This window comes from Thermobia domestica, chromosome 13 (genome assembly GCF_964235325.1).
Source record: "Thermobia domestica chromosome 13, izTheDome1.hap1.1, whole genome shotgun sequence".
In the NCBI taxonomy this organism is placed as follows: domain Eukaryota; kingdom Metazoa; phylum Arthropoda; class Insecta; order Zygentoma; family Lepismatidae; genus Thermobia; species Thermobia domestica.
The window spans coordinates 74,445,594-74,517,682 of record NC_137466.1 but is presented as its reverse complement, the minus strand read 5'-3'; the positions used below and the strand labels follow the sequence as shown (position 1 = coordinate 74,517,682).

Below are 72,089 nucleotides of genomic sequence, written 5' to 3'. Positions count from 1 at the left end.
ATTAATTAGAATATTTGAGCACTCTTTACCGGTTTAGGATGAATAAATTGAATCGAAATGAAATTATAAAAATCCAGCTCCACTCAAATGCTAACTTTATTCAACAATTCATGTCACAGTCGTTATTGATTCATTCCCGTTCTGCCCACAGGCCCTCCAGCACTTTGTAGAAAATATTTTTAATGATCTTATCTTTAGGCAGAACGGTAATTTCCGTTCTGCCTACTTCCCGTTCTCCCTAATCTTTCGAGACGGGGAATTCTGTGCAGAAAGGAATTTTTGTAGGGAATATTTCTTTTGTAATTCTAAAAGCTTCTGTAAGAACAACTATCTCTACAAGTTTCATCATACATGGAAAATTGATTGACTCAGTTGCAAGAAAGCCGTTAGACATTGTATCTGAAACGAACATTTAAAAAAAAAAAAAAAAAAACTTACTTCGATCTAATATCAAGTCATTTTAAAACAAAATTTTATTTGGAAAAATGAAATGAAATCTTTAAGTTTAACGTCCCACGGTTATGCCGGTTAGGCTAAAGGAGACGGTGATAATGAGAAATGAGTGAAATGGTGGAATGAAGAAAGTGGGAGGAAACGGGAGAACCCCGAGAAAACCAACGAGCACGGCGTTTGTCCACCACAAAGTCCACACGGCGCGAGCTTGGATCGAACCAGGGACCCCAAGCACCGGAGGTGAACGCTCTACCACTGAGCCACCGCGCCCCCAAAATTTTATTTGGGTTTCCAGTAGTTTACCTCCAGCATGCTAAAGCTTGCAGTACTATAAAGTGCCACAGTTCACATCCTCAAGACATGTTCGGCCATACATTAAACAAACAATGCAAGAGGATGCATAAGGCGGACCTTTTGAAAAAAAGAGCCTTTGTCTTCTACATCACAGCTCCTTCTTCGGCATAACCTTAACAGGTGATTTGTCTTCTAACACAATTCATTACTATTCAGTTTTGTAATCATTACACTAGTATGGAGTTAATTTCAGATCTCTGGTATGAGCAGATTAAAATTTCATATTGGTATGCAGATCTCAGAAATGATTTTTTGTGGAATGAGAATAATAATTACGCTTACCGCACTCCATTAAAGAAACTATGCACCATTTCATATCCAGAAACTTCTGAGCTCACAATTGTAGAACACATAGGCGATACAATAATGCCAAACGAAACTAATGAAAAAACATAAAGAACTAAAATGACCGAATGAGTACATATGAAATACTAATCACTGCTAACGTAGATTTCGTTTCCCAAACAAAAACCGCATATATTTGGCAAAAAACATTTGAAACGAAAAACAGATAGTAAAATAGCGTAGAAAATAAGGTAACTATATCGTACTTACTTTGTGAAGATGGTATCTGCATCGTCCAGCCATGTTTCGACTAAATAGTCATGAAACTTTTCTGCGTTTTGTACTTCTGGGGCATTTTTTTGAAGGTGCAGGAACATGTCACTCACTTGCTCCATTGGCACAAGTGGCAGTGCAGCAGCACGTCGTATCCACTTTCTGACCTCTTTGTCTTCTTCATAAAAATGAACAATCCCAATGATTGAACTTTTCTCCACAAACATTGGGTGTAATGGAAGAAACATCCACGAATGATTGCATCCGGGAAAACACCAGTAACGGCATTGATAACCGCTCTTTCCAAGTCTATAATCACTGAAGTAGGGTTAAAGTTGAGACCACTTGAAACCACTTTTTACGTACTATGAGCCTTAGCACGTTGGAGATGAAATACTGGAAAACCGAATAAAATTTTGTTGTGAAATGACTTGATATTAGACCGAAGAAACTTCGTTTTATGTTCGTTTTCGTTTCAGTTACAAACTGCTTTTTTTTTTTTTTTTTTCAACTGAGTCAATCAATTTTCCACTTTCCTGTAGGAATTAAAAAGAAATAACATTCATCTTTACTAAAGTAGATGCGAACAACACTGCTAATAACAGAAATATATCCCAGCAATTTTTCCCAGAAGAAAAAGTAGAATAACATCTAAAATTTATTATGAAACTTGAAGAAATAGTTATTCTTTTTGCACAAGTTCTTAGAATTACTAAATAGATTATTGCGAATGCAGGACTAACTCCAAAACGGCAAAACCCAGGGATAATTCTGATAAAACTGACAAAATTCAAGGAACAGAATCATAGTTACAGCCTAATAAAGAAATTGTTTTTTCTTTCTTCAGCGGCCATGCATCTAAAATGTTATATGCAATTCTTCACTTTATTGAAATAACATTTTATAAATACTGATACATGGAATACATAAGACTGTTATAGTAATCAGAGGTGTAGCTAGAGGGGAATAAGCGAGGCGGTTGCCCCGGGCGCTAATAGCAGGGGTCGCCGAACAAGCAAGAAGAAAGAAAAAATATTGGAAGTCAGTAAACGACGCGTCGCCCTGAAAACGTATTGGCGTCCTATTAAATCAATATTGTTGTTAGTTTGCAAAGAAATAGATTTGATAAAAATTTTCTTGTTTGCTACGCTCGCAACATAAACGTTTCAATAAGAATCACAGCAAACTTTTACTTATTACGTTAAAACGTAATTATATATATGATTTGTTAATAGTGTGATATACAGTGATATGCAGGAGTGTTTTCAAAATCAGAAACGGTCAAAGTCTGAAATATGTGTTCGGCGTTTTGTTGGTGATGAGTTTGTTTAGATAATCACGCTTCTCTACCCAATCGGATTACTCACGACGGTGAGAATGAAGGCTTTGAGAAATTCGCAAAGAAGGCTCCTTCTGAATTTCCATTACTTTCACAGAATATTTTTACCATAAAATAATCGAAATTAAAATGCTATTTGTGTGGTCACATACAGAATATAACACAAATATTTACGATTATTAGGAAGGTTGGAACCACAAGTAATAGGCTTGGTGGCTTACATAGATGTGGTTGCATACTGTTTGCATTTTGAACAGCGATGATGAGATCTTTATTTAAATTGTATTGGCTATATTGACGATATGTGGTATTTAGTATTGTTAGTATTTACATTGACAGTATAAATGAAATGAAATGAAATTTTAAGTTTTACGTCCTACGGTAATGCTGACTCGGCTAAAGGAGACGGTGATGATGAGAAATGAATGAAATAGTGGAAAGTGGGAGGAAACGGTAGAACACCGAGAAAACCAACGCACACGGTGTTTGTCCACCACAAAGCTCACCTGGCTCGAGCTGGGGTCGAACCATGGACCCCATGCACCAGAGATGAGCGCTCTACCCCTGAGCCATTGCGGCCCCATCCTTTTTATTTTTTTATTTTATTTCTTTTTTTTTTTTTTTTTTTTTTTTTTTTTTTTACAATATAAGTACAACATATTGCGTGTGGTACAGAATCATGTATAGAGGACAAAGCACCTGATCATGTATAGAGGTGATGCCGGAAAAAGATCTGTGATGTAGAAGACAAAGACTCCTTTTAGAAAAAGAAAACAGACCGATTATGCATCTTCTTACATTGTTTGTTTAATATATGGCCAAAGATATCTTGAGGATGTGAACTGTAGCGCCTTTTACGTACTGCAAGCCTTAGGATGGTGGAGATGAACTACTGGAAAACTGAATAAAATTTTGTTGTGAAATGAGTTGATATTAGACCGAAATAAGTTTATTTTATGCTCGTTTCAGTTGAAATGTTAAATGACTTTCTTGTAACTGAATCAATTAATTTTCCATTTCTCTGTAAGTATTAAAAAATCACATCTTTACTAAAGTAGACGTGAATAACGCTGCTAATAACAGAACTGTACCTAGTCATTTTTCCGAGAAGAACAAGTAGAATAACATCTAAAATATATGATGAAACTTGAAGAAATAGTTATTCTTCTTACAGAATCTATTAGAATTATTAAAGAAAAATTCCCTAGAAAAGATTCCTCACTGCATAGAATTCCCCGTCTTGAAAGTTTAGGGAATTACCGTTCTGCCTAAAGATAAGATCATTAAAAATATTTTCTACAAAGTGCTGGAGGACCTGTAGGCAGAACGGGAATTAGGCAGGACGGGAAGACACCGTTATTCTTTGCGAAGAATTCGTGCCTTAGGATGGGCATTTCAATCAAGATCTCTTTTTCATGGCTATATTGTTAGCAACCGTAGTAGATCCAGGGTCAATTTCCGGCGGGAGCTCATGTGGATCGGATCGGATTAGGAGTTCGATATTGAGATTTAAATACCGACTTTCGGTATTTTTTGAATACCGAAAAACATCGATATACCCAAAAGACGAAATACCGAAAATACTGAAAACCGAAATACTGAACGAACGAAATACCGAACGATACTAGAACACCGAATCTCCAAGAGTAAACTACCCCTTCTCGAATTTTCCCAGAGAAATTTCTTATACCACAGTATGAAGTTGCCAATGAAATGTTGATTTCTGAACTATAAACAAAATCGTTAGAGTCGTTTTTGTGAAAATCGCACTCTTTTTATTTTCATCTTTCAGTAAACTACCTTAATTTTCAGGGGTAGGAAGAAAATTCGAAAAATCCCTCTGAAGAATCACATGAAAACCTTAAGATTAAGATTTGGGTAATATACATTGAATGGTCATGGCCTATACTTCATCTATTCAGGACGAACTTATGAATAGATGAACAGATGTCGAAAAATCACTTTTAGGATATGTATAGGCCATGAAAGGTGTAAATCCGTTGAAAAATCGATTCACTATCCTTATACTTCCTTCTCTCCTTTCGTCGCTCGAAAGTAAAAATGTCAGGCGAAGAGTTACCTTCGTTCGGTTTTAGGCTAATTTCTTTAAAGAAGAAAAAAAAAACCTGAAAAGAAAATGTACTGGACCAGTTTAAAAGTACAGAAAATTTCCTATCAGCTAGCGTTTTTAGATTTTTTCCCAAGACTCATCATTCTTCAGAAGAGATGGCTTTTTTCCGGAAAGTTATATTTAAAAATACCCAGAGCTGAATGATTTAAACCAGTTTCGTTTAAGCTAGTTGGTTCTTTTAAATAAACAAATTTGCTTTTCTTCATCCTTTTTTAACACTTTTTGCATAATGCATGTTATGAGATACGACAAAAATAGAAAAGGAAGGTAAGGCATATATTATTCCATACGTTTTAACTCATTATATTAAACTTACCTACTTATTATATGCAGTCATTGGCTCCTAATAGAAAGGAATAAATAGTCTTATTGTTAACATACTTCAAGTACAACCACTTTGCGAATGCAGTATATAGAGAAGTTAGGAAACCTGGAAACTTGTTTTTCTAACAGAGATATGCTGGAAGAGTTTGGTAAATTGTTTAGAAGAGTATATTAACAGTTGGTCAATGATTCTAAAAGTATGGAAAGAAAACTAGTAATTGCTTCAGTTGTACAGACGATCTCCAATCTGACTTTAAAACATAAAGCTGAAGGTGTGTTATGTCTCTTCAAACCTATAGCTACAGCATTTGATGAAGTGCAGGAGAATAATTGCACTATAAAAGACTTAGTAAGAATATGGAAATATCTTGAATGAATCTTGAAGAATCCGATATTCCCAAACGTTTCTTTCTTCGGTTTTGAAGTTTTAAGGTAAAAGGAAACTATTTAACGAGTCATATTTTCATTCTATACTAGAAATACACGTATCAAAGTATGGATGGTGTTAAAACCTCAGATCTCAAATAGAGAAATAACAGTTTCCGATGTCGCACAGTTAGTAACTGCACAAACGTCTCAGCTGCCGTTGAAAGATTTTTCTTTTCTAATTTGATTTTGTCCACTCGTCGCTAAGAAACTGAAAAGGCTGCTAAGCTAAACCGAAAACAGCGCAATTTGCATGAATTTATGTACTTGTGTGTTTTCGAGAACTCTGATAGCAATGATGACGTCAAAAGTGACTTACCGATCTCACATAACCAAGATACTGCTCCTCATGCTCTACCGCCTTGCATTATAGGTATTAAACCATACTGCACTAGTTACATTTTCAGAGTTATTGCACCTTTTCCAAACTCAACATTTCTCTTCTGTTGATGGCAACACTGTTCAATGGACCCTTCTAGACTTGGAGTCAGCGTAAACTCCTTCTTGTCAATATTTAATTTAAGGTGTACAATATGTTAGTACCTCACTCCCTGTGTGTGCGCCACGGCGTTTGTATTTAATACATATTTTACGTTATTTCTCGAAACGTTTGCAACACTTATCTGCGTTTACCATCTGTTTTGTTTTATTTTCATTGTTGCTTCCATTGATGATATCCAATTTAGGTTATTCGATTTACAAAAGCACAACTTTTTCTTGGGTTTGCAAAACTGTTCATCCGGTGATGTTCGTCAGTACACGGGCAGACGTCGTCCTTTCTCTAGCTGCTTCGTGCAAAGTTTCGTTTCTCTGTCTCTTTTGGTTTCTCCGTTATCACGGTTGAACTGTTTAATGTGGAAACGTCATTTCATGACTTTGTCGCCAAGTCGCCACGGGTTAACGTTCTCGTAGGGAGCTGCTATTTCACTAATGCGTATCACAACACGAAAGTACCCTAAATAAGGGACACCCTCGCTGCTGAAAGGGACGTTAAACCCAAAATCAACTCAACCCTAATATAAATAGTGTGTAACAAAAAGGCACGGCAAAATTTCAGGGGTGAATTCCTTATGGGTAAACAAGTAAAAAAGCTCATATGACCGTGTGTTATAATACGGTCATATGCATAGTTACAGAGTTACGGTGTGAAATAGTTACATTCTGGATGCCTTTGTTTTCCTATTTACAAGCAGAGAGCCATGAGTGATACATAAGCGGAAAAAGTATGGAACGCGCTCCCAAATTCCAGGGGCGTTCCGTATTCTATGGCAAGCTGTGTCGATACAAAAATGGAGCGTCTCCACAGTACTCACTTTCAGTATTGTTGCACTTCAACATTAAAGAAATTAAACGTTCCTATGTTTTGTTCATGATTTTTTAGTCTTCTTTTGCTGATTCTTTTTGCCACTCAGCGCGCAATGAGCACGCTTGAAGTCGTTGGAACCTCTGTTATATACTATTTCTGCTGATGTATCACTCATGGCTCTATGTTTACAAGTAGGGAAACAGGGACGTCCAGAATGTGACTATTTCACACCGTACCTCTGTAAAGATGCATTTTCACACATATGGCCATATAAACTTTTCTACTTGTCTACCCATAAGGAATCCACCCCTGAAATTTTGCCGTGCTTTTTTGTTACACCCGTATATATATTCATTTTTTTTCTTTTTAATGAAAAGATAAATGATACAGATATCATCTTCAAAGTGTTTGTTTGGTTCAGTATCAGGGTCCTGTCCAAAAGAAACCAAAGAGTTATTGCATTTTTATATTGACTATTTTTGCATGTGGCCATTGGGAACTTGGATATGAATCTTATGTTTTAAGCAAAATCATAAAAACATGGTTCGAGATTGCTATACTGCTTAAAATGACGTAGTTGTGAACAAATGTTTTTAAATAACGTTACTTTTCTTTGCTTTTCTAACATTACAGTTATAGTTTTTGGCAGTTGTAAGTATAAGTTTGCACAATTTCATAATGTTAACCAGTGTTCCAAACTTAACCATTGTTCATCATATCTCTGGAACGGGTTCAGATATAGAATTGCAGTAAACGACAGTATGATCCTTACGTTTATTGAAAACAATCTATCTTATTGGATGTGGTATTTATCTATCAGTTTTTGAAATAAAATGAAATCGTTTTGGAAAAATGAAATCTTCAATTCGTTATAATTTGGTTCATATTTGTTAGAGATACGTCACATTATGGTCATAGTATTCGACACTAAGGTATTTTTGACCATTGACAAGTCCATGTCATTTATGTTCTTATTGTTGTGGAGATATCCGAAAGCCTCCACATGTGGATCTTTACGAATTTTTGTGATACTGTAGCGTTCCTAGTTTATACCACTACCTAAATAATAAACACAATATTGTGAGATTCCGTTTATTGTGTAGATTATAAATATGTAATAAGATGACGTAATGCCATTTTAAATAAAAAATACTGTTAATCTTGTAGTATTGTGATGTATGTCAAACAATATTCCTTTGCCATTATTTTCATGTTAGAAAATTTCATAAAATTATATCAATTAGTTTAATAGTAAGAAGTCTATCCTTTATATTAGATATATGTTTACAAAATGAAGCATTTATCTTGATAATTTGATAACCCCATTTAACGTTTAAATTAATTCAAATAAATCATTGAAGGTTTGTACCACGTTAATATCAACAGGAGGTTTTTTTTTTTTTTTTTTTTTTTTTTTTTTTTTTTTTTTTACATACTCAAGGATAAAACCATGTTAACAGTGTTGGCAATCTAACATAAAGATATACATTTTCTTAATGACACTACGTCAGGTTATTACCCATTTTAAACGTACGTGTTAAACTAAAATTTATAATGTCACATTTCTATTCAGTGTTGCGAACTAACAGAAAATGAAATGAAATCTTTGAGTTTTACGTCCCACGGTTATGCCGGTTAGGCTAAAGGAGACGGTGATGCGAACTAACAGAATTACAGTACCAACAAGATATAGATTTTGAAAGCATCTACAGCAGTTCTAACACAAGTGAGATGGACTGGATAAGGTGCATCCAAAGTACCCTAGTGTCTAGTATTATGAACGTGGTAGACATAATCTCTCTATATAAAAGATGTTCTGAATAACTTACCAATGCCCAAACCAAATCACTCAAGCTAGAAACTTCAAATTTGAACGGTAGATATGATTTTTGAAGTAAAATATCACTAAGGAAGAATTTTTGGAAATTCGACGAGGAAAGAGAGGAAAAGAGATAGCAATTCTTATATTAAAATGTTCATACTTCGGTGTCTCTCAAGGTTAGAGACATTTAATTCGGTATATGAACTTCTCATTGAAAATAGTTGGACAAGTGTTTCAGCGTGTTTTTTTTTTTTTTTTCATATTTCATCTACGAAAAGGAAAAAAAGAGTGGTAAAAGAAAGAGGCGGGATTACAATCATTCTTGAAGTTTGAGGCACAGAAGTTGCCATTTGCACTTTACTTCTCATTCACAATAATAGGATGTGTTCCAGGATTTTTTGATATTTGTTCTAGAAAGGGAGAATAGAGATGAGAAGAAAGAAGGAAGGGGGTTGCAATTCTTATAATAAGATATCTATATCTCCGAATCCCTTAAAGTTAGAGATATGAAACTGCCTATTTAGATCCTTCACTTCAAATAACTGAATACGTGTTTCCTCGTGTTCTGATATTTGTCTTACAATAGAAGAAAAGATGTAAATAGCGAAAAGGCCAGGAGCTGCAATTATTATAGAGTAATTCTGGGAGAGTTGACATTCTTTTTGGGAACACTTTAGGGGCATCATTTAGCATTATTCAATTGAGCTAATTTCTCTCATGGGCTGCTTTGGTTTGATATGGAACCATTTTAGAGGGTGAGACTTAAAAAAAAAAGTGAGTCGAAACTCAAGGATCATCCAAATATATACATTCTTCAAGGACGATTTTTAAGGTTCGAGGTCTTTTTTGTGTTCTTAGACCGTTCATTCAAATCTTACATTCAGCCTGGTGAAAAGGTGGATTGGGCTAAGATGACGACGGGTGTTTAGAACAATCGGTTCAGCCATGGGGGTACTAGGCTTGAAAAGGTTGAGCAACAGTGGTCTGAAATATATTGACAGAAAAAATACTCCTGTCGTTGGAAAAACACAGAAAGAATTACTTTTGAAGTACCTTTGAAGTAGGAGAGGGAAGGAGCAACCCCTTCAGGATCCATCGCTGAAGCAAGGAGTTAATATTTTATCAATCATGCTGAAAGGGATAGAAGGTTCGGGGAGGGGACTCAATATATCACTCGCTCTAACACTTGAAGATATTAGCTATAGTTTGTACTAATATTAGGTGGAAAGAAGATTATTGGTCCAATACGAGGGGTGTTAACAATTATTGTCCCTGACATGCAAGATCTGTCATTTTTCCACATACACTTCTCGCACCTATGTTCTAGAGCACGAATACCAATTTCAAAGGAACTTGAAGGCTATGCTCGAAGCCATTCTTCGACATCTTGAATAAGATGCTATCGTTGGGGCAAACTTTGTCCCTTGTAGGTGCTGCTTAAGCTCGGGAAACAAGTGAAAGTCACTTGGAGCAAGGTCTGGAGAGTAGGGAGAGTGCTCAAGTATTTCAAACCCGGCATCAGCAATAGTGGTGACAGCAAGGTGATTTCTGTGAGCAGGAGCATTTTTATGCAGCAACAGCACTTTCCTGTGTAACATCCATCTGCGTTTCTCCTTGATTGCGTCCCTAACTTTTGGAATCAATTGTGAATAATAGTAACCGGTAATTGTCTTTTGGCTTTAGATATAATCAATGAACAGTACGCCCTTGCTATCCCCAAAAATCATCTTCATAAACTTGCCAGCTGATGGCATTGTCTTGAATTTCTTGGAGGGTGGAGAATCATGGTCTTGCCACTAGTGATGAGCAAATGCAAGACCAAGACCAAGATCCGGGTGGTCTTGGTCTTGCCCACCCAGTCTTAGTCTTGGTCTTGCACTGGAATCCTTGATCTTGGTTTTGGTCTTGGTCTTGCATGCAAGAGTCTTGCAAGTCTTGCTTTTAAGAAATCTTGTGATTTTCATAGGTAGATTTTACTCTGAATATAAGGGGTAATAAATTTTACAACGCGCCAATAGTAACGGAAATGCAATGTGTGCTTCTAAATGTAATATAGTTTACTTTCGTGTAAGTATAATGATAGTGTAGAACATAGGCGATGACCTTTATTTTTCTTTTTCAATGGGTGACCACGTTTCACTACATATAAGATAAATCACAACGTTCCGCAATCTTTTTATATTTTTAACAGATCCAATACTCCGCTGGTTCCCAAACTGGGGAGGCTACCCCTGAGACGCATGAAAGAAAATCAAGACAGCACATATTACTGAAATACCATAACTAACTAACTAACTCTATGGCATATGGAACCCGGAGGTTCAATGCCGCGTTCACAAAAGCTCTCCACTGACTTCTATCCTTAGCTAACTGGATCCAGTTTCTACTTTGTATTCCAATCTCTGCGAGATCCATCTTAATATTGTCCTCCCATCTGCGCCTAGGTCTTCCTAATGGTCGTTTTCCGATTGGTCTTCCTGTCAAGACTTTGAGAGCGTTTCTACTTTCTTCCATTCTAGCTACATGACCCGCCCACCTAAGCCTCCTAGACTTCACGACCCTACAATGTTGGGTAAACCATATAAATTATGTAGTTCCTCGTTATGAAGTTTCCGCCAATCCCCATTCCCGTTCCTCTTGGGTCCGAATATTCGTCTCAGGATCTTGTTTCCAAATACTTTCAGTCTATGTTCTTCCCTCAGAGTAAGTGACCATGTTTCACACCCATACAAAACAACAGGCATGATTACCGTTTCGTATATTTTAAGCTTCAAATTTCTCGACAGAATTCGCGACGACAAGAGATTTTGAACCGAAAAGTAACACGAATTCCCTGCTTTTGGTCGACATTTAATTTCTCCGTGAATATGATTTTCCTCTGTTAATACAGTTCCATGAATACCATGAATAGCAAAATTACATTTAGACTCTAAAGGCATCAGTTTTGTTTTTCCTTTTCAACCACGATTAGTTCATCTTTGTATCGAACAAACTTCCAACTAAACGTTGAAATTTTGTTTTACTGATTCTAATATGTACTATATTGGGCATAAACATGGACATTACGTAAAAGAGATTTAAAAAAATGGAAGGTTTTCGAAACGTGGGCATGAAAAAAAAGGAGAGAATTAGATGAGTTGAACGGAAAACGAATGAGAAGGTATTAGAAATATTAGCAGTAGGAGAGAAAAGAAGAATTTTAGATGTAATTAAGAGGAGGAAGAGGAACTGGTTGAGACATTGACTGAGGAGGAACTGTATTATGAGGAACGGGCTAGAATATTGGTGGAAGGAAAACGAGGGAGGAGAGGAGACTGTAGTTGAAAGAAGGTATTAAAACAAAATTGCAACTTCAAGACGAACAGACTAGCTGAGGACCACCGTACATCGAAGCTTCTCAGTTGCAGCAAGTGACCTTCCAATAATAGCAGAAAAGTTATGATGATGGTATGTTTAACAATGTTGGTCAAAAACAGAAAGAGAGAAAATTAAAATAATAATGATTATAATCAATCCTCTTAATATTTCAGAATAATTTGAGTGAAAACTGAAAATGACTCAGTCTTAAAAATACAAAATAACGGCATCAAACTCCAAGTAATTTGAAATAACTTTACAAAATCACCCTCACTTGAGAATATGGAGTATTTATTGTTGTATAATGTTATATCACTTAATTCTCGATGTGTCGTATACTCAAGGAGACTAAAAAATTATATTGATAAACAATTATTCAACGTATAAGCATCCGCCCATGAAATCACGATTGTGGTCACATGCACTAAGTTTTTATCAGTCATGAAAATGTTATTTAGATATTAATTTTATGAGCACACATTAAAAATTTCCAACCGATGCTTGAGCCTCGGAGCCAAGGCAACACTGTTAAAAATACTTTCTTAAATTTGAGAAACCGTTTCTTATCTGTGCACCGAGACAATATTTTCTTAGAAATGAGATTTGGCAATTCTCGTTCATAAGGAAAGTAACAGTATATTTTCTCGTTTCGCTTTATCCAGCCGCATCTATTTTTCTTCATTTCTCATTAATGAGAGTTTCAAACTGTTGTTTCTAAGAAAATACATTCTCGGTGCACAGATAAGAAACGGTTTCTCAGATTTAACAGTGCATACCCATGTAGTCGACACCTATGGTGTACGGAATTACTGATGTTCAATATTATATTTCTCTTTAGTTTTGGAAGAACGCCACTAATACATTTGAAATGAAATGAAATATCTAGTTTAACGTCCCACGTATATGCCGACACTAAGGTAAAAGTAGACGATGATGATGAGAAATGAATGAAATGGTGGAGTGAAGAAAGTAGTTAAACGGAAAAACCCCGAGAAAACTCACGCACACGACGTTTATCCACCAAAAAACTCCTATAACGCAAGCTGGGATCGAACTAAGGACCCCTTACACCAGAGGTGAACGTTCTACCACTTTTTAAAAAAAAAGTTAACTGGATCACCGAACGTGCCTCATTAACTACTTATCTTACTAATTTCTACTTAATTTTACTCGCTTTCTACTCATTTAACTCGCTTTACCAGTAAACTAGAACGACAGGAACACGAACACAGAAACATCATGGACAATTAAAATTCCAAAAGACTCCCCCACCGGGAATCGAACCCGGGACCGCGTACACCAAAGACGTGCTAGCCACTAGACCTGCGACCACTGAGGCACCGCGTCCATAACATGTTTCAGTTTACTTTTCGCTTATCCGCTTCCTATGGACACAACCACTCTTCGTATGATTTTTAGATCCAATCATGGGACGTCGTAAATGAATCAAATGATTACCAAGTAAGTCAGACACTCACGTTTTTATACCTTGTAACAATTCATAGAATTATGCTCTCGGTCGTCACGTGAACAACCGATTCAGAAAAACAACATACTGTAGCTATGTGTTAAGAGGCAGATCGACTCACACGGATTACATAAACTACTGGGAACATTCACTCCAGCGGCATTTTTATTGGAGCCAAGACATTCAAGGGAAAGATATAATGATTTCCCCCCTTCCTTTTTACATTCTTAAAAAATCAAGTAGCACAGGTACTTATCCAAGACTCTTGCGCAAGAGTCCTGGTCTTGGTCTTGCAGGTATGGTCTTGGTCTTGGTCTTGGTCTTAGTCTTGGTCTTGCATCGGGATTCCTGGTCTTGGTTTTAGTCTTGGTCTTGCATCGGGATTCCTGGTCTTGGTCTTGGTCTTGCATGCAACACTCTTGCAAAAACTGCAAGACAAGACTCTTGCGCTCATCACTAGTCGCCACTGCATACTCTGTTGCTTGGGCTCTAGATCGTAATGATGTACCCAGGTTTCATCTACGGTCACACATCTAGCAAGAAAGTTACCCAAGTGTTTCTTAAACAAGGCCAAATTTATCTCTGAACAATGGACTCGTTCACTCTTTTGATGGGTAGGTAACATTCGTGGCACCCATCGGGCGGATACTTTGTGCACCTCCAAGAGATGGTGTAAAATTGTGAATATTAAACCACACTCTTAAAAATTTCCCTGCTCAGAAATGAGAAAAATGCAAGTTCAAAACAAAATAAGTAATGTTTACTCATATTTGAGAGAAAATGTCTCATTATTTGCAAATGTATTTTCATTTGTGGACTTAAGACAAATTTTCAGGTTCCCATTTATGAGATTTTCTCACTTCTTAAAAATGAGAATGGAATAGTGCGTGATTTGCAATATCATAGATGATTAAAAAATAACAGTAACAATCTTACCGAAATAATATTACTATGTTTTGCTCAATTACTATTCAGGAAACGAGATAAAGGATTTCAGCTGTAGCAGAGTGCGAATGGATATGAGTACGCAGTAGGTGATGCAGCTGAGGTGGCGTATGGATACATGTCATGTGACAGCGGCGAGGAGCAGCATACATATCAACATTCGAACGTAAGTTTGGGTAAATTGTAAACATAGTACTATAGACTAAAAGTTACTGTAGTACATTCATTGGGGTGTAGAACTCTGACCCCCCCCCCTTATACAGATTATATAGGCTATAGCAGTCAGGTGGGCTCCTTTATGTATCAAAGCTCAGTACTCAATTCACATAATAATGAGTGCAGCAATAATAAGTGAAGGCGGGTTAGAGCCCTGTAGGGCACGTTGTTTTCTATATTACAACAGAACGGGAACGCATGTCAATGTTTTACGCCCTTCACCATTCGTTATAATGTGCAAAATAGCTTATGTATGGAAACAAAGAATACATAAATAATCTGTGTAGTTAGAAACAGCGTTACAAAACAACGTGCGATTTACTATTATAGAATTGTAATACAAAGGTACTTTGTACTGATCATCGAGCATAGATTGGCGCCTCCTTTTTTTCACCGTCAGTAATCGTTTCAATGACACACGTTTGCAGGTTATTTGCGGCATAGTACTGTACGCATTTGTTCTTAATTTAACGCAGGGGCTGCGGTAGCTTAGTGGTAGAGCGTTCACCTCTGGTGCGATGAGGCCCTTGCTTTGATCCCAGAATTCCCAGCTCGCGGCAATTGGGCTTTCTGCTGGATAAACACAGTGTGCATGGGTTTTCTCGGGGTTCTCCCAATTGTTCCCACCTTTTTTCATTCTCATCATCGCCTCCTTTAGCCTACCCAACACAACTGTGGGAAGTAAAACTCAAATATTTCATTTATTTTTTAATCCAACGTCCCATGATTGTGCTCCAAGGCTAAAACAGACAGTGATAGAGATGGATAATAATGGTGTAATCAAAATGTGAACGTACGTTTCTTGGCAGTTTTTACATGGGTTTGTGACCTTGTTTCCAATCTGAATTGAATTCTTAGCAGTAACGTTTCAGCACATTTATGAGGGGCAGAAATTGTCGCATGCCCCTGATGTAATGAATAAGGTGCAAGGTAGGGGGTGGGTCCTGGAACTCCGGACCTTCCCTGAAATCGCTACTTTTATGTAAATTTTATCTAATTTTAAGGGCAATTTTATATATTTTAATACAATTTTTCCTCGTATTGAACTTAGAGCCCCTCCGAAATAAATTCCTGCGTACGTTTCTTGTAGGAGGAAACTGGAGAATCCTGAAAAAGCCCACAAACACGGTGTTTTCTCATGTAGGCAACTTTTTTATGGTAGAGAAGTAGGCATATTGGACTGCGATGACTCAGTGGTAGAACTAGCCTCCGATGCATGGGGTCCCTAGTTTGATTCCACCTCCGTCAAGTGGGCAGTGCGAGTAAACATCTTATGTGTGTTTTCTCGGGATTCCTTCACTTTCTTCATTAAAGCATTTTCGCTCATTATCATCATAACGTCTCCCTGATCTTCGTAGCACAAGCGTGGGACGTTACACTCCAGCAGAAATTGTTGCCATTAATCTGAAGTAGACGAATAATTCTTGAATCTGAATTATCAAGAAGTTGGTATAATATTGGAGGAAACGGGAGAATCTTGAGTAAAACACGTCGATGAAAAAGAAAAGTCTTAAGAAAGTGGACAGTGATAAAAAGGAAAATGTTCAACTGTCTGATGTAGTAGAAATAAGTAACGCATCTAAAATACAAGTCATCGTGGTATTCGTGGAATTTTCTTGAGTTGAAGTGAAGATTTAAATGTGTTATGTTTTAAACAATATCTATAACTGTAGGTGTTTATTTAATATAAATTCTGAGTGTACTAATAGTTTGAATTTTTTTGCATGTTTATATTTTGTTTACATCTTTTTCCGTCTTCTCGTATTTGAGAACACCGTTTCTGTGTACCGTTTCTCGCTTTTGAGGAAGATGTTTCTCAAATCTTTTTGAAAAAATGTTTCTCAAAATTCGGGTTATACGTCTCATTTCATCAAATGTTACTTTCTTAATTTTAAGAAAAAATACATTTTTTCTCAAATTTGAGAAAACATTTGCACCCTCAGAAATGAGACATAATTCCTCGCATTTGAGTCATTATTTCTCAAAATGATTTGAGAAAATCGAAATCTCACTTTTAAGAATGTATTACTCGGTGCACAGGTAAGAAACGGGTGTTCTCAAATACGAGAATTTTTTTCTCGAATTTAAGAAACCATTTTCAACAGTGCAAGTGGCAAGCCAGTAACCTCAGCTAATCTCCGCACAGTAAGTCGTCTGTCAGTCATTACCAGGTTGTGAACCATGTTAATGTTTTCTGGTGTATACACGGAAAAGAAAGTATTTGACAGTTGCCAAATTATCTTTTGCCAATAACTCGGGAACAAATGAATTAATTTGAATATTTTTGTTTTATTCATAGGATAGTTATAATTTGATAACTTGCCAAAATCGGCAATGTAATAGGTTAATTTATTGTTAATAAGAAAATAATTTTGTCAACTGAAGAATACTTTCTCTCTCGACTGTACACACTTAAAGGCGGTATTGCACTTGATGCATGTTCAACGTTCTCTCTGCCGCAACGGAAGTCACTTGACCAGTTCTTAATGATTTGGTATGTAGGGGCACAATCACCTAATATATTCATCATGTCTTCATGAATCTCCTTGGGTGTCAATCCCTCTCTTTGGAGGTACTTAATGACGGCTCTTTGTTTAGATTTGTCCATTTTCTCAATCGTATCTCACCTTGATCTGAAAAACAAAGCATAACATTAACATTATAGATCCGACATGCTCCAAAATTCAAAGGATACATTATGCTGCATGTACAATTTCACCTATTTCGGACAATGCTTTCCCGACGTAACTAGGGAGAGCAAACGGGGCTTGTGCCCCAGGTGCCGGATTGGGAGGGAGGAAACTTGGGAAAATATTTGGGGGAGCGTTTTGGTTTGGTTGGTCAGGGGAGCGCTAAGTACTAAGGCGAGTTCTTGCCGCCGGCGACAATTAGCATATTTGCGTCGCAGTCCATATCAAGGAGAATAATTGCTGAACACCTCCGTACATTGACAAAAATGTACATTGTTAAAAATGGTTTCTTAAATTCGAGAAAAAAATTCTCGTTTTTGAGAACATCCGTTTCTTACCTGTACACCGACTAATACATTCTTAAAAGTGAGATTTCGATTTTCTTAAATCATTTTGGGAAATAATGACTCAAATGTGAGGAATTATGTCTCATTTCTGAGGGTGCAAATGTTTTCTCAAATTTGAGAAAAAATGTATTTTTTCTTAAAATTGAGAAAGAAACATTTGATGAAACGAGACGTATAACCCGAATTTTGAGAAACACATTTTCCAAAAAGATTTGAGAAACATCTTCCTCAAAAGCGAGAAACGGTACACAGAAACGGTGTTCTCAAATACGAGAAGACGGAAAAAGATGTAAACGAAATATAAACATGCAAAAAAAAAAAAAAAAAAAAATCAAACTATTAGTACACCCAGAATTTATATTAAATAAACACCTACAGTTATAGATATTGTTTATAACATAACTCATTTAAATCTTCACTTCAACTCAAGAAAATTCCACGAATACCACGATGACTTGTATTTTAGATGCGTTACTTATTTCTACTACATCAGACAGTAGAACATTTTCCTTTTTATCACTGTCCACTTTCTTAAGACTTTTCTTTTTCATCGACTTGTTTTACTCAAGATTCTCCCGTTTCCTCCAATATTATACCAACTTCTTGATAATTCAGATTCAAGAATTATTCGTCTACTTCAGATTAATGCCAACAATTTCTGCTGGAGTGTAACGTCCCACGCTTGTGGTACGAAGATCAGGGAGATGTTATGATGATAATGAGCGAAAATGCTCCAATGAAGAAAGTGAAGGAATCCCGAGAAAACACACATAAGATGTTTACTCGCACTGCCCACTTGACGGAAGTGGAATCAAACTAGGGACCCCATGCATCGGAGGCTAGTTCTACCACTGAGTCATCGCAGTCCAATATGCCTACTTCTCTACCATAAAAAAGTTGCCTACATGAGAAAACACCGTGTTTGTGGGCTTTTCCAGGATTCTCCAGTTTCCCCCTACAAGAAACGTACGCAGGAATTTATTTTGGAGGGGCTCTTAGTTCAATACGAGGAAAAATTGTATTAAAATATATATAAAATTGCCCCTAAAATTAGATAAAATTTACATAAAAGTAGCGATTTCAGGGAAGGTCCGGAGTTCCAGGACTCACCACTACCTTGCACTTTATTCATTACATCAGGGACATGCGACAGTTTCTGCCCCTCATAAATGTGCTGAAACTCCACTGCTAAGGATTCAATTCAGATTGGAACAAGGTCACAAACCCATGTAAAAACTGCCAAAAAACGTACGTCCATATTTTGATTACACCATTATTATCCATCTCTATCACTGTCTCTCTTAGCCTTGGAGCACAATCATGGGACGGTGGATTAAAAAATAAATGAAATATTTGAGTTTTACTTCCCACAGTGGTGTTGGGTAGGCTAAAGGACATGATGATGAGAATGAAAAAGATAGTGGAATGAAGAAAGTGGGAACAATTGGGAGAACCCCGAGAAAATCCATGCACACTGTGTTTATCCAGCAGAAAGCCCAATTGCCGCGAGCTGGGAATCCTGGGATCAAAGCAAGGGCCTCATCGCACCAGAGGTGAACGCTCTACCACTGAGCTACCGCAGCCCCTACGTTAAATTAAGAACAAATGCGTACAGTACTATGCCGCAAATAACCTGCAAACGTGTGTCATTGAAACGATTACTGGTGGTGAAAAAAAGGAGGCGCCAATCTATGCTCGATGATCAGTACAAAGTACCTTTGTATTACAATTCTATAATAATAAATCGCACGTTGTTTTGTAACGCTGTTTCTAACTACACAGATGACTTATGTATTCTTTGTTTCCATACATAAGCTATTTTGCACATTATAACGAATGGTGAACGGAGTAAAACATTGACATGCGTTCCCGTTCTGTTGTAATATAGAAAATAACGTGCCCTACAGGGCTCTAACCTGCCTTCACTTATTATTGCTGCACTCATTATTATGTGAATTGAGTACTGAGCAGGGTTGATATGTTTAAAACAAGTGTTTAAAACATGTTTTAAACGAGGGCTCTTGTTTTATTCAGTTTGTTTTAAACGTTTTAAACAAATTGTTTTAAACGTGTTTTTTTTTCGATGGTGGTTGAACATGTTTAAAACAACTAAAATATCAGATTGAGTAAGTTAATTTAATTTTCTAACAAACAACCCATCCTCCGCAGGATTTTTGCATGGAGTAAATTACAAGCAGAGTTATATTCTTGTTATAACAGCAATTACTGAACGAAATTCTGCACATCAATGTGAGTATAACTAATCCAACAGAAATTCAAATGAAGTATGTCAACATTTCTTAATTTCCAAGAATATGGGAGGTTAAACACACTATACACTATTCTAAGATCCAAATTGACAAATTCAAAACTTTGGTATTTTTTATCACTATCATTTCCATAATAATGAAGAGTTCTCACATCATAAGCTTGAAGAAATGCTCTGACAAATACAATACAACTCATAGAAAAGAGCAGTGACTGTCTACAAGCAGCAAATGACATATCTTAACTAAACAGTTTCCAAGATACATCTCTATCTGCAACATGGGTAGCTAATAATGATTAATGTCTACGGCATAAGAACACAATTAACTCTAGACGCCCGCCAGGGATTTTAACAAAATGGTAGACTCTCACGTTCGGGGCTCTGGTGACCCCCCTAATTATCACAGAGTCATGAGTTATACGAGTACACAGTTGGAAAGCTTATAGACCACAAATTCCAATGAGGTAACATTCATGAAATTCCCGCCGTATTCGGAGAAAAAGAACAGACATAAAAATAATTAAAAATATGAAAATACTGAATTTGCGGAGCCCTGGCAACCCTTCCAGTCACCCTACGCTGACAAAATGATGAATATGTAGGCCACATACTTGCGACAATAATATAAGAAATGGTAGCCATTGCTGCCATTGCGTAATGAATTCGTTTTATGTAGGAGATATTTAAAAAAAATGCGCAGAAAACATTCATTGAATTAGACATTCTCTCCTCTCCCCCACTATAGTACCACGTTCATATGCAAATCATTTTGCTGCACACATCATGTATACGAACAAGAATTATGCTTCTAGACCACTTCAGTGAAATATGTCTTTGTTATATGGGACCGTCCCGAAAATAAATGTAAATTAACCAAATTTGACCCCCTCTTCCTCTATAAACAACAAGTACACATGCAGGTTACTATCATGTAGGGGACTACCTCATTGCTTCCCTTCACATAGTAATTTTTATGGATGTACCACAAAGGAGGGAGGAATACCCGCCAAAACCCGATGAAAAAAAATTGATAAAAAATTAAAAAATGAACTTCATCATCCCTTTTTCGGCCGTACATACGTACCCCCTATATACATAAAATGCAACTGACGGAAAGCTTTATCCCTCAAAAATACTTTAGTACCAAATCATCTTTCTAGCTTAATTAGAGGCTGAGCTATTGATGTTTGTTGTAAAAATAAATGTAATTTACGTCAAAAAACTGAAACTCCAAAAATTGGCTAACTTTGCCCCCTCCCTGCTACCCCATATAAGCAAGAAGTACAAATATACGATATTACCATGTAGTGGCCTACTTCATTGCTTCACGTAACAATTTTTAGTTTATCTATCCCCCAAGAGGGGGAATGCCCCCCAAAAAAACTGTTGAAAAAAACACGATATTTACCCTCCTCCCCTATACATAAAATACGCACCAGCAAAGCTGCATCTTTCAGGAATAAATTGGTACCAAAACCATCTTCCAGACTTAATTTGAGGTTTAAGACTGAGCCATTGAGGTTTAAAGCCCTGACACCGCAGTTGCGTACTGGGCGTTTAAAGATTAAGAATGCAGACGACCAGTAGAACGTAACACAAAGAAAATAAACTACCTATTCCGTGAACGGAGATCGGGAAATTGCCGATTTCTTTCTCCGGAATTGAACATTTGGGCGGATCGAGATTAGGGAAGTTCCCGAAATTTGATCTAGCGGTTGAATATAGATGGCAAGCAACACCTAAGAGTGTAAAAATGTAATATATATGCCTATTTAGATTATTGTTTTAAACAAAATAAACTTTTTAAACATGTTTTTTTTGGTTTAAAACAAAGTACTTTGTTTTAAACGTTTAAAACGTTTTAAACAAAAAAACATGTTTTAAACATAAAAACGTTCTTTTTGTTTTTTTAAAAAAAACGTTTTTTTTTTCAACCCTGGTACTGAGCTTTGATACATAAAGGAGCCCACCTGACTGCTATAGCCTATATAATCTGTATGAGGGGGGGGGGGTCAGAGTTCTACACCCCAATGAATGTACTACAGTAACTTTTAGTCTATGGTAGTATGTTTACAATTTACCCAAACTTACGTTCGAATGTTGATATGTATGTTGCTCCTCGCCGCTGTCACATGACATGTATCCATACGCCACCTCAGCTGCATCACCTACTGCGTACTCATATCTATTCGCACTCTGCTACAGCTGAAATCCTTTATCTCGTTTCCTGAATAGTAATTGAGCAAAACATAGTATTATTATTTCGGTAAGATTGTTACCGTTATTTTTTAATCATCTATGATATTGCAAATCACGCACTATTCCATTCTCATTTTTAAGAAGTGAGAAAATCTCATAAATGGGAACCTGAAAATTTGCCTTGAGCCCACAAATGAAAATACATTTGCAAATAATGAGACATTTTCTCTCACTCATTTCTGAGCAAGGAATTTTGTAAGAGTGTACTTTTGTCGTCTGTAGAAATAACACAGGAAACAGTGGCGTATTTAGGAGGGCCTTCCGGGCTTAAGCCCCCCGAAATCTTACTTACTATAGTAAAGTATATGAAATATCTTTCTGAATTTTCACATTTTCAGGCAAAGCCCCCCGAAACAAAATCGTAAATACGCCGCAGACAGAAAAGGTTATATTTTTTCTTGAAGGGCGCGCGTGACCCCTTCTATATCCATCATTGGGTCACGGAAGTTTTATATATATATATATATGTATATATATATATATATATATATATATATATATATATATATATATATATATATATATATATATATATATATATATATATATATATATATATATCTTATATATACATTCCTTCTTGCACAATAGGATGAAAGGTTCAGAGAAGACGCAAAATATTACCCACTGTAACACTTCGGAATATTAGCCAGTTTGCACTAAGAATAGATTGAGAACAGATGATTGGTCTCAAATATTGACCCTTTCTCCCCCCCCCCCCCCAAAAAAAAAAACCTTGTCTTCTCGTCTCGTTGAAATAACACAAAAATAGTTATATTTTTGCTTCAGGGGGAGCACGACTCCTGGATTCACCACTGTATGAAATAATCAAATATTTCGTCGCTTTATTAAAGAGAAAATTTTAAATTTGCGCTCGTCTTGAATTCATTACACCCTAGCATTGTAGTTCCAAGTTTGTGCGTTAGGGCCGCCACATACCGCAGCTGTAGATATTAGTTTTAGTCTAAAGAGCCATCTAGCGAGGAAGTTGCAAACTGTGTGAAAGCAATGACGGTTTAGTTCGAAGACTATTCTGAGGTACAGTCATGAAGGGAAGTATTCTTCAGTTGACAAAATTTATTTTCCTAATTATTCAAGAGTAATTTAATCTATTAGAGTACAGACTTTGACAAGTAATCAAATTATAACTATTCTAAGTATAACGACAAAAACATCCACATTAATTCATTTGTTAACAATTTATTGGGAAAAGAAAATTTGTCAACTGAAGAATACTTTCTTTTCCGTGTATACTATATAGACTTTATATGAACGGAAGACGAGGAAAGGGACTTCTTTCTTTTTAAATCTTGTTTTATCGTATGCAATCCCACTGAACAATACTTAATTTTAAACGGGTTATTATTTTTTCCATTCCATTTTCCATCTGTAACATAATGAAGTGTAATGATATGACTGGAAACGTTAAGTCCAAACAGCTTGTATTTCAAAGGAGGTGGGCGGATAAGGGCCATTTTTCGCCCATCAGACAACGGAAAAATGAAGCGTCCGATTCCGACAAGTTTGCAATGTATTTGTATACTAGAAGATATGTTGCATATGTAAAAATAATAGATACGTGATAAAGAAAATAGTAAGTCATAGAAATGAGTGCCCAAAAAGAGTCCGTTTCAGCGTTTTGCGACATTTTGGTAATGTTTGCTGTCTTTGATCTAGGCTTATAGGAAGAAGGAGTCGATGAACCAAAATAAATCTGACTCGTCATAATATAACACTGCGTAACCTTTGATATGAGTACTAACTGATTTTGGTTCAGTGTGTCCTTCTACCTATTAGAGAACAAAATGTATTGCGCGAGAGTATAGAGCGATGAATACCGTTTATACGCTGTAATGTACGAGTTCAACTGGATACTCCAGCTCTGATGTAAGTTACCGATTGTGACTGAAAATACATGCTCAGCATGTCAATAAGATATATAAAGAAAATGTATTGTTTGCGCGGATATGTGTGTAGGGCAGCAAAAATAGAGACAGCACGTTATGGAGTATTGAGAAGGCGTGTCATTTCTGAAAGTGGTATGAGTAAAAGTGCGAGCAGGAAAACCAGTCGCAGAATGGCATGAAATTCTGCAATAGATATATATATCGAAGAATCATACATACCACGCGTCAATGAAGTACCGATGGGAAGTCATTAATACGTTATATTGCAATACTGAGGGAAAGATGAAAAACAACGACCAACAATCGTTACCTGATGTCTCCGATCCTTACACTCACGAGCACTTAAGTGACAAAAGGTATGTACTCTCTGTACATACATCATGACGATGCTTCTGTTCTCCGAGTTCAGTGGTACTGTCAATGTAAAGTAGGCACACGGGTCGTCGGATGTTGTGGGCATGTTGCTTCCGTACTATGGTTTCTGGATTACTGGCGCCACAATTCCACCGCAGTTAAGAAACCGAGTCTAGAATATACTCATACACTACAAGATGCCGCTGCAGGATGGTCCAGTGGCGATTCGGATGACGACAGCAAGCACGATGCCTAATCTGCAAACTAGCTACAAGTGTCTCCAGCTATCTGATTATTATCTATGCTTGATTATTTCCGATGTAATATATTGATCTCATAGTCGTAGTAGACTTCATTCTTCTTATTCTTGCCGTTAGTGTTCTATTTACTGTTGCTTTCTCGGATGCCAACTCATGACATTAGTGTTTACGTTCCTCATTAGCACACGACTTACGTCTTTGTTTATTTTTTTTTACCTCTCACTTATAGCGCTTTCCATCAAAATATATTTGTTTTCTTATTTTTATGAGGTATACTATTGGAAACCATGCATTTCACATCTCGGGCCTGATGGGCGAAAAATGGCCCTTATCAGCCCACCTCCTTTAATTGTATCCACTGGCGTCTCTGGCATGTAAAATTTGGGGGGGACATTGAAGAAAATGTATTTGTTATTCTGTCGTTAGTAAATAAATTAAATTAGAATGAAATATTGAATATTTTGTACTTCAAAATATTGGGGGGGAAGCGACCCCCTCGTCCCCCCCGCCAGAGACGCCTATGATTGTATCAAATTGTTAAAAATGTCTTCGTAATTATAGCAGATACTGTAACTGAAATGGCACCAACATGGGTCCGAGATTGCTTGTATTTGCGTGATAATTATGTTTAAATACTTAAATTGTTATTTTAAAAAGTCCTGGTACTAGCGTTTGTTATATTTTAATTATGCTACGTATTATTATTATTATTATTATTATTATTATTATTATTATTATTATTATTATTATTATTATTATTATTATTATTATTATTATTACAAAAATCGTGATGACCCCATTTAACCTCAATCAATCAATAAAAAATCGTAACATAACATTTAGCCTAAAATCAGTAAATGTCTTTAAAAGTATACAATTAGAGATGCAAAAAAGCCGGCTTTTTTGAATCGATAGTTTTTTTTTACATAAAAACCGGCTTTTTGGGGAAAAAACGAGAATTTTGGAAATTATGGCTTTTTTCATTTTCATGATTTTTCTATCTAAATAGCTTTCTTATAGTATATTCTATAGTTAGATAAGAATTCCATGACCTAAATGTCATATTTCGCTCTGAAATTCACCATCAAGATGGTTGGAGCACGTTTTACGAATTAAAGCTAACATGAAGAGTGTAATATTTGAGGACAATTTTACAGGCTATTTAACTTTATTTTAACTTTTGAGTTATCGATATTTTTTTTCTTCTCTAGATCATTTTAGTTTGTCATCCGTGTTTCACTTCTAAGAGCTTAGTACTCTAGCTTCTAGCACAAGAGTTAAACTTACGTTTTTCTATGTATCCGTCAAAGCGTACGTTTTTCAATATGTCCGTCAAACCGTACTTCCACATTTCTGTTATACTGTAGTTGTGCAATGATTTAGCAATAATTTTCCGGACACAACCTTGAATACCAATTTATACAAATAATCAGTAGCGGATTTAGAAAAGTACTTTGGGAGGGGTTTCTCTGACTGTTTCGTTTTCTAAAAAGTACTAATTTTATTTGGGAGGTGCTTGAAGTTTATGAGTACAGGCATAACTAATATTTCGTTTCGTTTATATGTTTACCAATAATCTTACGGATGCAACCTTGAAGATCATTTTATACTGAGAATCAGTGGCGAATTTAGAAAAGTATTTTGGGAGGGGTTTTTCCTATTAATCTTTAGTTTTTCTAAACATTCGTAATTTTTATTTGACGGGAGCTTAAAGTTTATAGTAAAAGCATAACTAATAGATATTTCGTTTGTTTTAGACATTCCGCAACTTTGGGGGACAGGCTTCAGTCCGAAAGACAGACCCCCTAACCTTCGCAAAACCGTCACTGCTGGTAATTAGTAATAACAACGATTTAAAAACAATAAGTAAGAAAGTCGGCCAACTCACAGCACACGCACTATTTTTACATTCACAGATGGAATGAAGAAAAGCTTTGTCAGAATGGTCGAATGCTGGGTTGAATCCCGGACTTCCCGATAGAAGCGCAAAAGCTAACCCCTCAGTCATGTTTATTGCGCAGTTGTATTTAGCTTAATTAAGATATATTCCGTAGTCCTTTTTTTGGGAGGGGGGTCCGTAATGATATGTTAAATCCCTCTTGTTAAAAATTCAGAAAACTTCAAAAAACTTAACTGTAGAATATACAGAACCAAAAGTTCTAGATGTGCAGCCTTTAAGTGTATCATAAGTAAAAATACTACATACAATTTTGCTAGTTATTTGTATATTTTTTTTAAAAAGAAGTGTTTTCTTTAAGGGTTGGCTCGTTTACACCAGCTGTTTTTTTTAATAACTAGTTTAAACTAAAAAATTAAAAAGAACGAAAAATGCGAATCGTCTGAACTTCATGGTGACGTTTCCACATATCAAACCATCTGCATTAGTTTTATTTCCTTTTCACCTTTTAATCAAGGTGTCTCATGTTCAATTCTCGGTCGAACCACAACCCTTCTTTCATGTGTAAACAAGTAGCGGTTCGGATGTCACTTCAAGCGAAAGTCTTCTCCTTGATAACCTCGGTATTACGTAAGGATGTTAAGCCTAAACATACGAAACGAAACCAAATTATATATTTCTGCATGCCTGAATGCCTGTTGTTTTATAAAGAAGCCAAGGTTGCTTAAATATATTGATAGAAATTGGCAAAATTTATCGACTGCCTACGTAGCTTCCAACATCAGCTTGGATTGGATTTTCAATATCTACATACTAAATTTGTAATTTAATACCTCAGTTTTAGCGTACTGATTATGATACGTTGACTTAAATTTTACATGCAAAGCAATAACAGGATTTTCCCGTTATTGTTTTACATTTAAAGTAATGACGGGATTTTCACGATGGCTAGGGCTGAAGTTTCTCAATTATAGAAATTTACTGGCCGGACTTGTTTAAGCTTATGGGACCTCTTCCAGCATAACTCCGTTGTTGCTTAATAACACCAAGGCGAAACAAACTTATTTCTGTGAATATGTAATATAAATACATAAAGCAAAATATCTAAATCAAAATACCTGGTTTAAACTCCCCCCAAAAAACGGGTTTTAGGCATTTTCAAAAACAACCATGTTTCTTGCCAACTCTGCTTACTTTTGTATATAGGAGGTTGAAAAATTTTTATTATATACATTGTTTAATCCTTTGGAATTCATAATGTAAATATGTTGAAGTAAAATTGTTTGAAATATCTTCTCGAAATTCATGGTTTATTTTCGAGGTTTTATATTATTATCGGCATCAACCACTAATTAAATGACTTTTTGTGTTATAGAGAAGCGAAACAAAGTCTGCTTTATCAATTTAAAGCAGAATTTTGAAAAAAGCCAAAAATTTCCCAAGCAAAAAAGCGAAGCAGAAAAAATCGAGTTTTTTCCCAAAAGTCGGGTTTTTTCCGAGCCCTTGCATCTCTATATACAATACTCGTATAGGCTTGCCAGCCATACGATAATTTATCGTGATATACGATAATTTAAGCCTTAAATGCCATATACGATAATACTCTTGGAATGATAGGTGAATATAGGACAACTTTAGAACGCTTTTTTTTCTTGCAGTCTTTGAATGTGCAAATAAACTGTAAGATAATACACTTACTTCTTAAGATAATACAATTAATATCAGGCTCAATGTTGCTCGTTTTTACTTTACTTCTAAACGATACAACCCACTCAAGTCGTTTTGGCACCAATTTATAACGGTTGTTTTTATGATAAGTAATTATTGAGCCATTAAAACGCAAACTCCGTTGAATAAATTCTTTTTTTTATTTATTTATCTCTGTTGTCCTGACAACGGCATCTCAAAATCCTATTATTTAAAAAATATAAAACATATGAATAACTTTTTATATAGATATTATAACTAACTTATTTCTTTTTCTTCTTCGAATTACATAATCAGCCTAGTACATATTTTAAAATATCTTATGCCCCAAAATTACAATAAAATAAGGATTTACAAGAAGTAAAAATATACAACGTACTGTTGTAGGGTAACCACCCCACCAAAAGGCTACCATTTCTCTAAGCACAGTTCGTTTAATGTCCCTCCTTCTGTAATTTGTTTCTTGTACTTACACTCTAAATAAACTCGGTGAATCGTCGTAATGAGGGCAATTGAAGTTTAAGTACGCATGTACTCGATACAATAATGACACTGAAAGTGAACAAAAAATATGAGATTGAATTTTTTTTATCATACAAGATTAAGTCTTTTACCGGTGCTTTAGGAACAAGTATTGTCTTTAAGACATGTTATTACTACCGGTATAATCACCTAATTAACACATGCTTATGATGGTGCTGAACTGGACACTGAACTTTAAAACTACTTACACTCCCATTACCCGTACTTATTATGTGTTCCTTATATCCCCTTTTTGTGCATGTAACATTGAAAGCACTTGTTCTTTGTACTTATAGTTTCAATACCAGTACTTATGTTGCCCCTTGAGAGTATGTAACCTTGAAAATACTTACAATCTCATTATTCGTACTTACTGTTCAACATGCCTTTTCCGTGTCTGTAATTTCGTAACTGAATTCGTTTAGTAACTTTGTGCACTTTACTTAAATTGATGTTATGGTATTACGCTAATTATCCTACAACCTCTGATATTAATGTACCGCTTGATATCTCACTTGTACTTACTATTTGATGTTTAAAATTTATATGTGTTGATAATAATAACAAAGTGTAATAATTTGTGTAAATTGGGCCGCCATCCTAGTAGCTGTTAGGAATATCTGTACAAATGCTAGAAACGAAATACTTAAAAATAAACATTTATTTTTATTATTCTTTGTCAACGGCGATCTGACTTATCTTAAACCTGCCAAAATTATAATTCAGAAGATATATTCAATGCTCATCTTTGAATGCTTGGGAATCCTATTGCTATTGCTAATAATAAAAAAAAAAAAAAATCAGTTTCTCATAATTGGAAGTACACTGACGAATTCCTGTAAGTTGAGTTTCAAAATACAAAGAAATTATGTAGCTAATTGCTGAAGGAATATTGTGTAATGATTAGGTTAATTTTTATTCACAGCAAATTGTATACGAATATTTTAAGGAGAAAAGATCTGTAACGCGGATCTAGTAACAGCTGATCAGAATTAATTCACAATTTTCTTAATAGTCATCGCTATAATCGATTTTCAATAACTATGAACTACTCAAACTTTAAACAAAATACATTCCCCATTTTCTTACAAGTTTGTGTTTAGGTATTTTTGTACATAGTTTATAAAATTCTATATCGTTATTTTCCATAATGCAATATCAAGATAAATATCAAATTCAGATTATAATTATAACCTTGCATGTTTTCTACACATTTTATAGCATACATCACTAAGTTACTCTAATATAGGTTCATACATAATTAAAAACTACCTACCATTTGTATTCTATAATTTACATTCCATTACTTATAATTAAACTAAAGTATTAAAACATAACTTAATCATCTCTTTTGTGCCACAGAGCATGCATCTGTACCAGAATCAAGATAGAAAGATTCTAAATAATTGTGACAATTGAGGAGTTTGATGCAATAAGGGCGTAAGTCTGAAACATGCGCAGTTGGAGAAAAACGATGTTGACAATTTAAGTAGTGGTGTTATTTTTTTCTTACATAAAACAATGTAATATACAGCATTTTATTCCGATATTGAATTGAAATGTTACCAGGAGGCTAAACAAGCATGGCAAAAGCCACAAATGCGTTGGATGCCAAAAGGGCGTAAACTCGCTTTCGCCCTTATTACATCAAACTCAATTATTTTTATAAATATCAACAAAGCATAATTTAAAATAATAGTATCCATTAAACTGTACTTATCAATTTGCTGTGACTTATGAGCACAGCATTCTATGGAATAAAACTGGTTTAAACAATTTTATTAATATTTGGTCATTGAATTGGAAAAACAAAATTACATTTTTATTCGTCAAGACTCTTCCATTCTGATAAAGTATTAATAATGTAAATACGTAGTAAAATACTTTGCAGATTCGGAAATGCAGTCATTTTTACTCTGTGAAAGGAAGGACTAAATCAAAATTAGCCACCAAACATGTTAGTTGTCTGTGCTATGTTTTCAAAATTTCAACTTCCTCTACAAGTAAAAGTAATTTGAACTGTAATGTTAAAACTGCCCAAACATTGTATTTAGTTTTAACTCAATTTTGAAGAATTCTCTAAGCCAAAATAGCAGTTCAGCTTACATTAATGTTGAAGATTTACTAATCAACAACCAAATTAAACAAATTAAATTATTGATGAAATAAGATATACTTTTTCACTTCAGAGATTTTCTTAAGCAACTTTAGTTCAATGTTTCTTTGGAGCTTTGTTAATTCCTTTCCAGTTGTCAAACATAACTTCTTTTGATGAATTAACTAAATATCTTCCGGAACAAAAATAAACACTTTCGGCTTTCATTTGCAATCACCTTCAACTACTTAATCTCAACCCCAGGTGTTCCTCAAATCAGGGGTTCAAAACGATGTTTATATTAAACCATATGAACATGACGATGTTTATATTAAACCATATGAAAATATAAATATATACATGACTATGAATATAATCCTCCTATTTTCAATGATCATCTTGTATACTAATTGAATAATTTTGAAATTATTTATCATAATTATGGAAAATTTAGAATACTATACTACTAAATTGACATAAATTTACATAATTTAGAAAAAATCGTAAATATATGTATTTTATTGGATAACAAAATTGGATAGTATCACTACGCCACATATAAACTAATCAAATCACAATACAACTAATTAATGTAAACGAAAACCTGGAAAGATTGAATAAATGTTGTTATATGAAATTGTCAACAAATTGTAACATTTAAAAAGTTAACTGTACAGAATAAATTAAAAAATGGGACTCTTACGTTTTGCTCGCTTTGAGAGAAAATTTAGACACAAATAAATTGAGATTTGTGAGTGGAAATTGAATTTTTCCTTCGAATGTTTATTTCTTTCTATAGAATAAAATTTAAATCTTTAATGTTTGCTTATTATATATTAAGGACTTTATAAGCTAACATATTTTATAAAAGAATTCATCTATGAACAGTGTAAATCATATTTATGTTTTCCTTTATTTCATTTACTGACACCCTATGTCTCTCTCAATTTACTTTATAGTTCTTTAAGTCTTTTCTTCTCTTCATAGCAATTTTTTCAATTCGAAAATTTTTTAAAAATTTAAATGTCTTAATATGGATCTATTTCGTAAAATTTTATCTACAACGTATGGGCTACAATAACACAGCATATACTTGTGTATATTTTAAACGCTGAAGATTCGGAATGAGTTTTTATTAGAACCAAATCGTGTTCTTTTAAATTATCTCTTTATCAGATCGTATAATTTTGATCTTTACCTTCCTGAAAGGTATACAAAATTCTGCTTGAAATTGTTTTCAATTTCCGTTTCTTGCAAACCTTTCGGCCATGTGTACACGAAAATGCACATCAGATGGGTAGAATAAAAATAATCCCAAAGATTTTCCTATTGCCTCATTTCATTTAGTATGATCCTCGCGACATTGCGATTTTATCAACCTCCTCAGATCTCTATGTACCCTTTCCACAATTCCATTAGCTAAACAAACATATGAGGAAGATATAACATTTTTGATATTTTTATTTTCACAAAAATGTTTCCATTTCTTGAACATGAATTGTGTCCCCAGTCAGACAATATATAAGCCAGATATGGTAATGTATAAAAATACTAGTTCCCAAATTTGATAATATTTCTATTACAATTGTCTTTCTCATTACATAAAAACTATAAATCTCCAATATACGCCTATGACTGGCAATATAACTATAGACACTACTGTTTGGTAATTTATCAGCAATATCCACACATACTTTCTCGTGATCTCTCTCCTGTTATATGATGAGAGCTCCTTCATGGCTAAGCGGTTAACGTACGCGGCTTTGACGTAGGAGACCCACGTTCGATTCCCAGAGGGAGCTCACGTGATTCGGGTCCACGTTAATCAGTAGGTGCCGTCTCATATAGCCTTGCTGCTGAAAGAGACGTTAAGCTCACAATCAAATCAAATCCTGTTATATGATACTGTTCTATATATATTACTCTATTACCATACTTAATCTTCGGACAATAAAAACAAATGTTTATACACTTTCCCAGATCTTATCTGATTTTTCCATTTCAAACTGATGAAATGAAATATAAACTTTTGCGCAATACAAAATGAAATGTTTGATGTACTTTCTATACAATTCCTTTAACTAAATTTCTACGCATTACTAATAACCGATTTTTCTTCTCATTATATAAAAAGTATAAAACTCCCTTTTGTACAGCCACCAGCAAAAGCATCTACCCCTAAGTGCTCTAATTCCATTACTGGGGTCCAGCATTGTATTGTAGTCAGCATTTGTGCACCTAGCTTCGTCTATACTTTTTGTCTTATCCTGGTGTCAGGAATCACTTCCCAAACGTTGTCGATGTTGTTTTGAAACATCCTGTATATGTTGTCAGAGCCAGTCAATTAGTTCGTAAAAAATCTGCGTCGTACACAGCAGAATCTTTTCATGAATACGTCCCGGTCGGTATAGTAATCCATATGGTCGAAAGAAATAAACAATTTAAAGATATATCCTCGCACCTAACTTCCACTAACCTATGGTTGCTAATTTAAGATAATCTACGAATAATGCAAGAAAGCAATTATTAATAATAAATATGAACATATACAAATGTGGTTTGAAAGAAAAATATACTTGCAATTCGCCGGGATTTGAAACCAAGTTCTTTCACTCAACAAGACGATGCATTAAACACTTACCCATGATCGGGGTTAGCCAGTGGAGATTTCAAAGTTTTACTTATACTGCACGTGTGTTAGATAACAACACTACTAGAAGTCATTCGCGCGTGGATTACTGATGTGGCCGGCTACGTCAAGAACTAGGACTCTATTGGTAGATGGTACGGAATCATTACTTTAATCCTCGATTAATATATATATATATATATATATATATATATATATATATATATATATATATATATATATATATAGGGTGGTCCATTTTAATCTTTCCACGGACATATCTCGAATATGATCGAACATAGATAAACCCAACAAAAACTCAAATAGGAAATGCCATGGGACACGTCAAATCGTATTGTTGCAGTGCTCATGGGGCTCAGGGCCCAACTTTAAAATTGTCAATGGAAACGTTGGTCGACTGATACCTCGTTCGATAGATCTTCAAACACTAAACAGTGTTGTGGCAAAAGATTTTTCATATTGGTCACCGTTTTCGAAATGGCCGCCAAGACATGGTGTCTGTATCAGATAAAATTTCAGTACCTCTGATATGAAAACGGTTGGAGATAAATTCGTATAGGAAATCACAGAGGGTGTTTATCATTCCACAGCTCGTGAATCAATTTAAATGCGAAGCAAAAATTTTAATAATACATTTTTGGAACCTCGGAGACATTTTGCCCGCCCCTGAGAATTTAATACAATGCGTGCAAGGTGTTTGGGAAGCATCTGCATCAGCATGTACCGTTTCATTACTGAAAATCACAACTGAAATTACCGCTGAAAATTATTCGGAATATATTTCTGGACAACTTCTCAGTGAACCTCATATTTTATCTCCTAAATTTCCCTCGTAGGTGGTATTGGTTAGGTTGAAAATGGGCATGCATCCTGCTCCGCCCATTACACACTAAGATTGTCCTTGTCTTCCTTTTCCACTAGGAAAATATCGGGATGGTACTTTCTGTACTACCACGGCCGTTGACTTTCTACATCTTTGCCCACTAATCCACGATCTGTGCATTAGGCTACTGCACGTCATAAAATAAAGTCCTGTCACGTTAATTTTCGTTCAATCTTCGTGAGTCCCTTCGTAAGACGAGGAGACACATGAAGAAAGAATACCCCGGAGCCGGACGTTAGAGGTGAGGAGATTCACAAAGAAAAAGCCATGGACATGACATCCAAGGAGAGACAAAAGGAAAAGAATCGAACCAATATCGTGCAGATGACGATTGAACAAAACCAACGTTTGTACACATTGTTCTAAAAACTGCACTGTTCGACAACTTTATTTCGAATTTCAGTTGATTCGTCTTTACATCAAATCAAATAAAAATTGAAGGTACAATTTAACATGAATTTTACCAACTTCTTCTTATTACAGAGACATCCATCTTGTATAAAAACACATTTCAGATAATTTTGTTGCGTCGATTCAATTTGCAAAACAGAAGGTTCTTATTTGAAATTTCACCGTTCCTTCCTGCTTCACTCACTTACGGTGGTAGGTTGCAGCTATAATATTCTAGCTTCTTTGCATTATGGCACCTTTAACCCTTTCGGGATCCTATGGTACAATTTGTACCATATGCACTTTTCATGGTACATTGCGTTATTTCTCTTCTATTTGAGCTTTTTCGTCCGGGTTTTTTTTGTTTTCCAAGTCCAGAGGCCTTGTAGAAGACATTACGTATTGTTTCAGACCGTCCTGCGTCCAGACATAGGAGGTGATGACGTCATAAGTCAAAAATTTATTTTATCATTTTCTAAGCCTATGTTCAATATTTTTTGGCGGGCTTATTTTTCTACGTAGAAGATTGAAATTTTGCACAAACATTCAGTCCACCGAGTAGTATTTACCAGATTTTTTGTTCCGATGTCAGTGCTAAAACAGGGGGGGAACCAGAGGGGAAAAGGGGTAAAAATAGGGATTTTTTACCCCCAAAATCCCGTATTTCGTCATTTTCCCGCCTCACATACATGATAGGACCAGGTGAGTCATACCGTCTGAAAGACCGTTCCATTCTGAAGAGAATGACGGTCGAATTATTATTCTAGGGTAATTAGGGACGTCTCAGGGATTTTTTGAAAAATATACTTCTATATAGGGAAATATGGGGCATTGTCGGTATATATATTTTTGGCGGGCTTATTTTTGAACGTAGAAGATTGAAATTTTGCACAAACATTCAGTCCATCGAGTACTATCTACCAGATTTTTTGTTCCGATGTCAGTGCTAAAACAGGGGGGAACCAGAGGGGCAAAGGGGTAAAAAAGGGATTTTTTACCCCAAAAATCCCGTATTTCGTCATTTTCCCGCCAAAAAAACATGATAGGACCACGTGAGTCATACCGTCTGAAAGGCCGTTCCATTCTGAAGAGAACGACGGTCGAATTATTATTCTAGGGTAATGAGGGCCGTCTCAGTGAATTTTTATCCAAATATACTTCTGTATAGGGTAAAAGTGGGGCATGGTAGGGAAATTTTTTCTGGCGGGCCTATTTTTTCACGTAGAAGATTGAAATTTTGCACAAACATTCAGTCCACCGAGTAGTATTTACCAGAAGTTTTTTTTCGATTTCTGCGTAAAAACAGGGGGGTCCAGAGGGGCAAAAGTTGAAAAAAGGGAAATTTTGCCCCAAAAAATCCCTTTTTTCAGGAATTTCCCGCCTTAGATACATGATGGAGACATGTGAATGGTACCGCCTGAAAGGCAGTTCTATTCAGAAGAGAATATGGGCGACACATGACCCTAGGATAATTAGGGATGTCTCAGGGATTTTTTTCCCTGAGATCATAGTGTTTTATGGTACTTTGGGGCATTGTGGGAATTTTTGATAAAAATTCTCCCGCCCTTACTATTCAAGATAGAAACTTGAAATTTGGCACACACATTTTGTATACCAAGTACTATTTATCAGATTTTTTTTAGATGGCTACGATCACACAGGGAGGGTCCAGGGGGGGGGCAAAGTTCGAGAAAAAAATTTTCCCTCCGAAATTTTCACTTTGACATTTTTCCCCGCTTCTGGTATATGGTATGAGCATGCAAGTGGTACCATTCGAAAGCCAGCTCTATTTTGAAGAGAATGAGGTATGAACCATGATCCTAGGATAAATAGTGACGATACAGTAGCTGCTTGACTGAAAGTCTAAAAAATAGCCCAAAAAGCCAGGATCCAGAAAAGGTTAATCTAATCATCTTTTCCTCTGTTGCAACATTCTTGAGCCGTAGAACAATAAATACCCTGTTATTTCCTATTCGAATTTTTGTTCTATTCATTTGTCTTTCATTCTATGAGCACTGGACGTTTCATCTGATACAGGTACCACGTCTTGGTGATCATTTTGAAAACAGTGACCCATATGAAAAATCTTTTGCCACAATACTGTTTAATTTTTAAAGATCTTTCGAACGAGATATCGCTTGACCCATGTTTCCATTGATGATTTTGAAGTTGGGCCCTGGGCCCCATGAAAGGCGACCCTGGGGACACCGCGACAATACCATTTGACGTGCCCATGGCATTTCCTATTTGAGTTTTTGTTGGGTTCATTTACGTTCAACCGTTTTCGAGATATGTCCGTGGAAAGATTAAAATAGGAGATATAAATAAGTCAAAAAGTTCCTATGACCTGTGGGGAAAAAGTGCATAGTTTCAGAGCTAGAGCTGTCCAAAATCGCGAAAAAGCCAAAGTTCAAGAGGCCCTATTTCGAATTCGAGAAATCGTGGAGTTGTGGTCTTCATCAGCGTAAAGGAAGTCACGCATACCCAATCCAAAAACATATTTCATCAATGTTCAATGAGTGTGTAGAGTATTCCCTAAAGGATGAAATTCCCAGACATGCTATCAACCGAATTTTGAGATATGATCTGATTTATGATATTGATTTATGACCATTTCTTATAACTCCAGCTCCAGTTGCTTTAGTCGTCGTGAAATATTTGTTTAGTGGCTTCGTGGATTAGTTGATTTGAACTTTAGCATCCCGTTTAGCACTGAGGCTACGTGAGGCTTGGACCTACAGCTTAATGAGATCCGAACATGAACTCCCACCGGTAATCGAACCAGTCTCCTGCGCCGAAAGCCACAAGCCTTACCAAAAATGCAACCTCATTGAAAAACTTTGAAAATCTTAAATGTTATTCGTTTTAACAGTTGTCTGGACTTGTGTGACTTTCATCACACATAGTGTTCCGCGAGTTATCTTACACAGCATTTCCAACACGAGTTACTTCTGAGTCCCTATATTTGATGTAATTAGTTTTGGTACGGTTTGTATAAAATTTATATTAGAAATATCCACCTTTTCTTGGACTATTCTAACCAAAATTTTGCACCTAAAATTGATAATTGCTCGCTCAATACAACTCTTTTCACGTAGCATATGTCAATAAGTCATGAATAGTTTGCAGCTCATTCAAGTAGAGATTCAACCAAACAATGTCTAAAATCATTTCTGTTTATGCTACAATCTTGACTCGATGTTAATGGAGAATGTGCTTTTTGCTAGTATTAAAATGTATCATCAGATACAATGAAGATATAAAGTTGCCAAATATGAATGTGAATAAACTACAAAGAGAGCGACAGGCGGAGGCGGGGAAGATTCACACGAGTCATTAACTAACCCTATAAACAAATTAGAAATGTTTATATCTACTGAAGGAAAAACATCCGTACCTAAATTCTAAGTATTTGTTTTCATCACGTTATTGTCCTCTTAATTGATTAAACTATAGGCACGGTTTCCCGTTCCCTACATCTTTTCCACGTTGACATTTTCCAGTTAAAAGGCAAGTAAATTCTCTCTCTCAAAAATAGAACATAAAGATTATAGAAGAGATACAATTCTTAACTCATTGCGTTTTCTAGGGGGCGCGGTGGCTCAATGGTAGAGCGTTCACCTCCAGCGCTTGGGGTCTCTGGTTCGATCCCAGCTCGCGCCGTGTGGACCTTGTGGTGGACAATCACTGTGCTCGTGGGTTTTCTCGGGGTTCTCCCGTTTCTTCCCACTTTCTTTATTCAACCATTTCATTCATTACTCATTATCACCGTCTCCTTTAGCCTAACCGGCATAACCGTGCGACGTAAAACTTATTAAAGATTTCATTTCATTTTTCATTGTGTTTTCTAACTGACTTTACCACAAGAACATTTAATGAATATTAAAGTAAAGCATCGTACATTTTAATGTTAGAAGTTCATTACCAATCTGTACTCTCATTCTCAAATGGAGAACAAATATGAAGAGAAGGGTAGATTCAGGCATTTACTAGGCATGGATATGGTTGGCCGCGTATTGACCAAAGAACAGGTCTGGTAAACTGAGGCAGGAGAGGATGTGAAGAAAGGCATTGACAATGTGTTTCAATCACGTTGGAAAAGTCTTTGTCTAGCACATAAGGTTAGTAGGCGGTGAGACTTCTGTTCCATTGCTCACAGTTTCCTGCCTTGGCTATCCTGCTCTCTGGCCAATATGCACCCAGCCTAGGCTCAAAATCAAATTTGTCAATGTCACAAACAGGTACAAATGTACATGCATTCTACATATTTTAAAAATGAACTAACTTGAAATTATTGCCGTGTGTCGCAATAAAAAAAAAAAATCATTTTTGAAAGAGCATTTATTCATTATTTCTTCACACACATAAAATGAAAGAAAATGTAAAATATATTTAAAGCCTATACGGTAAATTACAATGTCTATCAGACTTTTCATGTAAGTTACTCAAAAATAACATTTCAGACTTATGCTTCTATCTACAATCGCTTAAATCTCTAATAAATAGAAGCCAGGCTTTCTTGTGTCTACATTACTGTAATTAACACTTACTAAACTTTAGACTGTTGTTGTTTCTATCATAAATTATATATGAATATTATAACACTATTTAAGGCTGTGAGATGAGTTACAAGAGTTTTTCTATTAGTATCTATTTACGGTATATCTAACTTATGTTTTACACCTTTTCATATCAGTCTTTATGTATAAACCAATATTCAGTCAAGTCTATGCCACTCATTTTGACTCTTGCAATTGCAATTGCGAAATTATGCTACAATATCACAACAATCCAACATTGCAAGAACAACATTAAAATATTTGTCAATTACCTTCTCGCCTTCATTGCATTAAGATAGAGGTGTTTTACTGTATTTCAGCGAAAATTTTCTCCTCTTTGTCGCACAGTACTTCAATAATGAACTATAACTGAAACCAATGTTTAGATATTTCTATAGTATTTATGAGGTAGATTTGCAGTCAAATTAATTTACATTAATGGCAGTGTAAAAATACAGAAGAAAAATCATAGTTTTTAATTACCCTTTCCTACTGGCGCACTATTAGAACATTAGTACTGGCGAGGGAAAACCCTCAAGGAGAAAATGTTTTTAAATTTGACTTGTAACTCAGTTTTAGTGTGTTTTATAGATCAAATGAAACATTTTCACTTATATTAATTTAGTTTTCAAATTAAATTGTACAAATTTTCAATACATAAAACATTCACTAGAAAAAATATAGCTATACTGTCACTGTATATAAAACTTTTTTCACTCAATGTTACGGTCTTTGTAATTTTTTTTAAAGTCATTGTTTTTTTTTAATCTGTATCTATTTTGACCATTGTAGCAATCATCCCACATTGTGAACATATGACCAATACATTTTCTGTATATTGTAATAGTTATATTGTATATCGTTATAACCATACAAGTAAGGCTACGTACAATTAAATGTTATAATTCAAAAATAGCATTTGTGATACAATTCAAGTTACGACTCTAGGTTTAGATGAGAGAAAAGTATTAAAGACAACAAGTGGTTAACTACTGAAGAACCATGTTATAATGTGGGATTTTCATAACACCTGTGCCACTATTACGACCACCTAACGTTATCTGAAAATAGCTGTTTAAATACAGGATGATTAAGCTTGAAACCTTACCCTATCTATCATCACTGATAGTTTCTTGTAGTATATCCTCCAATTGTAATACACTACCAATCGTTTCTTATAACATCAGATATAAAATATTTTGTAAGAAAGAATTACATTATTATCCATAATTGGGGCTACAATAGATCCCGTTCTGACCAGAAATATCTCGGTTTGAAGGCTCTTGTCCTACTGATTTACATTTCCTTCCGATTTTCAGTCGTGTCAATTTTTGCACCCCTTCTTCATATGCCCTATCCACATTACAGTATTCTAAATATTATTTTTGGTATTACACATCTTCACATTAACGGCTAATCTTAGATTATAGGGAATTGATAGAGAAGTGAAAACGAGACATTTAAGCCAGTTTACAACTGAAATACAAAAGTGTATATAGCGTTGCATCCACTAATGACACCTTCTATGTTTATTATATTTCTTCCGACTCAAAATTCAACACATGGAGCCAAAGGGCGGGGTCTCTTGGTGGCTACAGCTGTCCCTGACTGTCCCCAAGAATCCCAGACATGTATTGTAATGAAGATAAGGTAATATAAAATTATCGTTTTCGGTATACAAAAAATTAGCTCCCCCGCCTAAGAAATTAAAGCTGCATCGTCCCTGTTTGTATCGTGAAGTGGGGAGGGTATTAAAGATCAGAACCATTAAGTTTAGAAATAGATATTGCTTTTTTGAGATCAAAAGTCTGGATGATTTACGCGGCTGAGTCAATCGACCTTGGAGGATGGACACTCCTGATGTAAGACATTTTACATAACATTAAACTGTCCAAAATAGATTATTAAAAATGTGTGTCTAAACTGTGTAGTATATTCATCGAAAATTGTATACTTTGAAAGTATGTTATATCTTAAATCAAAGGCTTCAATTCCGATTGTGATACAAATCTAATGATTACTGCACAGAGGAGGAGGAGGTGCACAAAGAGATGATCATGGCACAAGTTGAAATACTACAGGAAAAATTGAGAAAATTAGTTGAAAAACTTAGATGGTGAGCTATAAACCAAACCGATAGCATCCCTACAGAATGTAAGATCCGTGGACGGAGTAACAAACAAAGATTAACTCTACAGTATTTCCACTTGTCCATCCCTGTATTAATTACAATTCACGTTTAGGTCTTACGTATCTTAGAATTTTTACGTTACTTTTTAATACTAAATTAATAGAAGACAGTTGGCCTCCACTTTAAAGTAAGTTCTAAAACATAAGAGAACCCACCCACCAGAGTCGAACCCGCTCCCCCGCACCTCCACTAGCTTCGAGGGAGATTTGTACTGTGCAATGTATTTATAATACATTAAATAACTATTTGTTTTTATAACCATGCAGCGACGAGAAAAATTTAATGGCATTCTCAATTCCGCCTTACATGTTAAAAAAGAATTCATGCAGAAATAATTCTATGTCTTTTAACAAGTTACTATAACCTTCAACATTTCCCTTTAGATGCTTACATTATACTCGAGTAGCTACACTATTCAACTTTCAAAAAAGGACAGTAATATCTATTTTAAGAACACCTTCTATGCAGTTGCAAAATAGTTTATGCAGTTCAGTATTTGTATTGTGTTCGTATATAAAATTATAAATTTCAATTTGAAATGTTTAAACCGAGAGCAGTATACCCTATATGAGATTATTTCACAAATACATCAATATCAAAGCAAGTAAGAAGTCATGGAAAAAATAGAAATAAAATTTATTTACGAAGAACGTAGAAAATACTAAAGAACTATTATTAATAGTTGAACAAAATACCATCGTATACAGATATCCTTAAGGAAACAAAGATAAGAATTTATGAAACATACACAAGGTAAATGTGTAAGAGAAACCTTGACTACAAAAGTCCTACGTTTCACACACTGAAACACCATTTAACATAAAATATCAAGTACACTTTCTCTTTCTAAGACCAACATAACCTTGGTTCATGCATACAACAAACAAGCAAGCCTTCGTCGCATTACCCTGACATTAAGAAATGAAGTGTGTATCGCTTCAATATTTGACGTTTCGTCATACACGAATAAACAATAGACGTAAGTCAAATTTAACTCTTGCCTTATCCACTCGAATGTAATACATATTCTCAAGTTTAGTTAACGTAATACTTTGAAAACAAACGCAAATTAAATAAAAAGGATATTTTCCGAAACTATATTGATTATTTTAGGTAAGTGTTGACACACACTTAACAATAACAATTCTCTGAATCGTTTAAACCTAATAATGAAATACAATGCTCATTATTTACATATTAAATTAACACATACAAATTGTTCAGAAAACATTCGAATTACTGATGTAACATTCTTGATCCATTATGGTTTACTTTTACCAATATATATATTCACTGGGAAAATAATAATAAAAAAAATGTACAAATAATTGCCCAATGTAAGTTAATACACAATGTTTAGGCGAACATTAAGTACACACAAAACAAATTTACGCATTAGCTTCTTTCAATTTATCTTTTATGAGCGGCATAACCTTTTTAAGTTTAGCAGTTTCAGGGCTATATCCCCACATAATCAATTCCACATGTTCCTTAGTTGGTAGATCCTTAAGAGGCCCCGAAGTGACAAAAACGGGTGTAAAAGTATTCTTCATTTCTTCTGCTCTCTTCTTCACGAATCTATTCCTATGAATGTCCCATGTGATACCATCTGGTTTGATTGGTTTAACCCGAAGTCTCTTGTGGTCACCCTCAACATCCTGATATGCCTCCAAAAAGGTTTGGTCGCTGTCGTCTGTCTTCTGAGAAACTCCATAGTGCTCTGCTAGTTCATTGTAAGCTTCTAGGATTTCTAGACCAAGGTAACTATAATTTTCTTTCGACCTATTGTTATCTTTGTAATCCTTTAGCCACTCTTCAAATACTGCTACGGCTTCCTCCATATTTTTAACTTTTTCTGGATCTTTGGTCCTTTGGATTATGACCTTGGCCCTCCTATTCATGGTGCTTATGACTTGATATTGATAAGCCATGTCACGGCCATCGAGTATCTTCAGTGTTTCCTTGGCCTTTTCTTTGTCCTTAAAGCCAGCTCCTTGGACTGCAGTCTCGGGATTCTCAGATGCATCAAACAGTTTCCCTTTTCCCCATCCACTGGAGTTCTTCTCCTGTTCCTTCTTTTCCTCTGCTTCGGCCTTCTCAAGGCTTTTCTTTTCAGATTTTACTTTCGGCATTGTTTACTTGCTTGTTCTCTTCGCCTGAAAACATAACAAGATATTTTTATTAAATGGTGAGTTAAAATAATACTTCTATAAATATATAATTTAAAGTACAATTAGAATAGTAAATAGAATTACTACAAATATATAATCCAAAGTACTTCAAATAGAATAGAAGATAGTATCGGGTATTTTACGTGTATACTGTAATGTGACAGTTTCTTCCTCTAATCTCAGTAATTTCAACCCGAACCATACGAGTAAGTCTCTAATTTCCAACAATTCCAATGAAACACACTATGTTCTATATTTTTTTTTTAATCACTGAAAATATTGATAGAAAATCGGGGACATTTTTACTACTCATTATAGACTTTTAAGCAGCTAAGACGATTGGAAATCTTCAGACAATATGACGCCATACTCGACAAAAAAAAAAAAAAAATCTTCAGTATCATCATCAGCTGCACTGTAGCTTACGCCTTTGTCCAGAAGAAAATTCGAGAAGAGACGTCGAGAGAAATGTTGGGTCGCTAAAAGCGTAATCAAGAAAACTATTTCGGTGTATTAGTCACAATGGATGGAAGTTTGCATATATCTTTATGACCCAGAAACAAGAGAAATGAGCAACCAGTAGAAACATCCCTTTGTCCTAACCTCTAAAAAGGTAAAGGTATAAACGCCTTCTGTAAAAGTGATCCTATTCGTGTTGAGATTGTGAGCCAATCATTATGACGAGCTATCTGCCCGAGAATCAAATTATCACTAGTCAATATTATTCTAATCTCCTAGCTTGGTTACAAGAACTGAAGACTGTTGTTGGAAAACAATGCACCAGCTCATTCAGGCAATGCAGTTAGGATATGAAATCTTGTCTCCATCCTCCATATTCACCTGAACAAGCGCGTTTTTTTTTTTTTAAGAAATGAAACATCCACTAAAATGACGCCATTTTGACAGGAGGGATGACATCATATCGGAAGCAGGAATGCCATGCCCAAAATCAGACCTCTACAAAAATGGCTTAAACAAGGTGAAGAAGACATACGCAAGAGAAACGATGATGAGATGGGTAATAATGATGGAATGATGAACATGGAAGGAAACAGGAGAACCCCGAGAAAACTTACAGACGCGTTGGTTGTACAGAACAAACCGCATTTAGCACGAGCTGGCATCGAATCTGAGATTCCATACGGCATACCGTGGGACGTAAAACTAAAGATTTTCACACCATGATAATGCCATGTCCTCAAAGGTATGTATGGTTTTCTTTAAGGTGATTGCACGAACTTTTTGATACTTCCTCGTTTATACGAACACGTCATCTTTCTTCGAGCCCTAAAAATGGTCCGGATTATTATTATTGTTGTTGTTGTTGATTTTAGTTTAGCGTCCCTTTCAGCAGCGAGGCTATATGAGACGTGGACCTACTGATTAACGTGGAATCCGAACCACATGAGCTCCCGCCGGGAATCGAACCCGGGTCTCCCACGCCAAAGACGCGTATTATTATTATTATTATTATTATTATTATTATTATTATTATTATTATTATTATTATTAGAATTTATAGAATTTAATGAACCAATTAGTTAGAATCAATTTTGGAGTAGGCTTACTTCTCAACGTCTCCAACTGCGGGAACAATGCCCAGTATTATACCTAGGTAGAGTCATAGTTTTATAGAAACGTACCGTCTTAGACTATTATATTGCCGCACGAAAGGGAGTTTCGGGGTTTTAACCTCCTTGAGCAAGATATTATTAAATAATAATAATAATAATCTTTATTTTAGTGCCGCGAACAGCTTTTGGCAAAAATACAGCACTTGGTATCAGAGTATGCGATGGCATAATAATACTACTAAAAATAAAAAAGAAAGAAAACAATAAAAAGAAGGGTACTAATATAAAACACAATGTAGCTAAAAGTCAGCTAAGCAGAAATAATTCCTTGTCAACGCAGTAAAACTTATCAAGTTTTCCATCCATCTAAAACAACAAGAAGCTAAGAACAGCAGTCATAAAATTACATTTGGCTTAATGTTTCTAAAAGTCATTGATTAAAAACTATCAGTCAGATCACATAAAACTTTCACATTGTTTGATACAATAAGTCTAAAATGAGCTTAAAGAATATGTCAATCTTTTTAAAATTTCACATTTCCAATTCAGAGGAACTAAAATCATGGTATTTCTTATGCTATGATTTGGCACTTTAAAACCTATGTTTTGAAAACAATATTCACTGATATAAATGTTATCTAGTATTTTTTGCATGCATACTCTGTCGAAATTTTTTCGTCTATTCATAAGCTTTCTAAACCCCAATAATCAGTCCAATATTCATAACTATGTGAGTAATAGCTCATTTTCATTTTAAAACATAGAAGTCGAATAAAACATTTTTGCACAGATTCAATCTTGTTTGTCAAAGTTTTAGAAATGCTGTTCCAAATTACCGAACCAAATTCTAATTTTGGTCTTACAAGTAATTTATATAGAAATACATACGTTTTATCTCTTTGAAATACAGGCCACTGTTTAAAAGTAAAACCTATTATCCTTCTGGCACCCTGTAGAATAATTTTGTTTTCTTATCATTAATTTTTAGAAAATTATTTCTACACCACGTGTTTACTGCATTTAAGTCTTGTTGCAGTAAATAATTATCGAACTCATTGTTGACTAATCTGAACAACTTCATATCGTCAGCATATAGGAGAATTTTAGAGTATTTTATTTTTTCTGTCAGGTCATTTAAAAATAAAGGAAATAAGAGAGGGCCCAAGGGTGACCCTTGTGGTATTCCGTTTTTTACATAGCCTACACTAGAATGTACAGGTTCGATTTTAACTTCGTAAGTTCTGTTTGACAGATAGCTTTCAAACCAGCGAATGTACAAAGGCGACAAACCAATATTTGATAACTTGCTAATGAGATACTTATGACTGACAGAGTCAAAAGCTTTTGATATATCTATGTATATTACATCGACTTGCAATTTATTTTTCAGTGCGTTATAGGCAAAGTCTGTAAAATGAATTAGATTTGCTACAATTGACTTGCCCTTATAAAAACCATGTTGAGACTCATTTAAGATATTTCTTACATTAAAATATATGTGTTTATGGACAATTAGTTCAAATATCTTCGAGAATGCATTGACAAGAGTTATTGGCCTGTAGTTGCTTGCAATCTGTCTATCACCTGATTTATACACCGGAACAACATATACTTGCTTCCACATTGAAGGATATACACCTGTACGTAATGAAACGTTAAATATATTTGCCAAACTAGTTGAAAGTTCAGTTGCACAAGCTTTTATTACATAATAAGGAATATTATCTGGACCTGGAGTAGTGTTCGGTTTAATTAGTTTAATTGCTTCCATTACATCTAAATCAGTAACGGTAGAAATTCCGATTAGAGCACTATTACTAACGATATTCTCAGGCAATACCTCTTGACCTACTTCTAAGTTAAAAGCTTCATAATAATAATAATAATAATAATAATAATAATAATAATAATAATAATAATAATAATAATAATAATAATAAGCATTTATTACATTAAGACTGTTATATATCACTGACTATTTGTATTATTTTAATAAAAGATAGCGATGTCGTAAACGTACAGTAAAGTGTATCACCAATCAAAAAAGATTGGAAACCATTGTTTTAGAGAATAATTTGAAGCAAGAAAATTTGTTTTAAAAATTATTATTAATTTTGACGAACTATTGTAAGCCTGCATATCTTCTAGATGTGATTAAGTGATATGTCAAGTAATATAAATACTATTGTGAAATCTAAAAATGTCTGTCGTAAGATAACCCTTTAGGACAGTTAAGTTAGGATTGACATATCTGAACGAGTTCTAAATATAATTATTATTTTACAAAATGTGATACACTTACAAGAAAGAAAAAAAGACGTTAGAGTCATTTCATTACCTCGTTATTTACGATTTCTATAGGTGAGTATTTATTTTTACAAAACATCTGAAAATATGACAATCAAAAAACAAATCCCAATCTAAAATGAACAAGAGAACAGACAGCACTCTAAACAAACAAAACTTAAAATTCAACTATTGATGATGTTTAACCCATAGAATAAATTCTAATGAAAGAAGCTCAACTCAAAAGAAAATACATACACGTATTAACGATGATAATTTTTCATTATTAAATTATAAAAATTTATTCCGGTTATTTGAACAGTATTGAAGAGGCCATTAATTTCTTGAAAATAGTTCTCGTTCTTCTTTTAAGCCTACCATGCAAATATGTCTGCAACATCTACTCAAAATAAAATCTGTTATAAATCTGTAAAACCCTTACTTAAATATAAAAGCAAGGATAGTAGTTGAAACAAAACAGTGATTGTATTATATTAAAAGTGTATCTCGTAGATTAAAACATGGTATCAAAAAATACGTTGATTCTATAGTATTTTGTGTACAGAATCAGAGGCATGGTTCTGTAATCCAGCTCTTAGTGGTGAGGCAGTGTGGGGGGACTAGCCTATACCTACAATGTAAGGTTTGATGTATGACAGTCTGCACTAGGAATTGCCAAAATTTTCCGGAATCGGAAATTTCACTTTCCGGAATTCGGAAATATTCCGGATTTCGAAACAATCCGGAATTTGATTTTTTCTGAAATCGGAATTTTTAATTCCTGATTTTTAACGAATTCCGAAATTTGTACGAAATTGGGAATTTTCGGAATTCCGAAATTTTTCTGATTTTACTTTCCAGATTTTAGAAAGTAAAAATTCCGGAATTGGCTATCCCTAGTCTGCACGTACTAACTGTATCGGATTCAAGAGCCGATTATGATGCGGAGCTCACGATTAATAGCAGATTCTGTCCTGCTCTATGTTGCATAAGGAAGCAAATCACAAACATTAAAATTTACTGAATATGGCGCACATGGAAGTATTTCACGGTGCAGTACTTCCATCATACTAAAATTGTATAGGCTAAATGAAGTTCTAAAGATAACGTCACAGGTACCAAATGGTAGATGATCTAAACTAGTGTGTTGACCTACATTCTCCTGGTTCAAGGATAACTAACGTAAAGACATGATGTCATCAGCAGATGTGATCGCAGCCCACCAGAAAAAAAATCTACGATAACGTATTCTCGGCAGCTGCACGTGAGCTTCCATAGGAAGTAATTCATTTTCTCCTAACTTATGGACATATTTTTGTTAACATGTTACCTTAATTAAACTGATTACTGAATAAATACATTAGTTGTGACCATTTCCTGCGATGATTTCATTGTTAACTCTTCAAAATCACTTGCATTTCTCCGCCTGTGTGGAAATCGTGCTTGTTGTGTGTACGCGCTGCCGCCGTGGTTAGCTGATCTTGCGTAGCCGATATCCCACAGACTACACACCAGCCAGAGATGTTACGTCATCTCTATTTTTTATTCCTTCCTTTCTCGTTTTTTCTCTCTATTCTTTTTCCCCCTCTTTTCTTCCGTTCAAACAAGTTTTTGCTGCTGGCGCTTCAGCTTCATAAGACAAAATATTGATTTCGTTAAAGGAGATCCATGAATAGGTAGGCCCTATATAAGTGTCACTGAGAAAGAATAAAACAATTTTGATCCTGGGTGCAATAATGGTCAACCATCATCCACATCTCTAGGTCCACAACATGATTAAACAAATTGTACAATAAATCTCAATTTCTAGTACAAATCTACAGTGCAACATACAAGTTCGGAGTTTCGTTGCATATAGGCTCTAACCTCTGTAAAACCATTTTCAGAACACAATGGGCAACTTTAGGCCTGTTTTGTTTTCAATTTTTAAACTATTGTTAGGTAGACCACTATTGCATTTATGTCCACAATTGGAAACACAGACTTGCAATACTCAGTATCTATATCAACTTTAATTTCCCGGGAGGGCAAGACGAGGGGTAGAGACATTTTTGGGGAGTTCTTTGTATATCAAAAATAAGTTTTATTTTACATTTCTGGGAGCGCCCACATTTTTGCTCCTCTAGCGCAGGGGCGGATCTAGGACCGACTTCTGGGGGGGGGGGCGGTGGGTTGTCATATGTTACTTAGAGCTTCAAACTCTGGGATGGGTTTTATTTATATATATAAAATAAAGTTTCCTCTTCTGGGGGGCGATCGCCCCCTGGATCCGCCCCTGCTCCAGCGTCGTCACTGACTCTACTCACCTTTGCATAACCGTATTTCATTGTATAGAAAGATATATTGTATTTTTAAACCTCTATTAATCATATGCATGAGCACAAACTAAATTAAATACATGCATAAGTTAATGACTGTGAGAGCTTCCTTGCACTCACGTTTTCAGTAATTTTAGTGCTGTCGTTTCACGTGTGGATAATTTGGGTTCGATTATACGGTGGGAACTCATAAGTCACGGATTCCACGTTAAATCATTAAGTCCACTGTTTACTGATTCTATGGATGAAATCACAAAAGATTTATCTAGAACTTTTTGAATTGAAATTTTTATTATATTGACAAAGCGAAAATGGTAGGAATACTTGTCTGTCTCTCTTAAGTATAACAATGTTTTGTCGTTATTATAATAAATTAATGAATATGAGATAAAACAAAAACTAGGCATAGTGGTTCACTCAGGTGCGAGGGTTCCCTGGTTTAATCTCAAGTGATGAGGGTTTGTAGAGGGCAACATCGTATCTATAGGCTTTCTCGGCATTCTCAGTTTCCTTCTACATTCTCATTCCATATTCACTTTCCGTTTCCTTTCGCCTAAAGGGTATAAGTGGAACCACTGGCGCAAATCCCCGGGTGGATGAGGAGGACGTCTCTTCCAATCTTGGAGCTGGGGGGACTGTCCCCCCCAATAATTCGATTTGAAATGTGTTTTTTGGGTAAAAATGTGATGATTTATGTCCGATTGCCACAAAGAAAAGTGAGATGAAACTTATGTCTTTCCAGAATAAGCCTCAAATCTGCCCGCCTCTCAATGTTGAAGACAATTCTGCTCTCCTAATCCTCCACAGCATTGTCTTTAAACTTTATAAATATTTTGAACATCGCTTAAATATATATATATATTGGAATGGTCTTACGAGTCCCCCCAATGTCGAAGACAGATTTGCGCCGCTGAGTGGGACATTAACCACATATTATATTTCACTTTCTCGGGTACGCGAAAGATGCCACATCATATAAGTTTGTGGTGAATAACATCCGTGTTCACCAGTTATCTCAGTCTCCCGTTTCCCCGCGGAGAAAATTGGTCCGCCTTGTTGGATTTCAAAAAACAGAAAAATTTCTAGCCTATTATGATCATTAGTAACATAGACTACTTCAGTTCCGAGAAGAACAGGAGAAAAAACTAGTTATGTTCATACAAAACATTATTTGTACAATAATGCACATGCATATTTATCCAGTTATAGAAACAGTTTTAGAATGTTATTTACAATTAAAAGCAACTCAGCTTCTGTATTATGAATGTTCATAGCCACATATGTTTTATTCTTAGACGCTAATCAATCTTCACCAATTACACCTTGCACACTGAATGCAGTTGAGGCACTCGAACAATTTACTTATTGGAAATTTACTTTCAGAAATGTTTGGCTGTAACAGGGATATGTCGTAAGCATGAAGCTTAGTTCTATACCAAACTGACAATATTGCTTACAACTATTTTCGATGTATGCTTACGCATACTTAAAGATAGAAAGTTCGTTTATTATGAAAGCATGCGATACTATTATAATAATAGTGTCATTTCAGGTTTTGCTTGGGGGAGGTGAAGGGAGTAGGCAATACTGCGATGTAAGAAGATAAAAAAACTGAGTTTTACGTCCCACGTTTATGCCGACTAGAGTAAAGGAGACGTTGATGATGAGAAATGAATGCAATGGTGGAATGAAGAAAGTGGGAACAAACGGGAGAACCCCGAGAAAACACACGAACACGGTGTTTTGTCCACCACAAAGCAACTTGCCGCGAGTTGGGATCCAACCAGGGACCCCGCGCACCAGAGGTGAACGATCTACCACTGAGCCACCGTGCCCCCGCAAGTGAGAAGAGTTTTACGTTTTTCATTCGTTATTGATGATACACCAATATATGGCTATAACGATATTGTATATTTTTAACATCTTTACTTGCATTTCCGGGCAATATGTGTTTTAAAATATGCACAAGTTAGCTAAAAGAAGAAGAAAATATAAAAAGAACTAAAATTAATTTTCATTCTGACATTATTATTGAAGTTATGTTGACATAGCAATCTGACGATGTGTGTTATTGGTCGTCATAGCAACGAGAGATATAACAAAAGATCTACATGCATGTTATTTAAAGGGTGTAAATGTTTCCTTCATTACGTATTATAATAAAAGGTAATATCAAGATGGAATGTTTATGTGGATCTTGATAAAATAGTAGACTAGATTTTAGACATATTCGAACTGTGGGCTATAATGTAACGCTAAAAATATACAAAAATAAGTAAGCTCATTATAAATTGGTGTTTTCAGCCACGAATTGCGTTACATGGCATACATTTAACTCAGGGGTGAGCGAATGCTCTCTTGTCCCCTCTAAATGACGCCTTTTTACTAACGCAATTTCTTAATTCTAAGCTAGACTTTGTATGCGGCTACACTTTCCTTTCGTATAGACGAACTCGATAGTTTTATATTTGAAGTTTCGTGTGCGAACTTCCGAATTTTAAAGACAAAAATCTTTTACTTACACAATTAATTAGACTGTAGAAAAGTTTATTTCATTATATTTACTTTTAATTTTTCATCTTTGTACCTCAAACTTTTAAACTGACGTGAAACTTTGGAGTTTTTGTTTTTCACAGTATAGATTATTTAAATTGAAAGAAATATTGTTTCAGTGTAGACTGACTAGTTTTGAACGTTTTCATACTGCAACTAAAACCCTTTCGTATTACTTAAAATGTCATTTAGATTTAAAAATTATCTTATTTATGATCCTATATTAATTACAATGTTTTTCTCGTCTTTATCTTCCATCACACCCTAATAGGAAATTCTATAGTTTTTTTTTTTTTTTTTTTTTTTTTGAGTGATGCTGTCAACTTTTGATGGTACTTTAAAAAAAAAAAAAAAAACTTTTCGTTCCAATTAGTTAATGTTCTCCATTCTTGTTCATGCTCGTATATAGCGAATACTTTTAGTCATTTCAGAACACAGTCTTGGCTATATAATTAGCGTACGTTTTCGGCTCAGGAGATCCGGATTGATCCCCGGAGGAAGCTTATGTGGTTTTGATCCCACAGCTGTGGTTCACATCTCTCACAGCCTCGTTGCTGGAAAGGGCACTAAACTCTAAATTCATCCATCTAGTAATTTCACACACTCTTTGATGTCTACATACAGTATTTCTGTCTGAGCCATACAAAGTATGTGATGAGTAATACATAATTCTATATTTAACTATTTAAAAAATATACCACTTTTCTTCCCCTTATCTTCCAATATTCCTATTTAAGTTTTTACTTCCCATTTACATTTCTGATATTCATTAATATTATTACCTAGTATCTCTACTTTCCACCTACCCAATTTCTATAGTTGATTCATCTTTACCTTTCGTATCAATAAAAGTTATGATTTTACAATTTATTTTCATCCCACATAAAAACAGAGATCATAAAAGAAACAGCATTTGCGTGACATACTTTTGCATAGTAGTAGTAGCAGTAGTAGTAGTAGTAGTAATTCCTGGCGCAACAACCTGTGGGGTCTAAGATCTACCAGCCGGCTTGTGGCAATCATGCATCAGCTCCCATCGCCGTTAATATTGGCTTTCTAGACCAGAGTTCGCTAAACTTATTTCTTTTAAATAGCTCCCTATTGTTCTCACGACGCTGTGTGAACGCCGAAATACCAAAAATCATCAGATGATCAAGAGAAGCACCCATATCTCCTCTAACCACGTCTAGCATGACTTCGCTGATCTCAGAGAAGCGGTATTCCAGTGCTATGGCCCATCATCAATAATAATAATAATAATAATAATAATAATAACGCAGAGAGTTTGATTGAACGAGCTGCGCAATCTCATAAACATTAGCACTTGCAGTTGTTCCCAGAACCGCTTTAAAAATAGCTCAAGTGCAGTGTTTAGACAGGAAACTTACAGCGTGAGAGGAGTAAAGGGAGAGTAAATTGTGTGATTGATTGCTGCCTTTCAAACGCTCGTCCTTAGCCTCAATATTTAAACCAAGTCCTGAAGACGAATCGACAATAAAGATTAGAAAACAATGATCAGCTTTGAGTAGACCTGCTATTTTATCTTGCACTTGTTCACATGAATAATTTATAATTCCATAACTAGTCATATGTATATCTGCTTATATTTTAGAGGAAAAAAATACATCTGAATAAGTTGCACCAGTGTGTCTAATGTGTAGGGAATTAGAATAATAATTACGCGGCGAAAGGTACTATACTAACTACAACATGTTTTAAAAAGATAAGGAATAAATAATTTATTGCTTGTTTAAATTCTATGAACTGAAGTTCTGCCATCTTTCAACATAATTCATTTTCATATTAAAATTATTATATTAGAGAACAATTATTTATACCAAGAATCAGTTATACGGGTGACTAGAATCTAGGTATGCACCTGAAGATACATAAACCTCATTTAAAGTTATGAAAGAACTTTTACCCCAAAATACACAACATAATAGAAAATCTGCACCTACAGAGGAAAAATCAAATTAGATCGGGTGCAAGAAAATTTTACTGAGGCATTTCTGGCATTGCAGGTTCTAAGCCATCGATAAAATTAAAGAATGGTAAAGAAACCACATTATAGAGCTCCTAAGATTGAAACTCTCTGAACCGTTTCCAGCGACGCTTTACAAAGCAGAGATGTGCGTCTACGCGTAAAATACGATAGTTTACGTTTACGTGTCAACAATGCGTAGACAATGTAAACAACGTAGACTATGTAGAATATGTCAACAACACGTAATTTAATATGGCGTCGTGGACAATAAAGGAGCTTTCTTTTGTCGTTACCTTGCGAAATTGCGTACAAAATAAAATATCTAGACCAGCGAATAGTAAATTTCGAAACTTATTTTCGTCTTGATGAAGGAAAATGAAAAATATTATGCATTTTGTAAAATATGCAAGAAAAAATTGGCAAATACAGCAGCTTCAAGACTGAAAGCCCACAGGTGAGAATTAGTTTTGTACGTTTCATTATGAAAGCAATTCTGGAAGTGGAAAATCTAAGGAAGTGGTATGTACAGACAAAGGATATAGGATTCATTCTTCTAACTTTCTTAAACACTACAGCAGCATCGACAGCGCAACTTCAGCGTTGTCATCCGTATCACTTTCAGATTAGATAATTCCCTCTACTTTTTATATGTTAGTCGTTTCCCTAATCTTTCGCTGCACCGAAGCAAAACAACTGAATGCGGAAATATGAACAAACGAGCAACGAAATTCTTCCTTATATTTGATCGTGGTTGTCTACATAGTCTACACGAGAAAAGGTGTAATGTAGATTACGTATAGATTACAGTAGAAAATCGCGTAGACGTAAAATTATAGTTTACGGCACATCACTGTTACAAAGTTCTCAAAAGATTATTCTTGTTGGCGTGATGAGGCACCTGGTGACATGAACCATATTTCAATGTAAGTTAACTACAAAATTCAGGACAAAATTGTTAACTGTAATATATTAGCGTTGAACAATGAACTAGACAAAACTTTAATTATGTATTTTACAATATAACAATGTAATTTTATAAGGAAGAAATACGAAAAATAAATTTAAAAAACAGGTCACTGATGAAAGAAAACGAATATAAAAACACATCAAAAACTAAAATAAAAATTAAATAAAAACAGACGGAAGATATAAACAATAAACAATAGATCACTGGAGGGCGGGCCCCTGAGATTTATATTTATGTATTGTGCGCCCCTGTGCTCTAAATAATTTGCCGCCCCTCGCACAAAATTTGCTAACCCTCCGAAAACGATGAATATTAGAGCTGAATTCACAACTTTTTGGGACGCTGAGATTAGTGACATTTTAAATCCAATTCAACTTCAAGGTCATACTCCACTTAGGGAGGGGGAGGGCGAGGCTTTAAAAGTAATCGAAAGCGACAAATATTAGTGTTGAATTCATAGTTTTCGAGGTCTCTGAGTTTAACGGTATCGGTTTTCACGATGTTCAAGTTTATCCTCACTCCTTGGGGTGGGGGTCGGAGATTATGACTTTTTAAAAATAATCAAATAAGCTATCTACTTTTAGTGGCCATTATGTGGGGACCATGCTGACATCTGTTTGGTGTGAATAAGGAAACCCAGAAAACCCTCACTCAGGACGGCTAACTTGATAATACTTATACTTTTTCAACCAGTCTCCCCACTGGGAATCGACTCCAGCCCCGCTCGCACCAAAGGTGAAAGCGTTAGGAATTACTACGAGAAGCCACGCGATTTTTGAAAGAAAGTAGACCTGAGTTTATATTATAAAGAAATCATTCTACACATATTTAAAGATTAGTCCAGGGGCAGATCCAGACGGAGGCGATCGTCCCCCCAAGAGGAAACTTTCTTATTTTATAGGCTATATAAATAAAACCCATCCACCGCTCCCTCCCCCCCAGAAGTCCGCCCTGGATTAGTCAGCCTCGCTTCGAATATGTGTAGTGTCTTGTCTCGAAAAGCTCTTATATCGCTACGAAAAAATCATCTCGTCTCGCCTCGTATGCAACTCTTTTATTGAGTAGCCGGATTTCGGGATTCTAGCTCGGAACCCCCAGTTTTCAAGATAACTCAACTGTTCACTTACATCGCTTGATTGTTAACCATTTTACCGATATCCGTGAGCACTAATCATGAAACAATTATCATTTAATTTAATGGAAAAAATTGAGGGAAATAATAACGATAATATAAATGTTTCAATTTGTTTCTTGTCCTAGAAACTGAATGGGTGTGACAGCTAAAGCAACGGACTATGGCACTGTCCTCCTCTATCTATTCAGTCGGGATAAAGAAAGTGTGATAAGAAGGAAAACGGAAGCCAAAACTAAACACAAATTACTTTTTCGTTTTATACTGGCTCCGAACACGCATGCCCATGGTTGCTTCAAAATGAACCTAAGAGACAAGTTGGGCTATATTTGTTTGGCAACAATATAGAAAACAAAATACTATAGGACATTGACACAGCGTTTGAAAATTAAAAAAAAAAAAAAAAAGTGAAACTGTATTTGCTCAAAACAATTATTTAAATATAAAATGATAGCTATGTTTCAGTGGGCAATGTTCAAAGAGACATTCCTTTTTTAAAAGAGTATATATAGTAATAAATTAAGGAATGTTTTAGTTTCATTTGAGATATCTCTGAAGTCAACTCAAAGTCCTGTAATTTTTTCAGTACGTTTAAACAGTATACTTCCGTTAGTCCGGTATCCGAAAGTCCTGAATGACCGATGGTTTGGTATTGGTATGGTTTTTCTTTCTTCTTTCGTTTCTTTAACCAAGGTTATTGTAGACCTAAAAGAGTACGCTAGTTCTGTATCAGTCTTTATTCTTTAAAATGTAGAATTATAATTAAGCTTTGGCTGTATTTGAGTTTAAATGATCATCTTAAAGTTCCTGGTAAAAACACTTGCTGCTAAACATAATGTTACAACTTTATTCAGTCTACAATTTGGTATTTAGCGATCGCGGGAGGCACTGCCCGATAATCCGCCATTGCCCAAATTCCGAACCTCCTGGATTATTATTAGTGTACTGTATCCATACAAGAATTATTTCGCGAAGCTAGAAGAAGCAATGCCTCTACGTCTCTGAATAGACACCCACTCCTGGGATCAAAATTGTAACCTTACGAATTACGGGAGCAGAACTCCAATTCCGAACCATCTATAACCGAAGAAAATGTCACGTGAGAAATTATACTTGCAGTGTCTTTTAATGTGAGATATAAACAAAAGTGGCTGATGAAGTTCTACGTTAGAATTTTAAATTGCATCAAATCTTCATCCACTCATTTTCAACTCCGGGGGCGCGGTGGCTCAGTGGTAAAGTGTTCACCTCCGGTGCTTGGGGTCAGTGGTTCGATCCCAGCTCGCGCCGTGTGGACTTTGTGGTGGACAAACGCCGTGCTCGTGGTTTTTCTCGGAGTTCTCCCGTTTCCTCCCACTTGCTTCATTCCACCATTTCACTCATTTCTCATTATCACCGTCTCCTTTAGCCTAACCGGCATAACCGTGGGACGTAAAACTTAAAATATTTCATTTCATTTTCAACTCCGTAAGTATGACATAGGAGATGGCTTTTCTGATCAGACGCAGGAGAAAGAACAGATTGAGCAGAAAAGGGAAGAGAATGAAGTAGATGGAATAGAATAAACAAGGTTGGCAGTGTTTGATTAGTCATAAATTCACCGGCCATGAGAAAAGTGAGAAGAAACGTGAGAACCTCGAGAAAACCCACGTACGCGGTATTTGTCTCTCACAATACTCACTTAGCGCGAGCTGGGATCAAATAAGGTACCCAACGTACGAGAAGTGAACGCTCTATCACTGTGGTTCTGTAATCCTGCACTACTATTGTTAATATCACTATTTTCTCTCTCTCTTTCTATGCCTCCACTATCTTTTCAACATTTGCCTTTAATTGAGGAATTTCATTAATTCATTACGCAAAAACTTCACACACACACAAAACTATTTTAAATTGAGCAACCAGAATCGAAGAACGGACATTTGATCCAAGTAACACGTTAACATGTAAAAATATTTCTACAAGAAAAAGTCAAATCTTGTCATATGGCGCATATTGGCATACAAAACCCGTATGTCATTCAGTTCTGTACGCATTGACATTTCAATTGATCGTACAAATATGCAAACATATGAGGATAGTCCCAGAAATACCCGACCCGATGTATAGCTAGCGGTGGTTATTTGGAAAACAATACGATAGTCGAAAGAACGAACTTTATAAAGCTTAAGTTTGAAGGTGCTACGTTGTTCAGTATTTGCTTGGCAGACATCAATAGTGAACGTTCCCAGTGAATTTTTAAACATGGTTAAAACAGGTCATTATTATGTGATACAATATATAGAGTGGCCCAAAAGTAGGTATATAGTCCCGTATTGATCGATCACGATATTTTATATCATTTACTTATTGTTATCCATAGAGGCATTGATTTAGTTTCTTCCTTATCTATTCTTAACTTATTTTCACTTGTACCTTAAGCTCGGAACAAACCAAAGTAAATAAATTCATTATATTAATAAATTAAGATGTCATACTTGCTCGATATTGGTCTGTATACCTAAATTTTGGACCACCCTGTATTTATTTGAAAGATTTGAGTCCAACCAATCGCAAAGCTGAGCTAGATTCTACTATTGAAATGTCCGTTCCTTTGTTTATAAAAGTAAAATACAAGGTGGCAGAGTTTAAACGAGCCTGTACGATCTGTAAAGACGAACATCGTCTTGGTCAACCAAATGAGATGACGACGCCAAATATAGTGAAGAAATTCCACAAACTGATATTAGATTAGCGTCAACTGAAAGTACGTGAGCTAGCAGACATGGATGGCATTTCAAAAAGCGTTGCACATCACATATTGACTGCAAATCTGAATATGAGAAAGCTGTGCGCGAGATGAATGCCGTGTTTGCTGACAATGGAACGAAAACAGCGATGTGAGGATATTTCAATCGAGTGTTTGGCGACGTTTCACAGCAATAACGCCTAGTTTTTGCATCGATTCCTAACCATAGGTGAAACATGGGTCTATCACTTCATACCTGAGGCTAAGGAACATCAAAACAATGGACTAAAAGGGGAGAATCAACCCTAAAGAAGGCGACGACATTTCCATCTGCTGGCAAAGTCATGGCGTCTGTTCTCTGGGATATTTTTCGTTGGACTGGACATCATCAAAAAGGAAAAAGCAATAAAAGGTGAGTATTATGAAACAGTGCAGCGTTTGAGTGATGAAATCAGGAAAGAATGGCCGCATTTGGCGAGAAGAAGTGTTTTTGTTATGAAGACAATGCAGCAGTTCACACATCTATTATCGCAATGCCCAACATCAATGAGTTTAAGTTTGAATTGAATCCTCGTGCACTCTATTCGCCTGATTTACCCCCTTGGATTATTTTCTGTTTCCAAACTAGAAAAAAATGGTTCGGTGGTGAATGATTCGCGAACAACGAAGAGCTGATGTTGGCAGTTAGTGGCTATTTTGACCATTGGTCAGTTTTCACTGTGAACAGGGTATGCAAGCTATTTAACATCGCTGGGAAAAGTATATCGAGCTAAAAGGAGACTATGTTCAGAAATAAATATATTTTTCCCAATTTCTTTTTGCTTTGTTTGTTAGATCGTATACTTTTGGAACTACCCTCGTATTTCCGTCCCTGTCTTTCTCCCTCTTTTTTAAACATTATCTTTTTTTTATTATTATTATTTAGCATCGCATTTCGATACAGCTATAAAGACGTGGATTACACATGGGATACGAACCAGACGTTCTCCCACCGGGGATGAAATGAGGACTTCTTGCGAACGCTGATTATTAGCCACAAGTAGGGTTCCAATCATCCTGACGTTGCCCTAGAATATCCCTCTATCCCGCCTTGGCCTATTTTTGTCTGAATTTTCTCATTCAATATAATTCTCACGAGATATTGAGATGAAACACACAATTGTAACAAATAAATAAAAGAAAACTGTTGTTTCGCTGGTTGATTTGGAGTGCAAAGTCCCTTTCCAGCACCGAGGATGTGGTAGAACATACATGTGTGTGTGAACATACAATCTAGCAGAGGATCATAGTTACACAAACTACCGCTGTCAACTTAACCCATCTCTCTTGCGTCGATCCATATAGCCAAAGAAAGAGATCATCAAATGAAAATGATCTAACGTTATAATGGATTTGTTGACATTAACCCCAAGTATATATTGAAAGCATGGACGCTAGTAAGGGAGCAGCGGAAGAGAAGGTCGTTGTCCCTCCTTGGGATTCAAATTATATAATAATTTGTATTAAGTTTCTGGGCACAAACAATATTTTCTAAAACTAAATCCGCAATAGTTTCCTTATCTCTAAGTTTACGACTATTGTAAAATTATTTGTTTCATGATACTAGGTAATAAGCAAAATACAAAGCATTTGTGTGTTTCTGAAACCATGCTGTGAACAGTGTAACTTAGATCTTTTTCTGGGGGGAGTGTTACTACGCGCATTTAGGCCCCCTGGAAAAGTTGTTTACCTAATTCTTGAGCCCTCTCTTTCCATCTTACTCTTACTCTTTATTTGCTCCCCTGAGCCTGTAGGCCCTCCCACACGGCAAGATCTGCGGGGCCGTTACTTACGCCCCTCGGCCCGATCCATACATGACAAATTAATTAAGGGAACATTGAAAAATCTAAAAAAAACATACCAATAATATTATTTCTAGGGACTCTAATAGTAGACAGTTTTAGTGAAATGGGCCACAACTAATTTTTTTGTTTTATTTACCTTTTGTGTGCTGTTTTGTTTATGTAATGTAGTGAACCTGTTGATACTTCATTTATGATTTCATGTTCGTATCGTATATGGAGTAAGAAATTTTTGTCTTAAAATGGGCCCCCTTAGAACGTCTGGAGCTTCCCTGGGGGAGGGGAATTTTCTCCCCTGGCCCCCACAAGATACGGGCCAGGCTGTGAATATGGAATGATACCATAAAATCAGCCCTTTCCGGATTCTTTCCCTCCTCCTATCCCGAGCTGAGTCTAATCTCTCTCAAGAACATAAATCATTTTAAAAAACAAATAAAAACACAAGTTTGCCATCTCCTGTGAAATATTCCGCGGACGCCCATGCATGAAAGTGAAAATTCAGCACATACAAACATACCCAAATAAAAACTTTTCAAAGCCTTATGAAGCACGAAGTCATGTTAAACTTGTTAAATACACAATTGTGTTAAAATCTTTTGAGTTTTAAGTCCAATGGTTATACCGTGAGGGCTAAAGACGGTGATGATGAGAAGTGAATGAAATGATGGAATGAAGAAAGTGGGAGAAAACGGAAGAACCCCGAGAAAACACATGCACACGGGATTTATCCACCACAAAGTCCACTTGGCGCGAGCTGGAATCAAACCAGGGACCACACGCACCAGAGGTGATCGCTCAATCACTGAGCACCGCCGCCCCGAACAACGGTGTAATTTGAACGAATTTTTAGATGAAACATGTAAGGACTAATGTCGTCAACAGATTTAACGTTATGTAAAAATTGTTTCATTTGTGTGAAACCAACAGGAGCTCTTAGAAACAGTAAAATTGGATACAAAGAATAAACACTAGATAACATTTCTTGAATAGTTCAATTTAACATCCCTTTGGAACACCAAAGACCGGTGCGACAAGACATGCTGTTTTAAAATGAGATCCGAACCACACCACTCCGGTTTGTATTTGAAGGAAGTATTCCCAACGTAGAATCGAACCCGGAATTACGCACATTTTGGTACGAATAGATACAAAGATGCATTTTTTCTACCGTACGCATGCGCAAAGGAAATGTCAGATATTCTTACAATTTGATCCACATATATACAAAGTGTGACCCGCTTTTCTTCCCCTTTCTTTTCTTTCCTTTGAAAAGTTGATGACCCTGACCACGTGGGAACTCACCATTCACTCGTATGCAAATTTCACGATAACATAATTTCCTTTGTCAGTTGGAGTTGAGCATCTATGTTCAGCACCTAGACTTCCACCACAAAAGAAAATGCGCGGCGTAAACGTTAATGAAGTACTAAGCGTCCGAGTGAAAAATAAATAAATAAATAAGTAAATAAAATAATAAGATAGTGACAATAATCATTAGATAGATACTGTATCCCATTTAGTAACTGTGAATAATAATAATAATAATAATAATAATAATAATAGAATTTAGTTTCACAATGTAAAACCGGAGTAGACTCCAAAACTAACAGGGGGCGCGGTGGCTCAGTGGTAGTGTGTTCACCTCCGGTGCTTGGGGTTCCTGGTTCGATCCTAGCTCTCGCCGTGTGAACTTTGTGGTGGACAAACACCGTGCTCGTGGGTTTTCTCGGGGTTCTCCCGTTTCCTCCCACTTTCTTCATTCCACCATTTCACTCATCTTTCATCATCACAGTCTCCTTTAGCCTAACCGGCATAACCGTGGGACGTAAAACTTAAATATTTCATTTCATTTCCAAAACTAACAGCATCAGTATGTATTATTATTGATACATTTTAATATTTTTTTTAAAAAATAATCGCAGTCATTTAGTATCTACAATAAACAAAATACCTACAGATATGAAACTTACTAATATGCAAATGAAATATGAGCTTAACGTCCCATAGTTTTGCAACAAGGTTAAAGGAGACGATGATAAATGAAAGAAATGAATGATTACGAAAGAATTGGAGGAAGAAAGGGGAGAACCTCTAGAAAACTTCACAGAGTTCGTCTACCATGAAACTAACTTGGAGTAATGTATAAGCACTGCTTTAGTTTCAAAACGTTCATTCTTGCAGTGAAAGAATACATTTGTTGATTCCCATGTATTCAGTCAGCTGATACGTACGACGTAGACCCACAGCATAAATATTTACATTGCAAGTCTCATGACACCTTGAGCTTTAATTTTAATACTTATTTTCGTTAAGAGTTCATCAAATGAAGCGCTGATTATGCAAAAATAATGAAAGAACTATTTTTCGTTACTGCGTAAATCAGTAAACATGGAAGAAAATGCTACTTTATTGCAGACTTTACAGCTCCTGTAAATTGGTTTATCCAAGCACACATGATTGATGTCCGCACGAATCTCTCGCGGCTTTGCTGCAGATTTCTCAGCTTGTGTGAACCGGCTCTAATACTAGAATTTTTGGTAAATCTACTTTCGACCGTTTTCAAAAATATAGCGTGTAACCAGCCCCGTATGCGCTCGCTTTTTTCGTAAATTGTAGGTAGCTAGTCTATAAGATTAGGGAGGTACATGCGGTATACTTCCATACATTACATTTCTGCGTAAATGTTCGAACTCTTTTCTATCAACACATACAGGGTGTTTCAAAACAACACCAACATTTGGGAGGTGATTTCTGACACCAAGATAAGACAAAAATATAGACCAACCTGGGCGCACAAATGCTTCCTTTCAGAGTTATAGGCTGCAGTAAACATGAAAAAATGAACTTTAAAAGTTCATAACTCCAAAACTATGGGACCTACCGTAGTCAGGTCAAGACTTACTTAGGAACTAATAAGTGCCCTATTCAAAAATCTATCTCTCAGAATCCTGCGTACTTCCGGAACGTTTTTTATAGAGGTAGTTGGTGAGTAGGCCTACTTCAAATTATATGCCCGCAGCCAAACTCCCTCTATAAAAGTTGTTGCCTGAGTACGTTAGGATTCTGAAACATGGATTTATGAACCGACTGCGGTAGGTCCCATAGTTTTGGAGTTATGGACCTTTAAATTTCAATTTTTCATGTTTTCGGCAGCCTATAACTTCGAAAGGAAGCATTTCTGCATCCAAGTTGGTCCATACTTCCTGTGTTAGCTTGGTGTCAGGAACAATCTTCCAAACGTTGTCAGTGTTGTTTTGAAACACCCTGTATTTATTTGGAGATCAGTAGCCTCATGCATGCAAATGTTCGCTTTCTGTGCGTCAAGTTGGAAGTTCCAAACCTGGACGATTCGAGTTCTCAACTATAGGTAGAGCCATTCCGGGACAAATGTTCGAAGATAGGCTTGCATATTATTCAATTATCTGGGACTAAATTAAGAACCGTATTACAACTTAAATTCTAAAGTTAGATTCCTAAACATTACACAATTAGCTTTATTGCTATTGCAAGAACATACATGGAAAAGACGGGAATACCAAATGTTTTCCTTATTTACAGCCACTTCTGCTGACAAAATCAGTCGTATTCAGCTCAGTTCAAGTTTTACATGTGTATTTTTCTTAATAAACATTAAGATTATTATAGCTGCACATTTACATCTTATTTATTTTTGTAACCAACTTCGGTACTTCATTATTTTAATCGTCCTGGCTAACACTTGATTAATCCCGCCCAAATCGGGACTGTTGGGAACCCTAACAACGATTCGGATGAATCTTAGTAGCCCTATAATAAATAAATAAATAAACAAAAGTTTGGGTTGATTTCGTATAGCTCAGAGAAACTCTCACCTCAATTCAAAGTACGGTGGGGTCACTCGGTCGAAAAAGTGTAACAGCTTTTTCAGGCCAGCCACCCTGAATGAGGTTTTCCTGGGTTTTCCTCATTCACACCAGGCAAATGCCGGGGTGGTACCTAACTTATAGGTCCCAGGCCGCTTTCTTCCTTTCCCAATCCTTTCTTCCTTCCCTTTCCCCGGATTGTGTGCTCGCCGAGGGACGTCATCCCTCAAATCGTGAAGGGCTACATGGCCTTAGATGCCGAAAGCCCAGAAATCCAAATCCTAAAAATCCTAATCAATTCAAAGTACCGTTCGGCTTTCGATTGCATGTTTGAGATCCCACTCTCAGCGCCAAAAATAAAAAATAAAAAAAAGTAATCTAATGCAATTAAAAAGTTAACTTATCTCTCTTCCAATGTACCGCATTCGTATCAACATAAAATCTGAATTCCACTTGTGTCTAAATTATCAATTTTCTTTAAGTAGGGTATTCAGTTCAATCTCCAGTGGCAACAGGATCGCACCCACGGGGGTCCACGGAGACTGGACATGACCAAAACTTTATAACTCTACATTGTAACCTCTGGTGCTTGGGGTCCCGGGTTCGATCCCAGCCCCCGCCAAGTGAACTTTGTGATGGAAAAACACCGTGTGCGTGGGTTTTCTCGGGGTTCTCCCGTTCCCTCCCACTTTCTTCATTCCACCATTTCATTCATTAATCATCATCACAGTCTCCTTTAGCCTAACCGGCATAAACGTGGGACGTAAAACTCAAAGATTTCATTTCATTTCATTTCAACTCTACATTGTACACTTTCTTAATACAATTATACCTGTTTAGCACGCAAAAGATTGACGTAGCATGAATTTGATTTTTCACTTCATCTGATCATCCTAATGGTTAAGAGCGGTTAGTGCACGCGACTTTTACATGGGACACCCGGGTTCGATTTCTTGGCGGGCATTCATGTGGTTCGGATTCCACGTTAAACTGTAGATCCACGCCCAATATAGGCTCGCTGCTGAAAGGGATGCTAAACAACAAATCAAGTTCATATGTATATACTCTTTCTCTTATAAAAACATTCTGTTTTTCTGAAAAAAAAAATACGTAGAGGTATTCTACACTTACTTATTGGGTATGGAATACTATCCGTTCATTACTATATAGACGTAATGGCTTGTAGTATTCGACTTCCCCCAAAGGTTGGATCCCCCTTTCCAAAATAATAATAATAATAATAATAATAATAATAATAATAATAATAATAATAATAATAATAATAATAATAATAATAATAATGGTGAGCGCCTGAGTGGCACTGTATGCTGTTCGAATCCACAAGCTGCCAGGGCTCATATCTTATACAGCCTCGATGTTTTAAACAATTGTTTGATTAATTATGACATTCCCGCATAATAATAATTATAGGCCTACTTACTTGTGCATCGCGAAGCATTACAAAAAACAATAACATTAACAAGTTGAAATGCAATAGTTAATAATAGTTTAAAAAAAAAAAAACAGAAATATTTACGAATTTACTCCATTTCTTGCTATAGTTTTAAAATTGAACAGAACAAAATAATAAATTACTTACCTCTTGGAAACCAAAAATCACGAGTTTTGTTGCTCTATTCACAACTGCCGGCAAACGTTCAACAACGACCCGCTCTTCGCACAACAGGACGTAGAAACAACTCCCCAATGACGTGATACTCGACCGTTTATCAAGTCACAGCACAGCCAAAGCAAGTGGGGAAGTGAGGAGGTTTGGTTTTGTTCTACCGCTGTGCCGAGTGAAGATAATTCCCTCTCACCGCTTGCTTCTTGAAGATCGTTTTTCCCCGAAAGGGATAAAATAACTGCAGTGGATAAACTGCAGAGGGAAATTTTAATCGAACGAAGTGAAAATGAAACTAAAAAGTGAAGGTGCTTTTGGTGGTCCTCCCACGTGTTTGTCCCACATTCTTGTGCAGCGTGTGTCAGGGATGAAAATAAAACAGCTGATTACTTATGCGTTGCGTACAAGAGAAGGCGTGCAAACCAACAGAAATTACGTAAACGCTGAGAACTGCAACGGTTTTGTGTACTTTCAAATTCAGGAAAGAGTTGTTTTAATTCATCCTTGCAACAATGATATTTCCTTACCAATAATATACAGGGTATTTCGCAGTAGCGGCTCGTAGTCTGTACTAGCACCGGTTGCAATGTTGCAATATCAAAGGTATGTAGGTACGCGCAAGTGTTCCCCTCCCCCAGCATTCGTGAGTCTTATCCAAGAAATATTCAGGAAATATGAAGAGGAAAGTCTTTGAAGCTCTATTTGTATATTATTGCTTAAATTATTTCTCTAATATTAATTTAATATATAAGCTATTTCCTTTATTTCAAACAACCACTATCAATGTACGTTTATACACTACAAAACCTCTACACGCATGTTATTGAACACGAGGTAAATCGAATATATAGTATGCGCTGTAAGCCATGAATGATGGCGTTAATCCGAAAAGAAGAAGAAAAAAAAACAATAAAATTGCATGCACGCAGTTAAACAAAATTATTTAATTATATAAACTATGCATTATTTTATGCACTATTTATTCGATCTTTCGGGCTTCAAATTTTTCTATGACTTTATTGAAATCTGAAATGCTGCTCGCCAAGTTTCTCTGAATAGAAAGCATCGCTACCGCAAATATTTTCCGCTTTATTTTCTTTAGGGTCCAGAAACACCTCTCTCCTCCGACAATATGCATTTTGTTAGCATTTCTTTGTATAAATATACGAAACACAAAGTCCATTTTCAGGAACCACGTATTTTGTTTTGTCTGTAAAGAAGCATGAAATTTAAGATGTTTTCCTTTGAAAATGAAAAAAAAAATAGTTTAACATTCCAGCAAATTAGGCCAAAGAAGACAGAAGAATATTAGAAGTGAATGATTTGATATTAATTTATGCTCTCCGACGGAAATCGAACACGGAATCATGTGCACGAAAGACACGGAGCTAGGAATTAGACCAGTAGTAAGACATTTTCTTCTTGGAGACTCGATTGACCCCCCCCCCCCCCCCGAATAGGATTTTTTTTAAAATAAATCTTATCCCAAGAATTTTCACCTTTGTATTATAAATGTTAAATAAAATCTATTGACTTCGAACGACCGCCCACAAACTTTCACCCTGGATCCGTCCCTGCTACCACCAGACTTACATTTGTTCTTTGCGAGTTTATGTTTTGTGAATAACTTCTTTCTTCCACGCGTCTGTATCTTCCTCACCCTATCAATTGAGTCAAGCGCTGCTAAGCGGAGGAATTCGTAACTATTACAGAAGCTGACCAGTTGCGAAGAAAATGCAACCGCAAGGGACCAATACGGGAAAATGGGAGCGTTGCAAGAATAAATCCACTTCCCCATGTTAAGAGATAGGAGCTCGCTGCCATATGCTCAATGTTACTGCTTCCAGTGGCAACGTTCGCTGCCACTGGAAAGGTAAATCTCTCTCTTTCTTTCCGTTTTTTAATTGACTTTTTTCAGAAATGCATCAATACTGTTTTGCGCTTAAGAGCAAAGGTTTATTTTTTACTGATACACTACTTTAACACTTAAAAATATTTTTAGTATTAAAAAAATATCCGGTTGCACAACCATGCAACATATAGTACCAGCCGCCACTGGTATTTCGTAAACTATCAACATCAAGTTAAAATTGTAAGAATAATATTAAATTCTATCATACCGCCTAAAAATTAGACAGTAACATTTTTACTTGTAGTAATCAGAGAAATAAAGTGGAAGAAGTAAACAGAATTAGACTATTGGATGCAGTTGTATATAGGGTTGCCAGATTTGTAAAATCAGAAAAGAGGACATTTTGACTTTTTTAAAAAAAATCACTAAAAAAATTACTTTTACCGAAACTTAAATTTGCTTTCAGATTATATAAAACAGCATATTTTAAAGAAAAAGAAAAACATAATATAGATATTAATACATTATTAATGTAAACTTACACAAAAAATAAAACTTACATAATGATGACTCACCAGCAGGCAGCAATACTAATGATATTTTTTATCCGTTTAGTTGCTTCTATCAATGATTTGTCACTTAAAAACCTAGTATATATTGTGGCACACAAACATGTTTTAGAATCATCATTACTGCTATAATTCAAACAGATTTGAAGTTCAGCCTTCACAGTATCAACACTAACTCTTCCTAACATCCGTTCAAAGTAATTTCATTCTTGAGCATATTCTTTCACATTCTGCATTACAATTCGATACGGAGAAAATGTAAAATGCTACAACGAACACTCCTTAAAAATTCGTGCATACTTTTGTTCATCAGATACAAGCACCTGAAGATTTTCAGACAAAATTATTTGCTTCAGTAAACAATATTCATCATAGAATTCGTCCATGTTAAGATAATTATAATCAATTTTTAGCTTTCTAACAGCAGACAGCAAGGAGTCAAATGAAGTAATTTTTGTTCGTTAACTCATTGTACTAATAACTTGTTTATTCTACCTCCATCCTGGCAACCTTGAAACTTTGTTGACTTGCTTTATTAATTAGTCTCCAAACTTGAAAAAGAAGACAAAAGCGCGTCCGGCTTAGGTTCAAAACCGGACATCAATTTTTATGTCCAAAAACCGGACGGTCCGGCTAAAAGCCGGACCTCTGGCAATCCTAGTTGTATCGGGGACGTTCACATGCAAATCCAAGGGCGCAGGTTATACCCATGAAATTATTTGATTTTCATTGAAAAATTGTACAATCAAAAAACTGGGGAATTGTAAATTTGGGAGGGAGAAGGGTGATTTTGGATGGCAGAATAGTAATTTTTTGGGGGGAAGATATGTTCGGAGAGGAGAAGGGATATAATGGGGCGTACAGGGCCGGCTCCACCATACTGTATGTGCAATACGTGCACGGGGCGGCAAGTTTCGAGGGGCGCCAAAATCTGTCTTAAATATATTATTTAAAATAAATATTTCTTGTTGGATGCAGACTTCATGATGACGGTAGTTAAATTTACTAAGGTGACCTTCTATTTGAATACTACATTCATAAATCATGTTTAGGTCACACGGACAGTGCTAAAGCAAGTGGTCAAAACAAAACCCAGCATGAATTGCTTGATTGATGTCAAATACAAGAACTGAATTCTTTCAGTACTTTCAGGTAGCAAACACCTGTTCCATTTGGTGAGTTATCACCGTTTTGATATGAAAACTGGTCCTGTCTTTGTCACAAACAAGTTCCTTTTCATTGAAGGTGGAAACAAGTTTTATTTTTTAAATACAATTAACAGATGTACAAGAAAAATTACGAAATAAAGATAAAAGAGCTAGTTGCACTGGAATTGTAAGCTGATATATTGAAATTCAAGCTCGATATTGAATTCTATAAAAAAGATTACCATCTTTCCTCTGCAGGTGTATTTGCTTTATTTTTCACTAACATAATAGATTATTATTTAAAGAAATGATAAACAGACACGACACAACGAGATTGTATTTCTAGTGTTTAGGTCTTTCTGAGTGCTCTTCCCTCCCCTTCATTGGTCATAATGTTGTAGCATACTTAAAATTGTCTTTTAACATTTCTTCTTTCTGTGAAAAGAGGGGGCGGCAAATGATCCCATTGCATGGGGCGGCAAATTGGCTACGGCTGGCCCTGGGAGCGTATAGAGTGTATACCCGCATAATACAGTGTATAGTCCAGCGTATATCCACCTTAAATTTACGAAAGAACGAGCAATATGGAGGTGGGTATGCACTATTTTTCAAAACGGTGCAGCAGATACCTACCAAAAGTTCTATGTGGAAAGGGGGGGGATGAACATCTCTAAGTTGTAACAATTAAGAGTGAAGTTAACGAAGAAATTTAAAATACTGTAGATTGATGGCAAAAATGCATGCTACTACTCGCTTGTCGCGACTAAGTTCGAGAAACTTGTAAAGCATAGTATTATCAGTATAGTATTCTATGGATGCGAAAGTTTATCAATAACACGACGGAATAAACACAAACTAAGGATATTAAAAATGTCTTGAGGAAAATATATGTCACAATGAACGAGTAATCTCTGAGGAGGGAGAATAAAGTTACATAATGCGGAACCCCACAAGGTATACCCCTTTCCGGATCCTGGCTTTTTGGGCTATTTTTTAGACTTTCAGTCAAGCAGCTACTGTATCGTCACTATTTATCCCAGGATCATGGTTCATACCTCATTCTCTTCAGAATAGAGCTGGCTTTCGAATGGTACCACTTGCATGCTCATACCATATACCAGAAGCGGGAAAAAATGTCAAAGTGAAAATTTCGGAGGGAAAAATTTTTTCTCGGACTTTGGCCCCCCTGGACCCCCCCCTGTGTGATCGTAGCCATCTAAAAAATCTGATAAATAGTACTTGGTATTCTGAATGTGTGTGCCAAATTTCAAGTTTCTATCTTGAATAGTAAGGGCGGGAGAATTTTTATCAAAAATTCCCACAATGCCCCAAAGTACCATAAAACACTATGATCTCAGGGGAAAAAATTCCTGAGACATTCCTAATTACCCTAGGGATGATCCGCCAATCATTCTCTTCAGAATAGAACTGTCTTTCAGGCGGTACAATTCACATGTCTCCATCATGTATCTAAGGCGGGAAATTCCAGAAAAAAGGAATTTTTGGGGCAAATTTTCTCTTTTTCCAACTTTTGCCCGCTGGACCCCCACCTGTTTTTATGCAGAAATCGAAAAAAAAACTTCTGGTAAATACTACTCGGTGGGCTGAATGTCTGTGCAAAATTTCAATCTTCTACGTGAAAAAATAGGCCCGCCAGAAAAAATTTCCCTACCATGCCCCACTTTTACACTATACAGAAGTATATTTGGATAAAAATTCACTGAGATGGTCCTAATTACCCTAGAATAATAATTCGACCGTCGTTCTCTTCAGAATGGAACTGCCTTTCAGGCGGTGTAACTCACGTGGTCCTATCAT

The 72,089-nt window shown here is 35.8% G+C and overlaps 1 protein-coding gene across 1 annotated transcript; it reads right to left on the bottom strand.

Moving 5' to 3' along the window:
- Window positions 1-39,252: 39,252 nt before the first annotated feature.
- On the bottom strand, window positions 39,253-66,950 carry Ude (Uracil-DNA degrading factor). The gene is made up of 2 exons (XM_081735927.1): window positions 66,679-66,950; window positions 39,253-43,835 (listed from the first exon to the last, which is right to left on the bottom strand). The coding sequence occupies exon 2, from the start codon at window positions 43,809-43,811 to the stop codon at window positions 43,068-43,070; it is 744 nt and encodes a 247-aa protein (XP_081592053.1). The 5' UTR covers window positions 43,812-43,835; window positions 66,679-66,950; the 3' UTR covers window positions 39,253-43,067.
- Window positions 66,951-72,089: the final 5,139 nt, after the last annotated feature.

Excerpts from the sequence above, each read along its gene's own strand:
- Ude (XM_081735927.1), bottom strand. The coding sequence starts at position 43,811 with ATGCCGAAAGTAAAATCTGAAAAGAAAAGCCTTGAGAAGGCCGAAGCA.